Consider the following 72,089-nt stretch of genomic DNA (forward strand, 5'->3'; position numbering starts at 1 on the left):
GCTCACAGAAGAACCTGAACCACGACAAAAACGAAACCACTTTTATGTTTATGCCCACACAACAGAATACACACACACACAAAAAGAAGAATGTGCAAACGAGCTGTCAGGCATTATAAAAAGGAAATCTGGTCTATTTATTGTTATCCAGTAGGGAAGAAAAGTGCAAAAGTCGGGACATTTGGCAGTCCCGACTGGATCAAGTCGGGACACGGGACATTTACTCAAAAGTCGGGACTGTCCCGCTAAATTCGGTGCGTTTGGAGACCCTAAGAAGAAGCAAAGAAGCTAGGTCCACATGCTACACTTGGCCCCTGATCCACAGTACGCGATAGCATTATCAGCATCGGCCCACCCAAGTCTTTGATTGTACTGCAGTTATAGGATCGGTTTGCGTTAAAAAACAACATTAGAGCCCTTTCGCGAAAGCATGTCGTGCCGAATAACCGGTTTTATTACCCAGTACCCAGAATCCGCCCAGTTTTGACTACAGACAACAGGGTGAACCCTGTTGCAGGCAAGGAAAGCTTTGCGTTTCAGAGTTCCTACGCTGTTCGTGAGAGCAGACGCTGGCCATTCGCGACGTTGGAGATAATATTAACGAAGATGGCCGGCCATCGGAAAACAGAATTTGCGAAAGAAAAGCTTCGTGAATTCGGCCCCAGTCTCATCAAGTTATTTTGCCTCTGTTTGCAAAAGGCTGAGCACGAAGCACTGTAAAGTGCTTCGAACTGATTTTTTTCTTAAACACTATCAAGGAAAGTTCTACTATCCCCGCACAGCCTTCAATTCTTGGGGGTGCAAACCACTTACTGCACGCTAACTACAACGCATTCGGGAAAGCATATAATAAAGAAAAAAAATAAAGGCGTTAGGCTTCTTTGGTTGCTTCGCAAATAACACGAAGTGATTAGACAGAAGTGCTACACGGCTCCTGTTGTTGCGAAAAAGCTCACGTTCTCAAAACTTAGTCTTCGTTTCAAAGTAAAAATACATTCGGGCCTCCTCCGATTGATTTGAAATGCGCATGCTGTCTTTGAATGTGTGCTAACTGGAGGGTGCCTGGCAATGCGGCAAATACACAAGAAAAGGTACGTCTGGTTGAAAGTTCACTTCAATCCAAACATGATCTTCTCGCCAACTCGCTTCATTTGTCCATTCATTGTTGCCTTTCTCGATTCTTCTGTGCCGGATCCCCGCTCACGCACGTCTTCCACGGGACCGCTGCGGTTGTGAACCTGAAGGGCATACACATCACGATGAATTTAGATTTGGAAAGCAATGAAGAAAGGCGCCCAAGTCGTTCGCCGTCGGATTGGCTTTTCCTCTGAGATGTTTGCTTGCTCGTTAGATGGCGAGCTTCCGAGACGGAACACGAAAGAGGTCAGGACAGGAGAAATCAAAACAGAGCAGCGCTTTTCCTGCACACCATGCGTTTTTTGTTCCTTTTTCCCTCCGACTCGTGGCGCGTTTACTTTTAGAACGTTGACGTAGCGTGCCCGGACGGCCTTTGCGCCGGGAGGGGAACACCCTACCCCGACCGAGAGGGCAGCCTGTGCGCCCTGCGTTTCCAATGCCACAGAGAAAGGCCACTGCATGCGCGAGATTTCGTCAACTGGTGCTCAGCCCCGAGGCTGGCGTGGCGCCGCTACCGCCGGTGGGCGCTCGCTGCCAGCTAGGAGTGCGCGGCTCCCCGAATCACCGTCAGCGGAGACTCGAGGGCACGCAGCGCGCCGCGGACTGGTGTGACTGTCCGCGAGACTGAAGGAGTCGGGACGCCATGTCACGGCCTGCGAACAACGAGTAAGAAGGCACTTCAGTGACCGACCTCACCTCGGAATTCCCTTGCAGTCTCCACGCTTGCTCTTGCGGGAAACAGCGGTAACGGTAGAATGACGACCTTCGAGCGCGGATGATAGGGGGTATCGCGGCGCCTGTTAGGGAAAATCGCTGGTTGTGCACTGTCCCACCCGTAACGCCTTTGCCAGTTGCGCTGTACGTAAATGCACGACCTGTGGACGCTGCATGTTTGCATGAACGTGAAATGTAAAAGCGTAGGGTACCAGGTTCTCCGAGGTGCAACGCGCTTGAGGCTCAGCACATTGCACTTCCAGAGGACTGAAATTTCCAGCCAACGACTCGAGATGTCGCCAAAGTATTTCCTAAGAAATGTCTAAGCTGCATGTGCGAATGCGCAGAGAAGCATTTTTCTTTCTTTCTTTCTTTCTTTGGCGAAGCGGGGTCATTCCGGGAAGTTGCATGTTTATCTCCTAGACTGATCACAGAAGAGTCGCGTGAGTAACCTCTCACCATAGTCCTTCCATGCTCTCACTAAATGTTTCAAAACGTGTCTGGGTGAGTGTGCGTCAGAGAAATAGAAATAGAGAGATAGAGAGAGAGAGAGAGAGAGAGAGAGAGAGAGAGCGAGACAGAGAGAGAGAAAGCATCGAGAAGAAAAGAAAGGTACGGAGGTAAACATTACGAGCGTTCGGTTTGCTACCCTACACAGAGGGTAAGAAAAAGGGGGGAAGAGAAAGAGGAAAAGCGGCGCAGTATGAACACTGTGTGCATGACGGAAGATGAACGGGAGGTATATATAGATGGTCACTCAGGCCATTGGACTTCGAAACTGCAATAGTGCACGAACAGCTTTCTGTGCCAACGACTATACGCAAATTTATTCTTACTAAGCCAAGTTCATAGCTTTCACCGTGTTTCTGTGGTAAGTACAGTCGATGCGCTCTATCAGAGAAATATGCTATCCTGTAGGCTGCATGTTGAAACGTAACAGCGTGAGCAGGCCTACAGTTTTCTGACTCTTCATTTTCGCGTTCTCGTCGGCCCACAAAGCTATGAAGGCACTTGAGCGCGACTCTCTTGAGTCGTCCTCTTCGTCTCTCTTGAGGGCGACTGGCCTATTTGAACGCCTTTGACTCGATCAGGCCCTCCGCGCTCGTGCGCGAGCTCACCCCTCTTTCAATTCCCTCTCCCTCTTGTGCAGCGCGGTTGAGGTGTCCTCATCTGAGAGACAGTTACTGCGCTGCGCTTTACCCCAATTTTTCCTTCCACAAACAAGAATCTCTATCTCGCCGCGGCTTTTCTCCTCATCCCCTCCCTCTCTCTATCTTGTCTTTCTATTTCCTCGTTCCCGTCTCCCAGAGTAGGGTAGCCAACCAGATGCATTTCTGGTTAACATCCCTGCCTACTCTCTTTATTTCCTCCTCCTCCATTTTCGCGTTCTGTTGCGGAGCAGGTGCGTTGTTACGGGGAAAAAATCGCGCCTACGTTTTTCTCGAAGTACATTACTTTGTTCCGGCATTTGCCAAGCGGTTGTATCTTATGCGTGCAAGCCGCGTAACTTATTCGTGACTGTTACCGCTGTGATTTGCGGCTCTGAAGCATGTCCCATGTGGTTTGAACTTTTTTTGAGTGACCAACACCTTAACGAAGGTCGCTTTCGGTGCAAGTTTTTTTGTGTGTATTATGCCGTCCATGCGTCTGCGTTTGTATTTTTGCAGCTTTCACAATTTTTTTGTGAAATGAAATAACATTCCAAGAATATACAGCGTCGTCAATTGACCCCTCGAACTCTCATTAGACGTCATCTCGCGGCACTTGCATCACCCCCCCCCCCCCCCGCACCGCCCCCTGCAATCTTATAGTGTCTGCTACATCTAAAGAACGTTTCAGTAGTAACATATATATGTACTTGGCGGCCGGAAAGTCAGTGCACATTTACAGAATTACATCTTAATTTTAATTCTTGTTATTTTGAACAACAGAGGCTAGGAAGCTTTATGGTGTACTAAAATAATACATAGCACTAAGCATTGCCCGAATGTTTGCGCAAACGTTTAGGTATAGCATTTAGCATTTGCGGATTTTCCCAGAGAATTCAGTGCAAAGTCAGTGAATATATCTCGGATTTGTGCTTGCAGTATGTCTACGATCTGTTCGCTCGATTAGCTTGTCCGTCGTTCACACAGCCCCACACAAGGAGCAGTGGTGTCAAATCAGGGGCGAGAGACAGCACCTGTAGGCCACCTAAACGTCATTACAAGCCGTCGTTAGACATACTGGTCATTTCGGAGTCATTAGTAGTCATTAGTAGTCATTACAAGTCATTAGTAGTCATTATTAGTGGTTATTAGTCATTATTTACCTCTACTAATCTCTATTACAATGTTATCATTCACTAACTGTCACTATCAATTATTTTTCATTCTTTAATCTGTCTTTAATCTGTCTTCATATGGTGTGATCACGCTTCGGCGGTCACTCCGGCGGTCAGGTCTGCTGACACAAACTTCACCATGAGCCTAGAAAGTGGAGCTGTCGAACCCTTCTTTGCTGGCCTATTGTAAGCTATGACGTCATCTGCTGCGTATCTGTAAAGTTTAGCGCAAACAGCTGGTGCTATATTGTGCGGTAATAATGCTTGCCTTGAACTTGCTTTGTAAGTGTACCGAAAACAGCCCGTACGCTGACACATGCACAATACGTTTGTTTTGGTTTGCAAAGGTTCAAGTACAAGGCCCCCGATCGACAAAATCCTTTGAGTCTGCAGTGCCCGGCATGCCTGGAGAAGCTTCAGGACCCAAGGATACTGCCTTGTTTGCACACTTTGTGCAGACGTTGCATAGAACGGCTTGGTAGATATCACAGGCGTTTTTTATCCTTGAGAGTAAGCACTCCGACAGATGTCCCGACCCGAGCTTCTTGTACCCGCGGCACACCTTCGAACGAACTCTCAGCTACCCCAAGCTGCAAGATGCATGACTCCGCATACCGCCAGCGCGACGGCTCTGTCGAAGAAAGGGCGGACGGTGTAATTGTTTGTCCTACATGCCAGAATGAATGCACCGTGACGGCGACAGGAAACGAGTTCCCTGCAAATTTTCTAGTCAGACGGTTCCTGCGCTCTGCTCCTGACCTACTTGGCAGCTGGCAGCCCGGCTCGCTAAAACAATCCGCGTCCCAAGCCAAGCGTTCCTCGCTGTGCGACCTGTGTGCCAAGAGCAGAGCTGCCGTGAACAGGTGCGTCGGGTGCTTGCTGTCGTGCTGCACTAGGCTGCGCCGGCATCATCCCAGCGAGAATCTACGCGCACGATCAGCCGCGCGCAAGACGCACGAGGCGGGCGAGCAGACCATGCAGTCAACGGCTTCACTGGGACCTCGAGCCTGTTCAAAACACCCAGCATACCAGGTAGACACTTTCTGTCTGTCATGCCGCAAGGCCATCTGCTCATCGTGCTTACTGAACGACCACCGTAATCACGTCAGCAGCGACTTAAGTGCTGCCAAAGAAAAGGAACTCATGAGGACAGGTCAGCTTCTTACCAGGCTGCACTCGAAGATGTCTACTCTTGAAGATTCGGCAAACGGAACCCTGAAGAAGAGCCAGGCTCTTTCTCGCAACGCTAGCGATGTGACACGCGAGGTGAACAGCTTCTACGACGGATATGTATGCGCTCTGGAAGCTCGTAGGCGCGAGCTGTTAGACGAAATTGCCCGCTTCCAGAAAGAAAATCAACAGACGCTGCTCGATCGTAGCAGCACCCTGGAGGCAGCGCTCGTGCGGGCTAAGAGCGTGCATGAGTTCGGTAAAACGCTGCTCCACTTCGGGTCTGAGATGCCAGAGGTCGTGCTGCCACTTGTAGAAGTGCTTGACAAAGCTGCTCGGCCCATCGTCGTGATGGACGACAAAGAAGACATTTCAACGTATCAGCCGCTCTCCCTCAGATTCAGAAAGGATAGAGAGGACCACATGGAAGGATACCTCGTGTACGGTGCGGTGTCCCGCCAAGCCGACCCGTCGATGGTTTCAGCGGTGCTGTCTTTTGAAGGCGAGTCATTTTTTCGATCATAGTCGCACAGCGACTACAGTGCCCGTGTCTTATAGCTTGGCCTGCGCGTCGTGCATCTTGATTTACGCTTAGTCCCTTGTGCACGTTATCCGACTTAGTTTTACGCACAATGTTCTTTTTTTATTTTGTCAGTAATTGCTATTAAACGTTCGAGGCTGCAGCGGATTGTCAATGTGCGCCATTACGTCATTACGCCAAGCCAGAAACTGCCTCTTATCTACAAATGCATGTAAATTAGGCATACGTATTTATCTTAAGTAAACGTGGTTTTAAGTTTATTGAGAAGCGAATAAGCAATGCGTTTAATCTTTCCGGCCAATGGATTAGTCAATCAATGCTAGTAATAGCAGAGTTTTTTAAAATGGTATTTGCAGATGCTCGCATGCTTACTGTCGAAGCAAAACGCGTAGCAAGGGCGCTTATCATTGCGCTAGAACTGCAGGAAGTTCGAACATAAGTCTCAATTGACTAATTTACTACATCTTGGTATAATGAAATTGTTTCCTTGACAGTCATGCTTTACGCTATCATTATTTTTAACACAGATCCTGCAGACAGTCAACAGCTTGGTTCTTTGAAAGCCGTGCGCTTGAAGTTCCAGGACCCCTCTGGACACCCGATTGACGTGGAACCAGAACAAGTTCGGGCAATGCTCATTTCATCCAAATCCGCAAGGTTTGTTGTTCTTACGTTCCTCTCGGCTCCGAGAGGCTAAACTGGAGAGTCCAAAGCTTCCCTTTTTATCTAGGAGAGTGCCGAAGGAAAGCCTGTCTGCTAGACAAAGCTATAGTAAGGCTCTTCTATGAGTCAATATAGGGATGCTTCTATGGCTAGCCTACATAGCCTGTGGTGTGTACGGAACGGGGCGAAGTTGTTCGCAAGTGCTGCGCATGTTTTATTTTTTGTTGTTCACCATTTCAATTTTTAAAGAAAAGGCTTTTCTTAGTGAGTTATTGACTCCCCCCCCCCCTTTTTTTTATGTACCGGGTATGTGTACTTCTAGCCTCTTTCGTGGGTCGATCCCGGAGATAGTGCAGTCTAAATATGTGGGCCGATCCCGAAGGTAGTGAAGTCTAAAGCCGTTCCCGTGGGTATGTGCTGTCTAAAAATGTGGCCTGATCCCGAAGATAGCGCAGTAAAAAAATTTTAGCAGTCCGAGGCTCCTCCTACTTTACTCACGCGAGGGGTGACGCGATAGAGTGCCGCTCGCACTGACTCCGCACCCTTCTCACCCCCACTCACTCAGGAGGATATTGTCTTTGATCGACTTAAGTAGAGATTGAATCGCCATCCAACTTATCTGAACAACGAGGCCACAAGAAATTTGAATCTTCTCGCAGTCTAAGCCCCCAAAAATAAAAAAAATAAAAATAAAAAAAAGTTCGAAGGACTGATTGGCCTGGCAGATACTGACAGGGCTGCGCAGTGATGGTAGCCTTCTGTGCACTCCCTTACTTTGCGTGCTGCATCGATCCAGAGATTTCTTACGTTCGTTCCTGTGTTCTCCAAGTTTTTACGGACTGATGGACACAGAGTGCAGACGGATTAACTTTGTGTCTTATGTTTTTCTTTAATTTACAGGAAAAGTGCAGCAGTAGTCACTCGTGCCGAAGACGATCCTTTACAACTGAGGCTGAAGTTCGAGGCGAGGAACGCCGGCACACACGCACTCGCAGTCACGCTAGACGACCAGCCCCTCCTGGTATATACGTTGCCCTATGCTCTCTCTTCGCATACTTTTCTAGCTTCGTATGGGGTGAAATGGCCGAACTTTTTTACAGCATTCCCGCGGCCGACAGCAAGCTCATTTATTTGTGTTTCACTTCAGTGAGCTTTGACGAACGGGATCAATTTCTTGAGGTTTCTTAAAGTTCGTTTACTCCCCTAGCTGCGCGAATCGGCGTCGAAAATTCGGCAAGAAGACTTGTGTTCGACGAAGACAAGCTCACACGTCGGGATGTTGACGCCAGGCTCAAACTCGTTCTCACCTGTTCTATAGTTTTCCGAAGTCTCCATATTCCAAATACTTTAGATCTATGTTGAGCACGATAATCTCGAAACATGTTGAGTGGTTGGGGTGGTACTAATCCAGGTCGTTATTTCCGTACAATGTACAGAATCTAGCAAACTTCTCACCCGCCGTTGTTGCTCAGTGGCTATGGTGTTAGGCTGCTGAGCACGAGGTCGCGGGATCGAATCCCGGCCACGGCGGCCGCATTTCGATGGGGGAGAAATGCGAAAACACCCGTGTACTTAAATTTAGGTGCACGTTAAAGAACCCCAGGTGGTCGAAATTTCCGGAGTCCTCCACTTCGGCATGCCTCATAATCAGAAAGTGGTTTTGGCACGGAAAACCCCGTAATTTTTTTTTTAGCACACTTCTCTAGAGCACGGCACTTGTGCGCTCAGAAATACGTTTGTGCCGTCTACTGTAGGTCACTAATTCGAACCAGTGGGAGCATGGGTCGCTACATGGGTTGGCCAGCGCTGCTCGGGTTTCTCGCTCTGCCATTTGCTTTTATGACCCCATTTTGACTACTGCTTCTCACTTCTGCGAGCTTCAGCAGTCATGCTCTATCGGCCGTCTTCATTGCGCAGAGGACAGCGTCACTATACGTGGTATTATAGTGCGCTGCCAGTCAGGCCTCGTTAACTCAAAATCAAGTTGTCTCGACATGTCGACCCCCGGTAGGTGGGGGCGAACGCTCTACCGAAGTGTAATGAAGCGGTACACTGGTGCACAAATAATCCCCCCCCCCTCCCGCCGTCAAAAGAAAAAAAAAGACACCTCGTGATTATTTTGGTGGAATTATTAATTCGACGAAGAAAGAGGCTTTGTGACTTGCAAACATGCCATAAGGCTGTATTGAAATACTTGAAGCATACGACTATAAAGAGTACTGAAGAATATTAGAACTGCCATGTGATGACGGTAAAAGCGAGCTTATCGTTTCCGCTTCATATATATACTCCTGCAACAAAACAGACCATGGCTCGATGATAGCAGCAGCATAGATGTCGAACACTGCCTCCTTCTGCTATTGACGCAATTGTTAGTTTTGCAATAGACGCCGTGTAACTATAGAGCAAAGGAGGAAGGATTTTCGAGGCGTACAAAATTCACAGTGCCAACATGTGGGCTGCAAAGGTATACTCTCTCAGAGGGACGCAGAAGCAGCTGCGGGGTACAGTCGCAGTGACTGGCGCTATGGTGAGCGCTATTAAGTCTTTATAATGGCCGACTCTGGCTGCTATTGATACAAGTGTGATCACACCTCCAGTGAGAGTGTTTTGTTAGCACGACCCATGTCCGTGATGGGAAAGTTGAATGTACTTCATCTCTTCATAAGAAGCCATGGTGAGTTAGACAAGTACTTGAAATAAGATAACCCCGCTTTTTTTTCTTGTGAGCTCAGCGCTGATCAATATTTCGTAGGTGTGAAAAAGTCCGAAATGCTCATTACAATGGGAATTCAGTCCTGCATTTCATTAGGCAAGCGAATTTTCGGAGGTCTTTCAAAGTATACAGTTAAATTTCTCACTAGCATGCCATCAACTTTCAGTAATGTTTCAATATTCTACTGGGCTGTGATGTTCATTATTCGTCTCCATAGACGCTTAGCTGGAGAAAGAGAGAGAGAGAAAAATGAAAGGCAGGCAGGTTAACTAGGTGCGAGTTTCTGGTTGGCTACCCTGCAGTGGGGTGGATGAAATAAGAATTGTGAAGAAAGAAAGAGCGAGAAAGAACAAGAAGATAAAAAAAATTAACAGGAAGAACATTCCACTTAGACGCGTTCGAACAGGCCAGTTAATCTCATGAAGTACAGTAGCGCTTGTACGGCCTTCTGATGCGATGTTGAGTCCCTTCGACGTTGTGACATTCTTTCATCCGAAAGCGATTGTCTCGGCACATCATACTGTCGGCACTGGCGCAGGACATGACGGATTGTTTCCTCTTCGCCCCAATGGCCACAGGCTGCGGTGTCAGTCATCTCTATGCGGAGCACGTTGGCATTGGTACATGCGACGCCCAACCATAGCCTAGGTAAAAGAGTCGCGTCTCTTCGGGGAAGTCTTGGTGGAAGTCGGATGCTTAAGGTTGGATCAAGGGTGTATAATCTGACATGAACGAAATGTGGTTCATTCCACTCTAATGTGGTGTATTGGCGTGCAAGTATGCGGAACATTCTTGCAGCATCTGTTCTAGATAGCGGAATTGATAGACGGCGGTCATCTAGGGCTAAACGAGCAGCTTGATCGGCACGTTTATTGCCGATAATACTACAGTGGCACGGTAGCCACTGAAATATGACTTCGTGTCCTTTTTCAGTCAGGTTGTGTATGCCCTCTGTAATTTCGAATAGCTGCTGCTCATGCGGACCGCGCCATAAGGCTGACAGTGAACACGGCAGGGCCGTCTTCGAGTAGCAGAAAGTGGACCATTTGTGTTTTGGTTCGTCATCAATAAAGCGTAGTGCGACTCGAAGCGCTGCGAGTTCTACTGCCATCGACGTTGTCAAGTGAGATGTTTTCAAGTAGATAGTGGTGGCTTTTGCTTGAATGACGACAGCTGCGGTAGAGCTCTTCGGCAGGACGGAGCCGTCGCGGTGCATGTGTGTGTGTAATTCCGATACTTCTCATATAATAGGAGACAGGTAAGCTGTTTAAGGGCTGACGATAGCATATCTGCTTTTTTCCGGACTCCAAGTATTGCGAGGTTGATGTTTGGCTGAATGAGAAGCCAAGGAGCTCGGAGTCGACGGTTTCGCGGCAAGTATGAAGCAAGATCGCATAGCCTCACGATGTGTGCGGATACTGTTCGGGAGAACGAGGCACGTGGTCTCTCCGCAGGTAGAGAGGCTAGATGGTGGCAAGGAGTGCGGGCAAGGTGCCTTACGTGCACTCTTAGTGCTTCAGCTGTGATGTGGGTCTTCAAGAGGTGCTCTCTGACAATTGCAATAGTTGCCGCCGTTGAGGCACTTCGAGAAAGATCTAGACGAATCCTGAGTGCCTCAGACTGAGCGCTTTGAATAGTACGTAGGCTTGTTTTACTTGCGTTAGTCAATGCTGGCAAGCTGTAGCGCAAAAAGCGGTGCAGCTTTTATATATATATATATATATATATATATACATACATAAGAGAAGAAAGGGGGTTAACCAAGGGGCCGGATTTTTATTATTCATATCATAAGAAGCCAACAAACACTGACACCAAGGACAACATAGGGGAAATTACTTGTGCTTAATAAATGAAATAAAGAAATGATAAATAATGGAAATGAAAGTGGATGAAAAAACAACTTGCCGCAGGTGGGGAACGATCCCATAACCTTCGCGTTTCGCGTGCGATGTTCTACTAAGTGAGCCCTTCATTGAGAATTGAGAAAAAAATCTATAAGAGTTGGCATTACCGGGCTTTCGGTAACATGTGCTCATTGATTAGTACAGTGTTGTGTGTTAAGGGCTTACGCGTAAACGCTACAAGTGCCCATTTCCCAGATGAAATTTTCAGGCCTTGAATGCGGAGGTAAAGTGTAGTCTGAGTGGCGGCTTTTTGGAGCCTCGCGCGCACGCGTAGGCGTGTTACTCTAGACGCGCAAACGCATATGCCATCCACGTACATTGATAATTTAACTGCATAGAGGGTGATCAAGCAGACCAATCAGCGTGAGCTTAAGCAACGTAGGGCTTTACACCGCTCTGGGGGGCGCCACGGTAGTCGTAAATAAGTGTGGCCGTTCTCAGTGTTCACAAAGAAAGATCGCATAGAGAGATACCTGCTTATCCATCGAATCTTCCGACCACCGAGGACGACCTCTTCGAGAGTGGCGAGAACAGCTTCATGTGTAATGTCGTACGCCCCTTTGATGTCGGGGAAAAAAGACGAACGTAGGTGACCAGGTCGACCACATTATCAGTCGATGAGCGGCCACGTCGGAAGCCTGCCATGTCATCTCGGTAGACGTTTTGGTATTCCAGGTGCCACTTCAGGTTTCCGAGGATCATTCTCTCCTACACTTTTCGCACAAAGCTCGCCAATGCGATCGGCGACTTGCCGGGCTTCAGTAGCGGAACCAGACGACCAATCTTCCAGCCTGCGGGAGGAGTACCAACTCGCCAGAATTCATTATACATATCAAGCAGGACCCTATTCGCCCGCTCATCCAGATGCCACAGCTCTGTAATAAATTACTTCAGGTCCTGGTTGACGTAATCCGGCACAAAGCTAGCGTCGCCTTGAGTTCATGGATGAAAAATACTAGATCTATGCGAGAGTCATGTGGTGGCGGGGAGCTGATGGAAGGTGGCAAGTAGTTGGGAGTTGTGAGTAGCCCGGATGATCTGGTGCAGAAATCTGCTGCGACATCAATATCTGGTTGCTGTTGGAAGAGGGCCAGGGCCTTGAATGGGGACCGCTGTACGGAGGATGTCCTAAGCCTCGTACTGTCCTCCACAAGTGCGATAAGGGCTTACGAAGGTCCAATGATTCACAGAAAGCAGTGCAGAGTTGTGAGTCCAGCTTGTCTAACCGGCACCGGATCTTGTTTTGTATGTGTCTAGCAGCCCGTAGATCGTCGATTAACTTCATACATCGGTATCTACGTTCGGCACGTCAATTGACTGCTCAAAGCCACTCTAGTTCTATATCGAATTCCTTGAAGCATAACTGCGAGTCGGCCTAGTTGGAACAGATTGATTTAAAAAAAAACTTTTTGTGCGAAAACAAGCAGGGATGAAGAAAAGGAGCAACACAAGGACGAACGCTTTCTAACAACTGTTGTTAGAAAGCGCTCGTCCTTGTGTTGCTCCTTTTCTTCGTCCCTGTTTGTTTGCGCACTGTTGTCAGAAAGCGCTCGTCCTTGTGTTGCTCCTCTTCTTTGTCCCTGTTTGTTTGCGCACAAAAAGTTATTTTCTTAAATTAATTACTTGATTGTCGAAGAGCACATAAGAGTACGTGCAGTGCCGTACACTGTACTCTTGACGGTATCTTCCAACTTGCACGATAATCTACCTTGACATAAGTCTTCCATGACAGACTGGAATTTGGGCCAGTCCACTTTTTGGATTGTATCTCATGGACTAGGAAGAGAGCAGTCCGCTGATATTGACATGTGCGGGAATACGGTCACTCCCGTGTGTTTCAATGTCTGTAAACCATCCAATACGCCTGACGAGATTATACGGGAGACAAAAGCCAAGTCAAGACAGCTGTTGCATGTGGAACCACGTAAATACGCAGGACTGCCTTCATTTAAAACCCAGAGTTTGTTGTCGGAGGTGAAGGATATCGAGCCTCAGCGTTTTGCGTTATCTTCGTACTTCCCCAGAGTGCACAATGAGCGTTGAAGCCTCCGATATTAATCCACAATTCAGGAGATGATGACAGGATGTTTCGTATTTTTTTTTTTAATAAAATTGACTTGATGGATATAGGTAGGCCCCCATAACAGTGACGGTAAGTCTCTTATTCTTTACTGTTAAGCGTATGTATTGCTTATCTGTGCAGCGTCAATATACATAAATGTCGACTTGGCACCTCCCTAGCTATAAGCCGTAATGTAATAACAGTTGACAACTTTCGGGCTGTCTTTATCTTATTCGAGCTTTTAGGGACGTATCAAGTCAACAGGTCGCCGTTAGCAACACTTTTCAGAAAAAAATATATTTCGAAAAGTTACTTCTTCGAATCACTGCGGCTCACTTTCCTTTCATGCTGTTCTTGGATGCTTGCAGGGTAGCCCATTTCTGTTCAGGGTGAGGTCGCGGAAGCCGCGGTGTGAGGGGAGACGGTGTCCTGCTGCTCCTTCACTGGATAGAACTTGTGCTTGCCGCGCAAGCGCAAGCTTTCAGTCTCAGAGCCTGTGTAAACGTCAACGCATTCCAGGTAAGGTAGTTCAGGAAAAAAAGGAAAAAGAAAAGCAATCATTCAGATGAAGGGGGCAAAAAAATTGCTGAATTTCTCCAACGAAATGCGTAGCCCGTCTCTTTGCCGCTGCGGGGTCTTACCGAAAGATGCATATCTGCTCAACGTAACCTAGATAAGAGAAAGCCTGCTCGCTTGAGCAGTAACGTCACGCATGAATTCAATCAAGCAAATAGAAGTGCCCAGTAAGCATATCGCGTCCAGTGGTAGTTTTTAAGCAGCATACACGTACACTGCAAATATAAGCAGCAGTGGCTAAACCAATTGATAGCAAGATGATAAAATGTTGGCTAGGATCTGGAGGGCGCCATTAAATCTTAATTAGTGCCATATTATTTTTATTTACTCATGTTTATTTTATGGCGTTTCAGTTTTATATAGAAGAATGCTGGTCGCAGAGCCGGTTGCGATAACAAGCGAATGAAAATTTGTCCAAAATTTCTCCCGCAGGAGGATTCGAACCGCTGACTGGTATAGTCGTGCGCAAGCCGCACGCACTAACGTACCCAATAAGCTATTGGCATCCTGCCTTCCAGATGCCATGTGACGCTCTTCCAAAGGACATAGAGGAACAGCTGGAGGGCAACCTTTCTACGAAAAGGTTGGCCCAGCACGTGTTAAAACGGGCGCTTTCCAGGCACGGCGCGAACACGTCGCCAGTCATTCACGTGCGCGCGGACCCTTCGTAAAGATTTTTTGGCACCATGCGACGGGGGAAACTCCACGTCAATCGCCTGGAACGCCGCGTCACTAAGTATAGCACAGGGGACTTGCGAAAGCAAGGGCTGGTATTGCTCTGTTCAGAAATAAATCGAGGCCAAGCAACCTTGAGTGGAGGCGAGAAAGAACATGTGCTGCCAACATCGAGGAACAGGACTGTGCTTTAATGCGCGATTACTATACGGCACGGCGTGCCGAATCTGCCCACTTGTTCCGAGCAGCAACAAATAAAGCAGGCAGGCTGGCGATGCTCGTCGGCGGCCTCGCGCTGCTTCCTATCGCTGCAGGAGTGAGTGCCAGACACTAAAACTGTATGGCAGCTGGACTATCTCCAACTGCAGTACTTGTCGTTTTTAGACGATTACTTGTGAAAATGCAGGACAAAGAAAAGCAGTGGCAAAACAACAAGAGGGAGAGCATAGAAAAACGAAACAAATGTACGGTAGCATATTCGCACGACAAGTGGCTAAAATCGATCATCGCCGCGTCATTGTCGGCTTTGTAGTTGAACGAGAGACGAGTTTGTTGTGCGGCAACCAACGTCGTGAGCGTTAGCCACAATACCTCGCTTTTCGTTTGCACCGTTTATTCACAAACACGATATATAATAAGCAACTCTAGCGATCCTATAATCCGCCCTCAACGAGCCTTTGACTGACTATAAAATGGAAGTTGTAAGGAATACATTTTGCTACATTTCATGAGTTATTCCAAAAGACCAACCTCATGGAACTGTTATGAAGCTTACTTTTCGCGGAGTATGTGGCGTAATTTGCATCTACATAATGTGTCTAGCTAGCCAAATAGTTTCCATTATCTTTGCATGTCGCCTTTCCTAACAAAGATGAATTATTAAGAAACATAAGCACACCGTAATGAATATATAGCTGGCCCACAGGTATGCACGCTTCCCGTGAGAATGAGTGGCAGATCGGAACAATGGCTGCAGTTCCTACGTTTGAACGAGTATATGACCGGCGATCGCAGCACCATGATACTACATTCGCGAAGAACTTACTGCAGTTTACTGCGAACATCAGTGAAGTGCTAGTAGATGGGTTGAAAGTGTCGGCCCGTTCATTCGCTTAATCGCTCGATCGTTCATTCGTTTATTGATGCCTCCGTCTGTTCTCAAAGATCCTCACCTACGCCGCCGCGCCAGTTCTCTTGGTCCTCGGATGCAGCGATGACATAAAGCGAAACAAAGTTGGAGGGCAAAATTTAATTTTACTGCGAGCAGCACTTAATAGTTTGGAATAATGGTTCAGCCTGTGCACCCAGATGACTGTATATCTCAAAGATTGGAGGAGTTGTTGCAGTTTGGGCAGTTGAGGAGTTTTCAGGAACGGGAACGTGACTATGCTAATATATTCTGCAAACTTATTGCAAGTTTCAAACTGCGTTTCACAGTAACATGATTTTGACTAACCAAAAAAGAAAGTGTCATTAGAGTATGTTCTATTTGCTTTCTCTAGAACACGATGCTTATGAAAATCTTTTGTTAAGAAAAACTGAATGCGTTTCTTAGGTTATAAAAGGTGGCGATTAAAGGAAACAGAATAAATGGAAGTGTCATAATCATTTATTATCTTTCCCTAGTAGGGAATTACAATTACTTTGCTCTCTTCGCACTGAGGTTTTCAGTATGAACTGCCAAAACAGCTTGACCGCATTTGATACCCGTTGAAGGTGCGTCTATTGACGCAGTTACGGTGCTTTGGTCTGGTGAGGAAAAAGGTTGGTGGTGGGACTTCGGTTATGTCACAACAATGTTTTAAACTTTCTTTATTCGAGTCACAAAAAAAAGGACAGAAGGTTGAAAAAGTAAGATAATGATGCACGTAGAGAGGAAGCGCACTTCAAGAAACGTGATTTAAAACCGGCTCCTCAGGCCATGTAATCTGTCATAACTTGAAATAGAGTTGCCGGGTCACGCATCGGTCATCGTGACCACACAGCCTTCCAATCCATCTCGTAGCTCCCGATTTCTTCATGATGTAAGCATTTTCAGGGTACTGAATCATGCACACACACACACACACACAAAAGAAAAAAAAAGCACTTTCGGGAGAACTGAACGCGACAATCTTAAGAAGTTCGTCTAAAATATGACCTAGGCGGCAGAAAATTACGTTTTGTTTTTGGACGATGTATTTTTCTCAGCCGGCTGATTTTTTTCCCCAATCGATTTGTCGATGTGGTTTAGGAAAGGCTCATTCCAGTTTTGGCGCTTTGAGGGATAATAGAATTCGATTTCTTCGATTTCCTCAAAGAGTAAGAGTGCGCTGTCAGTGTTGCATGGGAGTATTGTTAGAGCTCTGTATCGTGCTTCTACTTAGCGATAAATTGCAGGCGAGTAGGGTCCCTATTTTTAAAAAGACGTCGCCATCGGATTCCGAGAGCGAAAGTGCGCATTGCCCGTTTCTTTACCTCATTGACAAAAATGATCACACCTCAGCTCGGAGAGCCATTGGCTGTATTACACCGTGCCGCATTAGCTTTATCGGTGGTCAGCCGCCGCGCGGGAGCAACTGATTCAGCAGGTAGGATGGCGAGGTGGCGATATTGGTGTAGCAGGAATTCTTTTCAGAGGAGGAGGGGGGGGGGGCAAGCGGGTGTTATGCCAGGTTTCTTGGTACGCAGAAATTTCGGGGGTGGGGGTGCACGTGCCCAAAGTGACCCTCCCCCTCTGGCTACCTCCGTGGGTGGAGATCATGGCGGGACTGGCTGTATTTGTGGATAACCACTTTAGCATAACGTGTTGCTTGACAAACATGACTCTGGTACGTAGGCTTTTGAAAGTTGAGCATCAGTAATTCTTGGTGATAAGCGCAACAAAGGATTTTTTTTGCAGCACCTGCACAACACAAGTTAAAGAAAAAAAGAAAAGGAAAGAGATATCATCTGCAGCTGCTTAGTTTCTCTGGAGTGCACAGTGGTTATAGCGCTGCCTGTACGAGTGATATTCCCGATTCTTTCTTGTCGAAGTGCGCTGTTACCACGATGTATACGTAGGTATTCTCTGAGTGGTAGAATAGAGATGAGGAATACTAGCAGAATTTCGCCACGCTGCCGGGGCTCAATAGATATCTTTAGCAGAGCGTTTACGGTCCGGTCCGCTCAGGTCAGTGCATTGCACACAGCCGCACAGAGGGAACTCTAAAGCGCCTGCGCACAATAATACAGTTGTTCTCATACCGGCATTGATCTATACGGCATTCGTTTCGGAGGGTCGTGAATGAGAAGGTGGTATTAGGCCGCGCGTACAATTCATGGCTTCGGTCGCAAAGTTATGATACTGAAATGAACGTGATGCGCACCGGGGCGCAAAAAGATCGCGGGTCAGTCCGAAATGCTGCCTGCCGGAATCCACTGCTGCGCCTTCGAGCGGCGCGCTTCTGGCGTCGAGGCTCACGTTGGCGCACGCGGGTCCATTCGTGACAGCAGCCGTGCATGCTTTCTCGCTTCCGTCGAAAGACGTTGGCAATATCATTGGCTATAGCTGCCGCAATTGCTTGTCTAGCCACACAGTTTCATAATTATAATACTATAGAGGGAAAGCTGGCGCTAGTGTCTGCGCGCACCGCCAGTACAGGACTTCTTACAGGGTGGAAATGATAGAGCAGTGCACAGATTTGTCCAAACTTCACGCTTTTGGTTTCTTATTTTAGCCTAATCGCACATATTTTTTGCATGGCAACGATGAGCTACATATCAAGCCTAATTTCTACCGCCATACATCTTTCAGAGCATTCGTAATAAAATGAACTGCCTAAGCTTTCAAACTATTTACCAATAGTTAGTGTTGCTGCTCAAATGTTACCTAGACCTAGCGACTCGCGTACCTATTGATAGAATCGCACCGCTGGCACGAGTTGATGGGGTCTCGGTGCTGACGCCCGTTATTGCCAATGGGTCGCAAGCCCCAAGGGTAGCGTTGGCCTGGCGGCCTGGGGCACTGGAAGCATCCGAAGGTCCCGGCAAAGCAAGAGAAGACTGGTAACAGAACAACTTGTTTATTCTAACATAGCAAAAGAGCGGCCGGTCAGGTCGACCGAAGTGGAGAGACGGGAGAGCACGTAACTCAACAGTACAAATCGGAGCCTCTCTCCTGGCGTCCGGGGGCAGCTGCTCTTATACTCTCGGCGTCGCAGTCCAAAAGGGAAGGTCACGGGATGAAGGTCACGGGATGAAGGTCACGGGACGGCGGAGCACGAGCCCACGACGGCGCGCACGGTCGAGCCGAGAGACATGGCGAACCGAGTGCAGTGACGCATCGCCAACCCGCCCACACGACGGCGCGAACGGTTGAGCCGAGAGACCTCCAGGCTCCTCATTCGGGGAACTCCGCTCCCCGGCTGCCGCGCTTTGACAAGCGAGGGCACACACACACACACGCACACACGAAGACACGTGGCACTGAAACACGCCTGGACACGCTTGGCGGGGAAGCGTTGCGGCGGCGTCGCACGGGCCAAAATGTCCGCCGCTTTGAACGAAGCCCCTGCGTCCGTTGCATCCGCGCCGGCATTACCGCGCGTTGTAGGCGAAACGTAACAGACCGCCCCGCCGGGGGAAGGAGATCCCGATGGTCAGGGGACTGCATCCGCTGTCCGGAGGGATGTCGCTCGATGATGCTCATAACCGAAGTTGGGCGTCCTTGGGCGTTTCTTGAGCGCAGCGCACAGAGAAGGCCTCGTTCTCACGTTCAGGTGCACACAGGACACTGTAAGGTGACTTCGGGAGAGTTGACATTTTTGTTCTCGTTTCCGGCAAGCGTTAGAACCACGCCAAAAGTCAACCGCTCAGTCAGCAAGCACGGCACAACCCTCACTAAGCCCTGCCAGGCTCTTTCCCCTTTTATACTGCTGCCTAGTTCCTTACAGTAGTTTAGCAGCACTCAGAACGCGTCCACAAATCGGAAAAATTGCACTAAAAGCACATCATCACTTTGAAACACTACACAAAAGCAATAGGTTAAAAATCCTGCCTCAGGAAGAAAAACATCAGTAACAAGCAATTTTGAGGCTGATTCCCACGTTAGGGGCTTCGACTTAAGCCATCGGCGTTACCGTTGAGACTCCCCTTTTTGTAACGCACCTCAAAGGAATATTGTTGCAAAGCGAGGCTCCAGCGCAGGAGGCGGCCATTTTTGGGAGAGATGGTCTGCAGCCATTGGAGAGGGCAGTGATCCGTTTCAATGATAAACCTCGAGCCAGCTAGGTAACATGACAATTTCTGAACGGCCCACACGATACACGCACACTCTTTCTCGGTGGCGCTATACGCCTGCTCACGACTCGTCAGCTTACGACTAGCATACAGGACGGGGTGTTCTACTTCTCCATTTTCCCGTTGGCACAGTACAACGCCCATGCCTCGCTCACTAGCATCACACTGAACAACGAACCCTTTTGTGTAGTCGGGCGATCGTAGCACAGGCTGGCTTGTTAGGGCGCTCTTTAGGGCGCTAAAAGCTCTTTCCTTCGTCTCATCCCAGACGACTGTTTGCGGCTCTGTCTTTCTTAGAGCATCCGTCAAGGGAGCCGCGATATCAGAGTACCTGGGGATGTACCTCTGATAGTAGCCGGCGACACCTAAGAACGACCGAATATCGGTCTTCGTGCGCGGTTGCGGGAAGTCTCGCACAGCGGCCACCTTTATTTCAGAGGGGCGGCGACGACCCCGACCAATCACGTGTCCGAGGTAGACAACCTCGGCTTGTGCTAACTGGCACTTGGGAGCCTTGACTGTCAAGCCCGCATCGCGCAGGCGGGTTAGCACTGCCCGCAAGTGCGCCATATGCTCAGGCCACGACGCGGAGAATATCGCTACGTCGTCTAGATACGGTAAAGCGAATTCTTGCTGTCCCCGCAACACTTTATCCATGAGGCTTGAAAAACAGTATGGCGCGTTCTTCAAACCAAAACTCAAAACTTTAGGACGGAATGTCCCCATTGGTGAAATGAACGCCGCATACCTACTAGCCTCTTCTGTAAGTGGAACCTGCCAATAACCCCTGACAAGATCTAGGGTGGAAATAAACTGAGCGCTACTCACTCTCTCAAGGCGCTCCTCGATGTTAGGGATCGGATAAATTTGATCCTTAGTGATGGAATTAAGCCTGCGGTAGTCGACGCAAGGACGAGGTTCCTTGCCCGGTACCTCAACTAAAATCAAAGGGGAGGTATAATCACTCTCACCCGCTTCAATAACACCGAGCTGTAGCATTTTCTTTACCTCAGCCTCCATAATATCGCTCTGGCGGGGTGACACCCGGTACGCCTTGGATCGTACTGGCTCTGGGGAGGTAAGTTCTATGTCATGAGTAAGGACAGAAGTCCTACCAGGCCTCTCAGAGAACAGACCTTGAAACTCTTGTAAGAGCTGGTGTAGTTCTGTTTTCTGCTCAGGCGACAGCGATGCTTTACTTATTAAGTCACTAATGACTTGATCGGTGTCTTTCCTGTTTGTCACTGAGCCTAGTCCCGGAAGCTCGACCGGAAGCTCTTCGGGCACGTTTACCATCATGCACACCACTGCTTCCCGTTGCTTATAGGGTTTGAGCAGATTACAGTGGTAAACTTGCTGTGCTTTCCGCTTTCCTGGCAGACTCACCACGTAGTTAACGTCCGACAGTTTTTGAACAATCCGTGCTGGGCCCTCCCACTGCACGTCGAGTTTGTTCTTTAGCGATGTGCGCAATATCATGACCTCATCGCCCACCTCAAAACGACGGGCCCTGGCTGTCCGATCATAATAAACCTTGGCCCTCTGCTGGGCCTCTGCCATTGCTTCACCTGACAACTCCTGTGCCCTTCTTAAGCGTTCGAGGAGCTTAAGCACGTACTCTACCACGACTGGGTCGTCGCCCCTGCCTTCCCATGATTCTCGAAGCATGCGAAGCGGAGATCGCAGCGAGCGACCGTACACCAGCTCAGCTGGCGAGAACCCCGTAGCCGCATGCGGCGCGGTTCTTAAAGCAAACATCACTCCAGGCAGACACAGCTCCCAGTCAGTTTGATGTTCAAAACACAATGCTCTCAACACGCGCTTCATGACGGAGTGGAGCTTCTCAACGGAATTCGACTGGGGGTGGTGCACTGAGCTGTGTAACAGCCTTACCCCGCACCTTTCGAGAAAGGCTGTCGTCAAAGCGCTAGTAAACACTGTACCCTGATCTGACTGGATTTCTGCAGGAAAACCAACTCGCGCAAATATGGACAGTAGTGCATTGACTATCTCAACTGAGCTGAGTTCTTTAAGCGGCACTGCTTCAGGGAACTTTGTCGCTGGGCAGATCACAGTCAAAATGTGTCGGTACCCCGTGGCTGTTACCGGCAGAGGTCCCACTGTATCAATAACGAGCCGTCTAAAAGGCTCCGTAATGATAGGTACCAACTTCAACGGCGCCCTCGATTTGTCCCCTGGCTTGCCCACCCGCTGACAGGTGTCGCATGTCTTCACAAAGTGGTCTGCGTCCCGAAAACACCCTGGCCAATAGTACTCCTGCAAGAGACGGTCCTTAGTTTTCTTAACTCCTAGGTGTCCGGACCACGAACCCCCATGCGACAAGCGCAACAGATCCTGACGATAGCATTGAGGCACGATCAGCTGATCGAACTCCACTCCCCTGCGGTCTAGATACTTCCGGTACAGGACCCCACCTCTTTCCACAAAGCGAGCATTTTTCTTGGCGATACCTTCCTTGATAATGCAGCGTATGTTTTCTAGGCTGCCATCCTTCTTTTGCTCGGCTATGAAAGCCGACCGGCTGACTTTTAGCAACCTGTTAAGTCCGTCTGACGTAGGCGCGATGAGCAAATCTGGAGACAGCTCTTCTAACTTTCCCGTGTCGGGAATTTCCTCTCCAGTATCTGGTGCCTTTAACGCTACAGGCTCAATTTTATCCCGTTCGGGCGTGCTCTGAATACCAGCTTGCTGCGCCTCTGACCCTTTCTCATCATTCAACAACGTCGGCCCCGCAACTACCGCCTTTGCAGCGAGCTCCCGAACCTTCGATCTGGTTGAGGCCTGAACGCTAGCCTCACCAAACAAAAGCCCCTTCTCGCGCAGGAGGTGATCGGACCTGTTCGAAAATAGGTACGGGTACTGGGGGGGCAGCATAGATGACACTGCGGCCTCCGTCTCAAGTACTCCGAAAGGCCCTTCAATAAGCACTTTTGCTACCGGCAGACACACGCTATGAGCTTCCACTGCTTGCTTGATCCATGCGCACTCGCCCGTGAACATATCGGGTTCTACGTAAGAGGGGTGAACTACATCCATCGTAGCTGCGGTATCGCGAAGCACTCGGCACTCTTTCCCGTTCACGAGGAGGTCTCGCATGTAAGGCTCGAGAAGCTTGATGTTCTCGTCAGTGCTGCCTAATGAAAAAAACACGACTTTTGGTTTTGTTTCTGGGCACTGCGCCGAAAAGTGACCCGGCTTCTGGCACGTATAACACAGGCGCGCTTGCCTCGCCTCGAACCGCTTTCTGCGTTCGGCTTCGGCTGCCGCCGTCTCCTTACGTTCGGTCGGACACTGCGCCGAAAAGTGACCCGGCTTCTGGCACGCATAACAAACGCGCGCTTGCCTCGTCTCGAACCGCTTTCTGCGTTCGGCTTCGGTTGCCGCCGTCTCCTTACGTTCGGTCGGACTGCTTTCACTCGCATCCGAACTACGTGTGTCCCCCTTTGCTCTCATGGGCGTGAACTTTGGCCTCTCAAACTTGGAGCCAAATTCACCCTTTTGACCGTCCTTAGCTCCACGAGCCCGACGCGTCACAAACTCCTCGGCTAACTCAGCGGCTCTAGCCACCGTACTAACGTCTGGCCTATCCAAGACCCAGTACCGCACGTTCTCAGGTAACCGACTATAAAACTGTTCTAGCCCGAAACACTGCAGAACTTTCTCGTGGTCACCAAACGCTTTCTCTTCTTTGAGCCACTCCTGCATGTTTGACATAAGCCTGTAGGCAAACTCTGTATATGACTCACTTTTGCCTTTCTCATTTTCCCGAAACTTCCGACGGAACGCCTCTGCTGACAGCCGGTACTTTTTTAGCAGACTCGATTTCACTTTGTCGAAATCCTCTGCCTCCTCTCTCTCCAAGCGAGCGACTACGTCGGCCGCCTCGCCGGGTAGCAAAGTGAGCAAGCGCTGTGGCCACGTTTCCCGAGAGAACCCCTGCTTCTCGCATGTTCGCTCAAAGTTAACCAGGAACAAACCAATGTCCTCTCCAAGCTTAAACGGCCGCATCAGGTCAGTCATTTTGAACAATACTCGTTCTCCTGCACCGTGTGCCTGACTTCCATTACGAGCGCGTTCCATCTCTAACTCGAGACGCTTCATTTCCAAAGCGTGTTCACGCTCTTCTTTTTCTTTCTGTTCTATTCGTTCACGCTCATCTTTCTCTTTCTGTTCTTTTCGTTCACGCTCATCTTTCTCTTTCTGTTCTTTAAGTTCACGCTCATCTTTCTCTTTCTGTTCTTTAAGTTCACGCTCCTGTCTTTTTGCCGTCTCCCTCTCCTCAATGGTCTCAAGGCATTCCGACAGCTCGTCATCCTCAGCTTCTAACTCAAGAATAGCCCTTAGCAGTTCTGGTTTTCTGAGTTTGTCTGAGACATCCAGACCCAACTCTCTCGCAAGCTCCAGCAATTTCGGTTTGCGCAACGACTTCAAATCCATGGCTGCTCCGAATGCTGCTTTCTCTACTGCCTACTATTGTCTTGCCGCAAACTAACCCGGTAGCAACGACAACCACAATTACCAGCTCTGTTTCTAACACTAACAAAAGCCTGGCAAAACTCAGAAGAAGAAAGTCCCGCACTCACCAAACCTTGCAGCCAAGACTTCAGCGCAGTCGTTCCGCTGCAGGCAACCAGTCATCACACAGGGCTCGTTGCGCTGCTCCCGGATGGTCGTTGTGCTGCTCAGCATACAGTCAACCGCATCTCTTCGCTGCTGGCCTCCGTTGTCGCGATCTCACCGCTGGCAATCAGATGATAGAATCGCACCGCTGGCACGAGTTGATGGGGTCTCGGTGCTGACGCCCGTTATTGCCAATGGGTCGCAAGCCCCAAGGGTAGCGTTGGCCTGGCGGCCTGGGGCACTGGAAGCATCCGAAGGTCCCGGCAAAGCAAGAGAAGACTGGTAACAGAACAACTTGTTTATTCTAACATAGCAAAAGAGCGGCCGGTCAGGTCGACCGAAGTGGAGAGACGGGAGAGCACGTAACTCAACAGTACAAATCGGAGCCTCTCTCCTGGCGTCCGGGGGCAGCTGCTCTTATACTCTCGGCGTCGCAGTCCAAAAGGGAAGGTCACGGGATGAAGGTCACGGGATGAAGGTCACGGGACGGCGGAGCACGAGCCCACGACGGCGCGCACGGTCGAGCCGAGAGACATGGCGAACCGAGTGCAGTGACGCATCGCCAACCCGCCCACACGACGGCGCGAACGGTTGAGCCGAGAGACCTCCAGGCTCCTCATTCGGGGAACTCCGCTCCCCGGCTGCCGCGCTTTGACAAGCGAGGGCACACACACACACACGCACACACGAAGACACGTGGCACTGAAACACGCCTGGACACGCTTGGCGGGGAAGCGTTGCGGCGGCGTCGCACGGGCCAAAATGTCCGCCGCTTTGAACGAAGCCCCTGCGTCCGTTGCATCCGCGCCGGCATTACCGCGCGTTGTAGGCGAAACGTAACACTATAAAGAAAGGGGTCAGGCAAGGAGACACAATCTCTCCAATGCTATTCACTGCGTGCTTGGAAGAAGTATTCAAGCTATTAAACTGGGAAGGCTTAGGAGTGAGGATCGACGGCGAATATCTCAGCAACCTGCGGTTTGCAGATGACATTGTCCTGTTCAGCAACACTGGGGACGAATTACAACAAATGATTGAGGACCTTAACAGAGAAAGTGTAAGAATGGGGTTGAAGATTAACAGGCAGAAGACAAAGATAATGATCAATAGCCTGGCAAGGGAACAAGAGTTCAGGATCGCCAGTCAGCCTATAGAGTCTGTGATGGAGTGCGCTTTTCTAGGTCAATTACTCGCACTCGACCCTGATCACGAGAAGGAAATTTGCAGAAGAAAATGTGTTGGAGTGCATACGGCAAGAACTGCCAGATCCTGACTGGGAGCTTATCACTATCATTGAAAAGCAAGGTGTATAATGACTGCATTTTACCGTGCTAACATATGGGACATATACTTGGACGTTAACAAAGAAGGTCGAGAAGAAGCGAAGGACCCCGCAAAGAGCGATGGAATGAAAAATGTTAGGCGTAAGGTTAAGAGACAGGAAGAGAGCGGTGTGGATCAGAGAGCAAACGTGGATAGCCGATATTCTAATTGACATTAAGAGAAAAAAATGTAGGTGGGCAGGTGATGTAATGCGTAGGATGGATAACCGGTGGACCATTAGAGTCACAGAATGGGTGCCAAGAGAAGGGAAGCGCAGACGAGGACGGCAGAAAACTAGGTGGATGATGAAATTAGGAAATCGGCAGGCGCAAGGTGGAATCAATTGGCGCAGGATAGGGGTAACTGGAGATCGCAGGGAGAGGCCTTCGTCCTGTAGTGGGCATAAAAATTGGCTGCTGCTGCTGATGATGATGATGTATTAAGAAGTGACGAGACTTATGCACTGTAAATTACGTAACAGAATGAAGTCATGAACGTAAAACACATGACTGCTCTAAAGAAACACTGTGTGGCTGCTACAGAACAGAGCTGAACCTTTTAGAAACGATGGAACCCAGCCTTTGAGACGCAAGCACCAGGAGAGAAGTAGGCACACGCTGGGTCTACTTCTCTCCTGGTGTTTGCGTCTCAAAGGCTGGGTTCCATCGTTTCTAAATGTATGTACCAACAGGCCCAGCAACAGACTCTTCTAAAAGCTGAACCACATGGAAGAAATAAAAGAAGTCGCAGGATTCTCTCTACAAGAAGTCATGTCAAGCCGTGGGAAAATCCACGAACTATACCCATTATTCCCGCATGGGTCGAACGACCTGCAGCACCTCATTTCGCTCTGCAGTAATTTGAGTATGAAACTATACGCGTTTAGAGTATATATAAATGTTCCCTAGCACTATAGGCTCGTCACCCTTTCTTCGACGTCAAAAAGCACGCGCGTCCTGACGTCTCGAAAAGTAAAATCTCGCGTGCAGCCGGAGCAATCACCGGCGTTTTCGTCAGAAGCGAAGAAACGAGCGTGGCTGCAATCACGAATGGGTGCACATGTGCAAGCGGAGATCTCGACACCAGAAGAGCGCCGCTATAGAAGGTGTAGCATTTTTTCGGGCACTCGAGTTCCCCGCTATAGTATATCTCGTGGCCGGACGTAAACCTGTCACAGAAATTGGGAACAGGGCGTGACCTGAGAGGTCACCACTGTTTCTCCCATACATTTTTCTACGTTTTCGGTTCATTTACGTCAAGACTAAGATAGTAATACAACATCAGACTTGCTAGTCGTAAAGCCGCTGTTGACTACCTTAACTATTTAGCTGATTGAATGTACAATGGCTTTGATGTCATACTGCAGACAAAAAAAATACAGTGAATGGAAGCGAGCCGTGACCACTCCAATGCATTTGCAATTTTACGAATATGTGGCGACGTCCTGAAATAGTCGCCTTATCAGCTTGTTCATTGGCTGAAGAAATATGATGTAAGCAACATTCCAGGAAAGGCCGTTTTCTAAATGTCAATTCGATGCTGCAGGACGCTGCGCTGCGAAAGAGAGAAACAATCCCCAGGAATTAGGGACATTCCGTTCAGTGTCCTTTTTTCGCCACTACGTGGCGTGTCGACTTTAAAGAATTCGAGAGAGAGATAAACGGGATGGGAAAGGCAGGGAGGTTAACCGGATAAGTTTTTGGTTTGCTATCGTGCACTGGGGGAAGGGTAATTGGAAATGAAAGACGGAAAGAATTCCCGAAATTTCCGTTATGACCTATGCCATGACGCACAACTAAAGAAAAAAAAACAATAAAAAATGGACTCGCCATCCCGGCCCTGCGAAAGTGGATGTTCAGCGAAGCTGTTGAAAACCACCACTACAACTGCTGATGGAATGCTTTATTGCTTTAGAGTAAGGTAGCAGTGGAAGTAATGGTAATTTTGGCAGCATGCTGCCGCCCAGAGCGGTGCTGCAACAATATTAAAATCAGTTGCTGGGCTGGTTCTTTCATATACGAAATGCTAAGGACGTCACGTCCCACGTCACAAGCTGTCGTCGCCGCGGCAGCCTGCGCAACAGTAATCTTTACCGAGAAAGGTATGCGGGGAGAGCTCCGCGTTTCGCATTGTTATCAGGAGCGCCTTATCAATTATGTTGTTCGAATGCTTGTTTTGTGCTCGTTCTTTACTGAAACGTATGCTGTTCTGTATGTTGTATGCGTGATTCCAAAGAATGTATGCGCGGTTCACTTCACTTTCCTGAGTGCTTGAAGCCTCTGCCTTACGGGCGTATGACCCACTGCTCTTGGTCCTGCATTGCCGCCGGGATCGGCCCACGTTTCTGCTAACGGACGCGGACACGAAAAATGTCGACCAACTAGAGGCTAACAGCTTGGCTGTAAAATGTAGCTAGAAGCAAGTAAACGAGTGAAGTGAATGTGCAGCATGAGCAAACAGAACATGAAGCACAGCACGAGACATCGCAAATATATTTAGGATGAAGATGTTTTTATGACAGCCTTGAAACTTTTTATTTCTTTTTATTGCGATAGCAATTATATGGACACTCCAAGCGCATTTTTGCCGTTGTTTTCGCCTTTGCCGTCACCGTCGCCGTCGCCGTGATGTTCCGTATAAAGTCCAAGGGCGATAACACCGTCGCCGCGCGTCGCATGCTGTACGTGCGAGTGAAAGCACGCGAGGGAAGCCGACAATCGCGGCTCAATCTGGCGCGCGCGAACGATGAAAGCGGAGAGCAAACGCGCCGGTTTCCGTCGCGCGAAAGGCCGTGGGGGGATGGGAGGTAGGGGGGGGGGCGGCTTTGTGCTCCGGCAGCAGCTGCGAATTTCGCGACCGGGCCCTAGGGGAACTGGTGATCGCGGCTCAATCTCGCGCGCCATATATGGAGGCAAGCGGGGAGGCAGCGCCGAGTGTGTACTTTGTACGGCCGCGCGCGCTCCGGCGCGCCGTATCTTGAAAATGGTCTGTAGACGGCTCGAACCTTTGTGCACGCTGTGTGCTCGCCACTCTTGCGTTGAAGCGGTAGACCGCACGAAGGTCACTTCGCTCGTTGCTGCTGCCGCGTTGCTCACACTAGCGTTTCGACAGCGCGTGTCCGCGCTCATCGAGTCTGATTTGTTCATGTATCCTCGTGCGCGCTGACACCATATGCTTGTTAATTCAGTTTGTGAGTGAATGTTTCTGAGTTTATATGGCCGATAAGACTACTATCCTTACTTCGTATAGCTGTGCACTAATTGGCTATGGCAATCGATGCTTCGCCTTGCGGGAGAAACTGTGACTTTTTTTTTTCCTTCTTTTTTTCCAGGTGACAGCGAGGTAAATGTTCCGCCAGAGCAGACACCGTGGGGCAGCTCACCCAAGCCGTTCCTACAATCTAACCTGAACGGAAGTGACATCATGACTGATGCTTCGTCGAGATCATCGCGTTTGTATCAGTTCACCACGTGACTTCGGTATCTGAAATTGTTATGAGCTCTGTGGCTGGAAGAGCAAACATAAGTGACGCCTCATCATTTTAGTTGCAGAGCTACAATCTGCTTTAACATGCCAGTTCTAACAATGACTGCCATTAAAGACATTGCACAAGCATACTATGGATGAAGCAAACTACTGAGTTTCTGATAATCTGTTCACTAAACTTTCGCTTTTATGCACAGTAGAATAGGAAACGGCAAGGCGGGATTCTTCCAGATGCGCACTGACTCATTACTGTCTGCCCAATGGCTCGTCATGTACGAGCCACTGGGCAGACACGTAGCACTGTCAGGCAGACTATAGCATCGTCAGCTAACGAGTTTGATGTTTAGCGCGAGGCCATAAGTCATGCTGCTAGTATAGCCGCGCTCGTATTGACTGGGAGCGAAATGCGAAAAATGCTCGTGGAAACTAACAATTCGGTGTAGCTCCAGTTACAATATAAAAACAGCAATTTGTTCAGAATTAACCTGGAGATTAACACTACGACGTCAGTTTACCGTTTTTAAGCTATTGTTATGTCGGCGCCTCTTAGAGGCGCCCGCTATCTCTCTTTTTAACTTGATAATTGTGTACAAAAATGTTAAAAATGCACCTCCCTGTCCGCATAATACCCACAAGAAAGAAAGAAAGAAAAGGAAGGAAGGAAGGAAGGAAGGAAGGAAGGAAGGAAATGAAATGAAATACCGCCGGAATAGGCTGCAACGTTTGCGAAAAGCTAATGTTCTTGAAAAACTCTTAAAATAAGTTTGTTATGAATGTCGCACCAGAAATAACACTCGCGAGCGATGAAACGTGATCCCACATGTATGTCACATCGCGAATACATCACTCACCCGTCTTGGTAGCTCATCGCATCACGTTGCATCATTCAGCGGCATCGCCGCAAAGTCCGCGGCTGGCGCTTGTGTGAATATACGTTCAGACAAGATTGTCTGATTATATATCACGCAGGTTCGATCCTACCCAGCACCGGATAAATTTCAAATGATTTTTTTTGCCACAGCAGAGCGGCAGATACCAGGTGACACAGTTACCCAAGTTGGCGTCAAAGAGGTTCGATTGAAGAGCGGTACATAACCAGCGGCGCATAGCCAGTGGCCCAAGTTGGCATCAAAAAAAAGGCGGGTGATGAGCGGCACATGCCTGCAGCGTCACGCACCCGGTGACCCAACTTTGTCCGGCTGTTGGTTTCGAACCCGGTCCTTCAACACAGCAGCCCTATTCTGTACCCATTAGCGCATCTACTACCCAGTGACCCAAGATGGCGGGAAAACGGTTAGGGAGACATAGATGGTTCATATTTGACAAGCAGCAGCGCTAAAAAGACGAGGACGCTGCTGCTTGTCAAATATAACCTTTCCCCAATTCGACCCCGTTTACCTACTATTGCATACATACATACATACATACATACATACATACATACATACATACATACATACATACATACATACATACATACATACATACATACACACACATACTATATTCTATAGCACTACGGACAGACAGACAGACAGACAGACAGACAGACAGACAGACAGACAGACAGAAAGACAGACAGACATGACAGACAGACAGACAGACAGACAGACAGACAGACAGACAGACAGACAGACAGACAGACAGACAGACAGACAGACAGACAGATAGATAGATAGATAGATAGATAGATAGATAGATAGATAGATAGATAGATAGATAGATAGATAGATAGATAGATAGATAGATAGATAGCCCCCGCGAACTGCTGGAGGCACCCTAAGAATGCTAGTCGCATTAAATGTGGTCGCATTTCGCCTCCATCGAATTGCGGCCGCCGTGGCCGGGACTTAAGCCGCGATCTCGTGCTTAGCAGCCCAACACCACAGCCAATAAGCAACCATGGTGGGTATGAAAAGAAAGCAAGAAAGCGGAAAACACTAAGGATGTTACCTCGTCCGGAGGTGCACATTGAAACTACAGTCACTCGTCCAGTCGCGCTTATGCACTCTACCATGGATTCTAACCAACTAACCCGCCAACGTGTTTTAACCACTCACTGAGGTCTGTCGATATCGCGAACTGCAGTAATACTTGTAGCTGTAATTGCAATATGTTGTTTATTGAAATAAATAAATAAATAAATAAATAAATAAATAAATAAATAAATAAATAAATAAAAACGAAGGGAAGGAAATTACTACGGACGGCGCTGTAACTGCCTGGCGCAGTCTGTTGACACCTGAACGGCGGTTAGCCGCGGTATGGAGTAAAAGCACAAGGAGAGAGGATAACAGGAAGGGTAGAGTAACACACGTATCGCTTCCTGGACTTGCGAGGCATGTGGTCACGGTCCAAGTATTTTTGTCGCCGAGAATAAGCTTGAATCCAGCAACGTCTCGCTTTAACCGATAGAAACATTCCCTTGCGTAGTGAATCAGCCACAGTTTCTTTTGTATCACTTCGCTATAATACTTCGGGGCGTTTTTCTTTTCAGTCATTTTAAAGTCCTCCACTCCCACAAGAAAAAAAAAAGGGCAGAGAACGAGAGAGAGAGAGAGAGAGAGAGAGAGAAAGGGTCATAAAGGAACGGCAAGGAGGTTGACCAGGATGAGCTTGGTAGGCTACCCTGGACTGGGGAAGTGGGAAGGGGGATTGAAAGAGGAGAAGGAAAAAAGAAGTTCACAGTTTGCACTGTTACACACACAAGCGTTCATCACTGAGTCAGTCAAAGGCGGTCATACAGGCTGGTGCATTTCAAGAAACGCACCAGCGCCTTTGTGACAAAGAAACAACCTATTTATTCATGCTATTTTTTTTCTACGCATTCAAAATTACCGCCCATTTTGTATATAGATGAGACACCCTCCGTATGCGGGCCCTGAATAAAAACAGTTAGTAACCTCTGCGTCTGTATATTGTCTTTTACGCATTTATTGTATCTAAAGAATAATAAGCTGAAACTGAAACTGAAACCTGCGGCAGAGCATGGACGCCCACGTCAGTGACCATTTAGTCTCAGGTGATTCGGATTGAAGAATTGTGCGGGCTCCTCACTGACGATCGTACGAGTTTTCAGTCTGATATATCTGCAACTGAAGGGTCGCTTGCCATAAAATACATGTGGTGAGCTTTATAGAAATATGTTTAAACATTATTTACTGAATCAGTGTTTGTGAGTTTCCCTTGAAAAAATGTGCACGATAATGTTATTTGCGCACCTTGCTTGCGACGAGGTGCTCTTCAGTACAAACACTACCCGCCGTGCTTTCCTAGTGGCTAAGGGGTTGGGCTGTTAAGCACGAGGTCGTGGGATCGAATCCCGGCCACTGCGGCTGCATTTTGTTGGGGTCGAAATGCAATAATACCCGTGTACTTAGATTTCGGTGCACGTTGAAGACCCCCATGTGGTACATATCTCCGGAGTCCCTCACTACGGCGTGCCTCATAATCATATCGTGATTTTAGTGCGTAAAAACCCATAATTAAATTTTTTTAGAAATAACACGAGCTGGACATGGTTGTCACTGTCCTATGGCCAGAGTAAAAAATATTTTCATCAGTGAGGCCACCAAGTAATTATTACCCAGCACACTCACTGTCATCACGTTTGCTAACACCATTGGTATAAGCGTCTGGTCTTCCGACCAGTTATTACTCCAGAACAGCTGTGTGAATCCCGGCCTTGAAGTTTAACAACGTCGTTCGGACGCCAGAACTGGAGATAGGTAGTAAAATATTGCTGGCGTATCCCGTCGGCCATGGTGGCGTATCCCGTCGATCGAAACCCGAACGGTGCATTGCCCCGATGGCCGAATCACAACATTAGTTGTACCATGAAGAAGAGCTCCGTTGTAAAGTGTAGTAACTTTGCGTAGACGAGAGCACAAATCAGCGTGAATAATAGAAATAGCTGCTCCCGTATCAATCAATGCTAGAACTTGTACACCTTCTACACACACGAGTAAAGTATTGTCCGGGCACGCTGGAGGAATTGTAGTCTGTGCGAGCCATGCAGCTTTCCCTCCAAAAACTGCACAATCTAGTTTTCCGATCGGTAGTCAGGAGTGTGGGTGGCCAGTTGCAGGAGTGATGTCGAGCGTCGGAGATGGGAGAGCGAGTGATGGCTCCCTGGACGGTAGTTGCGAGGCACTTCGGTAGGTGGAGAAAGCGAACGTGGGGAAAGCCGGCGCTGGTAGGGACTCGGAGGAAGCAACGGGTCTCTGTCATAAACATCGTAGCTACGGCAAAAACGCGATCTGTGCCCGCGAATACCGCAATAATAACAAATGGGGCGGGGCGTAGGCCGAGTAGTGTAAAATGATATAGCAGGCGGACGGGGTGCGAGAGTCGCCAAATGGTTGGGAGCAGTAGCAGGAGCAGGAGGAGCAGTCTGAACGAACGCTGGTTGCATAGCCGCAACCTGAGCATACGAGGTCGACGGCGAAGGAGGGGCACAGCTCGCAGCGCAGGTCATGGAGGACAGCTCCTCTTTGATGATGTCGCGCAGGCCAGGAACTGAAGGTTGAGGCTGGAGAAAGGGCGTACTGAGCAGGCCACACGCTTGGAGCTCTTCGCGTATGAAAGTCCGAATCAGCATACGCAGGTCCGCATCCGAGGAAGAAGGCGTGTCACAGGCGACAGGTTGTAAACGGATGGCCTGTGACACGCCTGCAGTGCGTCCAGGTGTTGGCAAGCGATCACATCGTTAACGGTATTCGGATTCTTGATCGTCGGTGCGTTGAACGCGACGTGGGCAATGCCCTTTAGGATATGGCGAACACGATCAGATTCCGTGATGGTGGCGCCAACACGGCGGCAAAGGCGAGGACGTCCTCGATATAAGAGGTGTATGTTTCCCCAGGAAGTTGCATGCGTCCGTCAAGCTTTTTCTTGGCGACCTCAGAGCGGACGTTGGGGGCGCCGAAAATCTGCCGAAGCTGGTGTTTAAATGCGGCCCAGTCAGGGAAGGTGCTCTCATGGTTAAGAAACCAAGTCCTGGCAACGTCAGTGAGGTAGAATGCGACGTTGCGAAGCTTGTGCATATCATCCCTTCGGTTAGACTCACTCACGCGGTCATAATTGTCCAGCCAGTCGTCAACGTCGTCACTGCGAAGGCTAGCGAACATGGTGGGATCGCGCTGCCGCGTGCTGACGGTCCATGAAGGAACGGCCGGTGGGGCAGAGACGGTGACGCCGGAGGCTCCTGGTGGCTCTTCTTGGGGCATGGTGGCCGACCGGCAGAGCAAGCGGCGACCTGAACGAAGCTCCAGGGAAAAACGATGACTCCGGCCATGATGATGAATATATGCAGGTGAAGAAGATGAAGGGGTAATATAATGCTCACAATATATATATATATATATATATATATATATATATATATATATATATATATATATATATATATATATATATATATATATATATATATATATATAGTGAATGGCATGATTGTGAGCGAGTGAGTGAATAAACTTTATTGCAGGTCCGGCGAGGACGCGAAGTCGTCGCGCACCCGGCTAGACCCACGTCGGGACCGGCAGGTCTAGCCCACCGGCCCGGTCGCGGGCACGCCGGACGGCCGGGATTTGCTTTTCTAGAGCGGGGCTACGCAGAAGCGAGTCCCACTCCTCCTTGATGAACTTGGGGTGTGTCGACCCGCACTCCCAGAGCATGTGAGGTAGAGTGGAGGTCTGGCCGCAGGACGGGCAGGCGTCGTCGCGATACACGTCGGGGTAAGCCTCGTGGAGAGCGGACAGACACGGATATGTGCTGGTCTGTAGAAGCCTAAGCGAAACGGCTTGCGCCCTATTAAACTTGGGGTGAGGGTGAGTACCCTCAACCGATCCTACGTGAGCGGGAAAACAGTGAATTAAATGGTTTGTGAGAGCATGTGTACTCGAGCCGCTAAGAAGACGAACAGCTTCCTTGGCGATGCAACCCTTCTGAAAAGCCCTAACTGCCGTTTTGGAATCACTATAGATTTCGATCCACGACCGTCTATAGCAGGGCGAGGGCGATGGTGACTTGCTCGGCGACTCCGGGGTCTGAAATGCGAATCGAGGCGCTATTAGAAATCTTTCCGCTCGAGTCGACCACAACGACGGCAAAGGTCTTCCCGTTACTGTACTCCGCGGCGTCGACGAAGCTTGCTCTGATGTCGTGTTGCTTGATCTGTTTGAGGATGGCTGCTGCTCTGGCCTTTCGTCTGCCCTCGTTGTGGACGGGATGTACGTTTCGGGGCACAGGGGCCACTACGAACTTGTCTCGAATGCACCTAGGGATCGGGGTACTGACCATCGGGAATTCCGCAGGGTGGTAACCCAGCTCTTCGAGGATGCGTTTACCTGCCGCTGTGGTGGTCAGGCGACTGAGTTGCGCGCGTTCTTGGGGGCTTCAGCAATCTCCTCGGCGGTGTTATTAACCCCCAGCTTCAAGAGATCCTCGGTACGGGTCCTGATGGGTAGCCCAAGAGCCCTCTTGACTACTTTGCGGATGAGAACGTTGAGCTTGTCTCGCTACGCTCTGAGCCAGTTGTGCATAGAAATCGTGTACGTGAGGTGGCAGAGTACGAAGGCATTGATCAGCCTGAGAAGATTGTTTTCCTTCATGCCTCGATGCCGGTTTGCGATTCTGCGAACGAGGCGGAAAGCGTTGTCCGTCTTTGCGATGATCTTGCGGAGAGCAGTTCCGTTCCCGCCGTTGAATTCGACAAACATGCCCAGGACCCGAATAACGTCGACCCTGGGTCCCCCCCTGGGTCCCCCCCTGGGTCCCCCCCCCGTCACAAGTGCGAAGTCTGATGCTGCTTTCGGAGACTGGCTTCCAATCTTTGGGTCTGCCTCCCTTCTCTTTTCTGTAAAGTAGGAGCTCCGACTTGGCGGGGGAGCATCGAAGTCCGGTGGGGCGGAGATACTCCTCGATCACGTCGATCGCCTCCTGCATGGCTTCTTCGACTCTGCCCTCGTAGCCGCCGGAGCACCATAAGGTGATATCATCGGCGTAGATAGTGTGCTTGACGTCCTCGACGCGCGCCAACCTCTCGGAAAGAACTATCATACAGATGTTAAACAGTGTTGGGGAGATGACGGCGCCCTGAGGAGTGCCCCGCCCTCCGAGAGGCACATCTTCGGAGTGGAAGTCTCCAATGCGAAGCTTGGCCTTCCTGTCAGTTAGAAAAGAGCTGACGTAGCTGTGGAATCTGGAACCGAGACCCAGGTCTGAAATGGTATTCACGATGAAGGTGTGGAGCACGTTGTCGAAAGCCTTCTCAATGTCCAGACAGAGCAGAGCCTTGACGTCTCTGGAACGGCCATCCACAATCTGATGCTTGATTAGTTTCATGGCATCCTGCGTTGAGAGTCCGGCGCGGAAGCCGATCATGTTGCACGTGTAAACCTCGTTGTCTTCGAGGTACCCATTAAGCCTGTTGAGGACGACGCGCTCCATGACCTTGCCGACGCAGGAGGTCAGAGAAATCGGCCTCAAGTTTTCAATTTTCGGGGCCTTGCCGGGCTTGGGAATGAGCACCGTGCGTCTTCCATTCTGCAGGTACAATGCCGCTCTTCCAGGACTCGTTTATCTTGTCGGTCAGAAAGACAATCGAAGTGTCGTCAAGGTTTCTCAACATTCTGTTGGTGACTCCTTCGGGACCCGGCGCAGACTTGCGGTTGAGCGCGAAGATGGCTTGTCTGACCTCGGCAATGGAGAAGTCTTCGTCCAGCTCGGGCGTGGAGGGCCTCGGTAGTCCGGGAGTTGGGTCGACGGATCCCCGTCGCGATGGACAGGCAGGTACTTCTCTATGAGTTTTGCGAAGAGTTCATCGACCGTGCGAGACCTGGTGGCTTCGTGAAGGGCCCGGGCCAACGTATGCCTTTGATTTGACTTCGAGCCGCTTTCGTCGAGAAGGTGCTTCAGCATACCCCAGGATTTGCCGTTGCGCATCTGTCCGTCGATGGATTTTGTTATTTTTTGTTATTTGTTATTCTAAGGCCCGTATTCGCATTCACAAAGTAAGTTGTACGTAGGGAAAGGCACGAGCCAATCGTAATACCCTAGGAAGTAACACAAGCGACTGAGGAGGTTGGTAAGTAAGACATAGTGCGAACAAAAAGCTGCGTGAACCCGCTTTGAAATTTTTTACATATCATTTTCTTATACTTCAGTGTCTGTCAGTGTTCCGTTCTTTTGTGGGTATTTTTTGACGCTGCTGTTATGCCTGCATTATTTTCGCAAGATACATTTGTTTGGTGGGAGCGAAGCACTTTGCAGGTCCAAAGCCGTTAGACCTGGAAAGTAAGATTCACTCCATCAGCTTCCGGTCTATTTCCTATTTCACTCATGAACACACGCCCACGATGTTGCGGTAAGGGATAGGAGAGAAGCGCAAATGCGTCGAGTGCGGCGAAGAAATGCCGTTCTGAGGGGCAAAAAAAAAAGGAACTCGAGAAGCCGCAGCGACAGCGATCTTGGGCGCGGTTCGTCTCGCCTCCCGACGGGCATCAGGCGCGATGGCCCGAGCCAGCGCGCCGATTCCCGAACCCCAAGGAAAACAGCCCCCGCGGCGCCCAGGCTCTTCTCGCTAAGCCTCCGGCGGACACAAAAAGCAGCTGCCGCCGAAAGTCCCGCGTCGCGATTTCGCCGGATCAGCGGCGCCTGCCGCCAAGGTGTCCATTCCCCTAATGAAGAGAGCGCCGCTGCCGCTCATCGCGCGCAACCTAATTTGCCGGAGTCGCCAGCGCGTTGCCTTCGAAATCGCGTTAACGAGATGCCAGAGGCGCGCGCGCCTCTTCGCATTCTTCATGCGCGCCAAGCCGTTAGCGTGTAGCGACTCTCTGCTCGAGCAGGAAGGAAACGCTGGGACCGCATTCGGTGCGTCAGTCCGCCGCTATACACGCCGTCTGCCTAATGCAAGTCACTCGCGGCAGCGGGAGGGGAGGCTTCGCCAGGCACCGGAAAGGCAAGTGCGCCGAAGTGTTCGCACGTCCCCACTATTGTCGTCAAGATGTTGAACGGGAAACGCGAGGCAAGAACAAAAATGAACGAACGCCGAGAAATTCCTTCGGAGCCGCGCCGAAGACCGCTGAGCAGCTGCGGTTTGTTAGCTTCGCCTTTCAGCGACTTGGGATTGTGGAAACTTTTTTTGCCAAGTGGATTGAACGTCTTCTGGCCTCTTCCGCGTGTCTTGGCGGGGCCCTTGAGCGTATTACGCTCCAAGCCCCGATACGTTGTGCACAACCTTCTCTCCTAGAGGCAGCGGTCGGGAAGTGGAAGAGGATGTTTCAGCGCCACTGCGGAGGTGTCTGGTCGTAGTGAGCAAGGAGTGCCAGCAATGCGCTCGCGTAGTCTGCAGCCATTCGCAGCTTACTCCGCGCGTGCTGATCGACAAGTGCCTATAGAATACGGTGCCGTGTGGGTTCTTCTTTAGTACATTCTATAGATAAAATTAGCAAGCGTCTTTTTGCCTTGATCATTTTGTGCTATCTTTTCGGGCAATCCAGCTTGGCTTCATGTTTTATCCGTTCGAAATAAAGAGCTGTGGGCTTTACAATCAGAGCAAGCGTTACCTTCGAGACAAACAAGAACGCTATTATCGTGTGATCTTCAGCTATTCACGGACTTTGGAGAAACGCTAGTTTGGTTAAAGGGAACACCCAGTTAACAATGCGCCATCTGTTACAACTGAAACGGGGCACCTTATTTCTTTACGCACAGATGTCCACGTGACGCATGATGCAAATGATTTTTTTTATCTTGCAATGTCCCATTCCTGTTTTATTAGCTTGATTGACAATTGAGTGTTCCCTCTAATAGTGGACCATACTGCATATTTGAATTCAGTCTGTGACAGACAGTGTGGCTATCCTCAAGAAAGCGCTATATGGGCGCAAAATCACAACGGGGCTACAGGTTTAAGGTTGACGCTAAGCAGGACGCTTCGGCGTATAGCGACGGGGCATCCGTTGACCTCATGACGTTTCTGTAGTCGATTGCGTCGTAGCACTCGACAAACTGGGCTGTAAAGCTAACGCTGCACCGAAATGCGGGCGGTCTTAAATTTTCTCTACAGCTACCCTCCTTTCGTCGTGCTCGGGCATCATCACCATCCTCAGCATCATCGTTGTCATCATCGTTATATTCTTCTTCTTCTTCTTCTTATTATTATTATTATTTGTTTTTAAAGTATATATGTACATTTGACAGGAAAGGGAAAGCGAGGAGCAGGCTGGCCACTGCCACCGGAAGGGGCGCAAGCCTGCCTACTCTTCAGAAGGGAGGTGACAGCAACACAGAAATGGAAGACAGGAAGAAGTGGAGGAAAGAGAAGGAAAGAGCAAGATGGCAAATTAAGTATAGTCTATTTGACGCACACCGGTGCATAAAAAAGTAAAGGGGGGAGGGGGTTGAGCCCTCTAGTGTACTGAATGAGCTTGCCTGTGCGTACATCACTGTGGCGATACCTGCATGCCTCCTGCTCTCTCTCTCTCTCTCTCTCTCTCTCTCTCTCTATATATATATATATATATATATATATATATATATATATATATATATATATATATATGTGTGTGTTCAGAACACACGCACTGTAGGAATCGAGAATTTTGCAGGCAGCTGGCTATTCTGCGTCGTTTGAGGTTCCACAAAGTGTTACCAAGGCGGATTTCTGGTGTAGCGCAATTAGTACAAGAACGCACCGGGAGAATAAGACACCCACCCACACACAGCGCTGTGTGTGTGTGTGCGTGCGTGCGTGCGTGCGTGTGTGTGCGTGCGTGCGCGTGTGTGTCTTGTTTTTCATATGCGTCCGTGTACTATTCATGATTTACCGGAAAGCGTTCATGATGACGTACCAACAAGCCCAAATCTGAACACTGATTGGTTACTATACAAGTGAACCAACGTGTTTGTATGAGGCGAACAGCTACGTGTGTGATGCGAGGGTGAGTGTGACGACAGCAGCAAGACGACGAGGACCATGGCGGCGATCATGTGACGGTGACAACATCACTTCTGCTCTGGCCGTTCGACGCGAGTTAATGATAAGCCTATTGTTGAGTTCTTTAAAGGAGGTTCTTAAAGGAGGGTTGTGAAAGTGGGGTTCTACATAGGTACTGGAGGCGCGCAAGCGAGAGAAAACACGGATTGTGACGTCATCTGCGACTACGTTTTACACAACGATGGCATTTATACTCCGGCGAGGAAATGTTAAAACGTGTTCGACCTGGCCGGTCATGAAGGCGGTATAATGTCACAAGCTTCTACGTAGCGTTAAGTGCCAGGAGGAGAAGACAGGATAGTGTTGGCCGAGGCAGTGCAGCCCAACACACGGTTTCAAAGCGCTACAACTGTCACGTGGGAAGAATGCGAGAAGCTGGCTCGGGACGTACGCGCCACACGTCTCAATTAGCTATGCTTTTCTTTGGCACGAGGGAATTATGCGTGTACTCACAGCGTAATGGTTAGAGCGTCGGACTGCTTTGTTGGATGTTAGAGATTCGTTCGCACCGTCGGCCAAGTATTTCTTTTTATTGCAGAGTTCCAAAACGAGGCGCGACAGGAGCCTACCTACCACAAAGCGCCTAGAAAGGCACAGAATGTGTCGCAACTTTACATCAGGGCTAAGATCACGATGAAAGTATACGCAGAACAGGTATCTCACTGCTGTAGGCAAGCACAAAACATTATACATAAAGGCGCGGCGCTTCAAAATCACCCACCGTGGAGATCCAGTGGCTTGTGGCGTTCTGCTGCCGAGCACGAGATGGCGGGTTCGATCCGCGGCGGCTGCATCCTGATGAAGCCGGAAAGCAAAGGCGCTCGTGCACTTTGAGTTAGGTGCACCTTAAAGAATTACCCCAGGTGGTCGAAATTACTTTGCAGCACCACACTATATACCACATCCCCTTACCCCACTGTGCTGTTTAGAGCAGGACGTTCAGCCCGACAAGTTAGTTCTCTAGCATTTCACAATCGGGGGAAAAGCTATAGCTGATATACATCGGGTAGTACGATACTTCTTTAGTACCGAATAGCCAGGTAATCATCCGGCGGAATGTAAGTACCGCATGCTACACTCTTTAGTAAAATACAGCTGACGAGGCAGTACCAAGACAGGGTGTCCCAGCTAACTTTATCCAATTTGTAATTAGTTTACAAAATATACCGGTGCGCCGAAGGAGGACGCAAATAAAATGTGTTGTTCACCATTCAATGGAGCAACTCACGCTATCATTGATATTGTCTAATTGCACTGTTAGTCAAAAAGTAACTAATCAACTTCGTGATAAATTTAGGGAAAAACGTCCCGGTAAGAAGGTTCTAAAGCGTCCAAGGAAACACTTGATTGAGCGCTTTTTTAACTTCTGCGTGTTCCACAATAGTATTTCCGGCATCGAAAAGAAAGCCAGAAAAAAAAAAATGCCCGGCCGATTACGCGATTGCGGGCCGCGATCGCAGTGTTCTCAAACATGCGGATTACGAACGAATGTCTAGCTAGCTGTCGCTGAGGAAATGACATGTGCGGCGACGATTTTGTGCTATACAGTCTGCTTATCGCTGTCATTAACCCCTGCGCCTGTTGCTTTCGACCGCGTAGGCCTAATCAATCGCTGGCGTAAATTTCGCAGCCAACAAACTACATAACTGCATTGCTGAATGCTGCATTATCGCTCTCACAGCCGCAACGCACGGCGTGCGACGGTGGCGCGAAGGCGGTGTTCAGATAATTTTATTTTGCATATTTCGCGGGATTTCTTTATCATGCGAACAAAACGATAAAGTATGTAGAGCCTGCACGCTTGAGAATCAACGTTATGCGAATTATTGCGCACATAACTGGCTATCGCGATCGTTTAGTATTCCGAAAAGTGTTACTGAACATGTCACAGTAACTATAGTGTGGAGCGAGTGATTGTGTGTGACACGAGCGTATGTTTGTGTGTGTGTGCATGACGACAACGGCAAAGCGATGGCACGACGACGACCAGCTTGACGACGACGTCAACTACGATGGCACGACAACTAATTTGCTCCGGGGAAAAAAAAAATGTGTAATGAAGCAGACGCACCCCTGCGTATGTGCCTTCTGAAGAGGAAGACGAAGGGCCGTGCCGTGATCGCGAGCGAGCCCCCGTGCTACGGACAGCCCTTGCAGTGCTTTGATTGGTCTAGCGTTCCACACCGTTGTCAACGACAATAAACCTCATCGCAAATGTTACAACCTGTTCTGTTACGACCTGGATCCGGAAGGTAATGCATAGGTAAACTGAGCCAATCCCGAAGGTGGTGCAATATCACATAGCGTCTCAAAGCGCTAGCTGCCACGATGTAACGTTAAGTGAAACAGCCACGTGCTCGTACGGGTGAAGTAAATTGTTCTTTTGGTGATGTGGCGCACGCGCCAACCATCTCAACTTTCGCATGGGAAGGCGTGTGGTATACGGGTTGGCATTATCGTACCATGTGTGAGGGCCTAATGGGTAGATCATTAAACGGCGTCGGGGAAGCCTAGGTCAAATACCAGCGCCGGACATGAAACCATTTTTTTTTTCCTGAAGAGGCCCCAAACGAGGCTCTCCCGCCGCCACTGAGGAGGTAGCAAAAGAATGCTTCGCATTGAAAATAAACCTGGCTTAATAAGCGACAAGTTATGAAGTGCTGAATCATACATTTAGTCGGACGCTTTAAAAGTTTTGATTAGAAGCTTCTCTCTGAATTTATGGCTTTTAAAGTTCATTTGTTATTCTTGACTAATCATGGAATTAAACAAATCACAAGAAATAGTAGGACTTGCGCCATAGAAGGGCCAACAACCAGCTTTTTGTCGCGCCCACCTATAGCGCACCAGCGTATCTTTAAAACCATGGTCCAAGTTAGCCGGAAAACCCGTATGCTATCTGGCAATGGGGCCAGCATGTGTCGTTGACTGACTATACGTCAGAAAGTCCCTGTGCCGTCATTGGACCTTTTCCGTAATGCGAACATTGTCGTTACATTGCAGTGTTTGTTGCGGAATTTCTGACTGCACCTTTGTTATCTTGAATTGTTTGATGATGTTACCAGTCTTAGGCTCATTACAGCTATTCTGTGGTGTACTGAGGACAATAAAAATAAAAAGTGAAGTTGATGAGTAAATTGACATGTTTTTTTACTTCCTTGACCGCTGAAAGTGACGACTGCTTCTTTATTTTACCGCATCCATCCAGATGTCAGCGTCACCTGCGCAGTTTATTGTCATACAGGGGCAATAATGGTCGCGTAAGGCCGTGTCGGTACACTTGATGCAAATAAACCTGTTGACATCGTTGGATTTAAGTCCCGCCTTAGAAAAAAAAAAAAGAAATCGCGATTCTCTATTAGTTTTCTTATAACTGCTTGTCGACCATCTCCACTGTAAGTGGCCCTCTGAGAGACCAGTGATTACTGTACCTATCCGATCAAGGTTGTAATGTTGCATACAATGCTTTTTTTGTATGTCACAACAGCAAAAGCACATCACACGGACACGCAGGAGGAGCAGGACACACACACACGTGTATGTGTGAGTGCGTGCGCGTGCGCTGGTTGTTCTATAGACTTTGCATGCCTTCGGCCACGCACCTATTCAATAGCATTCGAAAATAATGCGCATAATTGCACCGTACAGCGGCCAGTCCAGAAAATTTTGCAGACGAAGGCAAGTTACATACAGCCGAAGGCACGCTCTTTGTTTAATGTATCGTTCAAGCGGCGAGCAAGCGACATTTGAGGTGTGATTTATATGCCGTGGAAAGTGCGTGACGCGGTACGACGTCGCCAAAAACAGGGGAAAGAAAAATACAGCGACTGCACCGAAAGGAGTTTTCTGTTTCCCCCGGAGGGACAATCCCTGCAGACGAATACCAACTCAGAGTAGCGACTTAGTGATCGTTATCATCAACGCAATCCGCAAGCTTCTCGCGCAAAATGGGGCAACTGAGTGCCCCTGTTTTTCTATGCGCCCGCCCTCTCTTCCCTCCAACAGCTCCATGGGAATAGAGCATGTAAAAATTAGTACCTGGCGCAGCAGAGCTTTCTTGTATGTATATACATGTATATGGACACATTTACTTTCAGATGAAGGTTTACTTTTTATTTTCAGTTTGCCCGCTCGAGCGGTTGCGATTTGAAAAATGACATTCTTGGTGCCCAGTTGTGTCTCCTGTAGCCGCGAATTATGCGACGCGCGAGATAAAAAGGACCAAGAGACGAACGGAAAATCACCGAGAGTCGGTAGAAAGAAAGAGAGAGAAATAACAAAAAACAATGCTACACCTCGTAATTATTTCTGAGACGACAAAATTGCGCAATTACTTTTAGAAATTTCCAGCGATAATTTTATGTTTTGATGCGAAAAAAATAAATAAATAATAATAAATAAACCGGTAAAGTAACCAGTGGAGGACACGGCGGAAGTAATGGTCTCCCAGTATTAGGGGCTCCGGAGCGGACGGCCATATATCTTCTCTTCGAAACGATTTTGTCGCTTCGTGGCTCCTGCGGTGATTAATGTTTGACCTAATAAAGAATGAATCTCTTTTCCCCACAGAGCCAGCTCGAAATGAACTAAAACACGTGACGTATCCACGAATATTTGCTATGTAACGACCGGCCATTACAGATCTCAAGTTGCCCGGACTTTATGCAATCTTAAGTTGATCAATGAGGCTTTCGAAGGCACTGCACAGTATACGCCCTTAAGTGCGTTCCCTGCTCGTTTTCCCGGAGGAACGCCTTCGCGAAATTGACCACCGTCTCACTGAAATCGTATTTTGTGGGCCATTTACTGCGGCCTGGCGCGTATTGAGTGTGTGTTGCTGGTTAATTCACTGGCATCATGTTCTAACGCGGAGTTGCTTTGTACACAGCACTTTCTTTAAAGCGTCGCGCTAGTATCACTACTCTGAACGGGATTTGGGAAGTGTGCAGTGTCTAAAGACGTTGCGTACCTCTATCATGTGGTCTGTTAACGTGCTGTATTACTGCATGAAATGCAGTTAAACGGGTTAATTGGTCCTTGATTCATGTTACAAGCGCGATATAAACGGGACACGAAGAGACGCTGCAGATGTCTGAGCCTGTTTTGCTGAACTGATTCTGAACTGACACACATACACCAGGCTGTGTTCAAGGTTCTTCGCTAGCACTTGTCCCACGTACACGTTGTCGTGCGTAAAAGACGGGCCAGCAATTCACTGATTCCAGGAGCGCACATAGTAAGACTGATTGTTTGGGGGGTTGTCGATGGCGCATTGCACAAGCATGGGAAGCGCGAGTAAGTCAGTGCTGTACAAATGCCACGAAAGAAACCAGCACCCATTGGTGCTTAGGTTACCCTGCACGCACCTTATATCGGCTGCAAGGTCGCTCGACTACGTGCAAATACATTGCACTCGCCAAATTCGCAGCAACAGAAGACTGAAGCTCCTAAAAAAGCTTTTAGAAGTCCTTTAGAAGGCTTTTAGAAAGCTTTCAGAAAGACTGAAGCTTTGCTTGTCAAACCAAGGTAGAAAGACCTGTAGTTTGGCTAGCGGCCTATGTTTCTTTGTTTGGAATAGACACTTCAAGACAAATTAGCTCCCTTGCACTTTCTTAAGACTTCGAGAAAAGGCAAATGGCCGTATTCCTCTTCGTCAGTAATCAAACTGATGGCTTCCTTCGTGGAATTTAGATGCGACGAAAACGATGTCAGGGCGCCCTTTCGGATTACGCAAAAGCAGTCATTGATATACCGAGGAAAATCTTTCAGCCTTGGAGAGAACTTAGCAAGTGCACGCCGCTCCATGTGCCCTATGGTAATGTCAATCGAAGTACAGGACACCAAGAGAGAAAATTGCGGTTCGCTGGAGTTGCGCCGTGAAAAACGAAGTAGGTGTTCTCGAGTAAGAACTATAAACGGAAGGACTGGGGTGAGAACTTGCGAAAGTCTTCTGCTTTAATGGGAGTTCTCTGCGGCAGTAAATCGTCACGTCCAATAAAAACATCCGAACACATTTGCACACCCAAGTAATTGCGGACACTGGTGAAAAGTGATTTCACATCAGATGACATGACGATGACGTCGTCATCAAGTGAAATGTGGCACATTTTTTCTATAAAATCGCACGAGTTGCTGACATGCGACGACGAGCGTCTTAATAAAGAGGCCATCGTATAGTGAATGGGCTTAGCTGGAGAGCTTGAGCAGATGATGACGCGTATCATTCTATATTCATTTCATTTTTTGTCGCCAAAGGCCCCAGAGATGGGGTATTACATTAGGAATCGAGGGAGTTTAGTGAAACAGTGACTCGGGAACAATCTCTAAATGATGTAGGCCGGGGTGATGCATGGCGGTCGCTAGCAGACCGTTCGAGTCCCTTGCTGCTGTCACAAAAAATGAGCGTAGATAGGCGGTATATGTCTGCGCAGGGGAGAATATACGGCTTTACTATGGTTTATGGGACTGGACTGGGCGGTGAGCTGGTGATCTGGCATGATCAATTGGTAGGTGAATTGGCACGGGCAAAAAATTTGTGAAGAAGGCACAGTCTAGAGATATGACGACGTGATTCCAGATTAGGAAGTCTTGCACGGGTTTTAAGTTTGGAAACGCTGGCATGATAATAATATACAAAATCAATAAACCAGGCTGCACATTTCTGAACTGATTCAAGTGCATTAGGTTATGCTGGTGAGGATCCCACAAAGAGCAGACATGTTTGAACTTACGGTGGACACATGTAAGCTATATAAGGCAATAACTTCACTAATGGCGGGGCGTGTGTTAAGTTCCCGCAGAAACCGTAACTATGTCCCTATCATCAGCAATAGGAGCCCATATAGGGATCTCCCTCACGTATCTTCGGCAGTCCATAATGTGCCGGGGCATATCCACGAAGACATAAAAGTTAAATTAAATTATGGGGCTTTAAGTGACAAAACCACGATCTAATTATGAGGCACGCCGTATAGTGCGGGACTCCAGATTAATTTTGACCACCTGGGGTTCTTTAACGTGCGCCTAGACCTAAGTACACGGGTGTTTTTGAATTTCATCCCATCGAAATGCGGCCGCCGTGGCCGAGATTTGATCCCCCGACCTCGTGCTTAGCAGCGCAACACCACAGCCGCTAAGCAACCACGGCGGGTAAGACATAAGAATGAGAACTGAAGGGACTTGTGCTCAAGAGGGACGTACCAGAAAAGTTCAAGTATTTTCTGTAAATCCCTCTGTGCCTTAGGCGTCGAATTCTAGTAGATAGGGTTATAAGTGTTGGTGCCGTTAAGCAAGGACTGCATTTGGTTCATGTATTCATTACGGCCAAGCAGCCTTTGTCAGCCGGAGAGATAATTAACTGATTAATCTGGAATGATTGCATATTCAAACAATTGCAGAGACTCCGAATGGCAACGACAGTGCCCTACCGACTGTTTAGGCGCGCTGTCTGTACTTTTCAAATAATTTTTTCACCGTAAACTTGTGCTGTTGTGAACAAGGCTCTCCTGCCGAAGCTGAAATAACTTTTGTTGTTTTACACGTCTAGCGGGTTGTTTTTTTCATCGGGTCGGTGCCTGTGTTCTTGCATAACTGTGCCATGATAATTCCCGACCAGACAAGACAATGATTAGCCAAATTTTTATTTTCTGGAAGTGGCCAAGTCGTCGCGCACGCCCCAAGTCGTTGTTACTCGTTGTTTTTTAGAACTGCATCACACTATTTAGACAACTAATAATCGGAATCAATAATCAAAGGAATACGTTGACTAATTGTAAAGTCAACGATGAATTACATGCGGCTCTGTTTAAGTGATATCGCCACCCGTAACCAGAATCTCTTCCTGTATATGTAGTCTCGTTAAGAAACCCAGGCTAAATGCTGGTTGTGGACGACATGGCATATAAGATATCATCAAGGAGGCTCGCGTGGAAAGGCCCTCTTACACCAACTTTTATCGTACGTCATGTATTCTGCAGCACCTAAGGAACGTACCTCGCATGAATTAGATGTCGCACATTCGCATACATTTATGCGCAGTATAAGACGTGTAAACACGAATATCATCTTTCTTTGCCCCCTTGAAATCCGAGCTCATTAGCACAGCATGAAAGGAGTGCGACGCCATTCGCATCCTCCTTCACACGCTACCGCTGTCTCAGCCACAAAAGAGGGAAGAAGATTAATAGCTTCAACGTAGCGGCGCATCCCGCTTCGAAACGAGGTGGGGGAAGCAGTTAAGCCAAAGCAAGTTGTCTCCTGCATGCACTCTGGAACCTCTTTCTAAGTGCCCTTTCCCATATTTCTCTTGGCACCACGGGCACTTATACTCTCAATGTTTCCGGAAGCGTACGCTTGCGACTCCTAAGAGGTGGCCGGGCTCTGGGCTTAATCTGCTTGCATAATGAAATCAACTGCGGCAGCTGAAACAATCGACTGTGAAGACAAATGTGAGATGTGCCGGAAGTACTCCCTCCCTACATAGTGGCTGCATCATTCCGGAAAGAACCATGGGAGCGGCTACCCCTATTTATCTTAAATGTTCAAAATTAACAGGTGCTTCACACTCGGACGCTCAATGAGGGATCGCATGATAAGTACAAAATTTCGCAAGTGGAATGACCATATAAAGCACTCATACGTGTTTAGAGAATACTTTGCTGTTTGCCCATTCACCATTTCATCGGAAATTGTAACAAAGATGAACAATAGAGTTTAGGTGGTTCAAGGTAGGGTGAAGCAGTCTTCATGGGAGTGATGAGATCAGTATACAGACATCAGGGAGCTCCTGTGGAACGCAAAGCAGTGGCAAGATCAAATCAATATATCTGTGATTTTCCGTACATTGCATGTAGGACACACTGGTGACCCTGAACAACTAAATTTGTTGGTAACAATCAGACGAATACCCTGTAGGCATATGTGATCGCGCTTGGAAAGAACACACAGTATGCAGAGCTCACACGCTGGGTCGGAAGTACTGACAGGTCTGTACTGTTGGTATGAGTTGGTTCAGAGAACGCGTTCTGAGTCCCACATGTCATAATTGATCCGTCACTGCATTCGTCACTCCTAAAGAAAAGTATCGATCATTGCACTGAAGAGTTCCTGCGTGTTGTGCCAGCGCTGTTAAGAGCATGACAGTGTGCCGCATTGAGAGGGTAGCCTCTGTAGCACAACACCATGCAGCGTCCCACTGGACTCGGTTCTGAGCCCCACATGTGATAATTGATCCGTCACTGCATTCGTAACTCCTAGAGAAAAGTATTGATAATTGAATTGAAGAGATCCTGCGTGTTGTGCCAGCGCTGTTAAGAGCATGACAGTGTGCCGCATTGAGAGGGTAGCCTCTGTAGTACAACAGCGTGCAGCGTCCCGCTGGACTCGGTTCTGAGTCCCACATGTCATAATTGATCCGTCACTGCATTCGTACCTAGAGAAAAGTATCGATAATTGCATTGAAGAGTTCCTGAGTGTTGTGCCAGCGCTGTTAAGAGCATGACAGTGTGCCGCATTGAGAGGGTAGCCTCTGTAGCACAACACCATGCAGCGTCCCACTGGACTCGGTTCTGAGCCCCACATGTGATAATTGATCCGTCACTGCATTCGTAACTCCTAGAGAAAAGTATTGATAATTGAATTGAAGAGATCCTGCGTGTTGTGCCAGCGCTGTTAAGAGCATGACAGTGTGCCGCATTGAGAGGGTAGCCTCTGTAGTACAACAGCGTGCAGCGTCCCGCTGGACTCGGTTCTGAGTCCCACATGTCATAATTGATCCGTCACTGCATTCGTACCTAGAGAAAAGTATCGATAATTGCATTGAAGAGTTCCTGAGTGTTGTGCCAGCGCTGTTAAGAGCATGACAGTGTGCCGAATTGAGAGGGTAGCCTCTGTAGTACAACACCGTGCAGCGTCCCGCTGGACTCGGTTCTGAGCCCCACATGTCATAATTGATCCGTCACTGCATTCGTATCACCTAGAGAAAAGTATCGATAATTGCATTGAAGGGTTCCTGCGTGTTGTGCCAGCACGGTTACGAGCAAGACAGTGTGTCGCATTGAGAGGGTAGCCTCTGTAGTACAACACCGTGCAGCGTCCCGCTGGACTCGGTTCTGAGTCCCACATGTCATAATTGATCCGTCACTGCATTCGTACCTAGAGAAAAGTATCGATAATTGCATTGAAGGGTTCCTGCGTGTTGTGCCAGCACGGTTACGAGCAAGACAGTGTGTCGCATTGAGAGGGTAGCCTCTGTAGTACAACAGCGTGCAGCGTCCCGCTGGACTCGGTTCTGAGCCCCACATGTCATAATTGATCCGTCACTGCATTCGTATCACCTAGAGAAAAGTATCGATAATTGCATTGAAGGGTTCCTGCGTGTTGTGCCAGCACGGTTACGAGCAAGACAGTGTGTCGCATTGAGAGGGTAGCCTCTGTAGTACAACAGCGTGCAGCGTCCCGCTGGACTCGGTTCTGAGTCCCACATGTCATAATTGATCCGTCACTGCATTCGTATCACCTAGAGAAAAGTATCGATAATTGCATTGAAGGGTTCCTGCGTGTTGTGCCAGCACGGTTACGAGCAAGACAGTGTGTCGCATTGAGAGGGTAGCCTCTGTAGTACAACACCGTGCAGCGTCCCGCTGGACTCGGTTCTGAGTCCCACATGTCATAATTGATCCGTCACTGCATTCGTACCTAGAGAAAAGTATCGATAATTGCATTGAAGGGTTCCTGCGTGTTGTGCCAGCACGGTTACGAGCAAGACAGTGTGTCGCATTGAGAGGGTAGCCTCTGTAGTACAACACCGTGCAGCGTCCCGCTGGACTCGGTTCTGAGCCCCACATGTCATAATTGATCCGTCACTGCATTCGTATCACCTAGAGAAAAGTATCGATAATTGCATTGAAGGGTTCCTGCGTGTTGTGCCAGCACGGTTACGAGCAAGACAGTGTGTCGCATTGAGAGGGTAGCCTCTGTAGTACAACAGCGTGCAGCGTCCCGCTGGACTCGGTTCTGAGTCCCACATGTCATAATTGATCCGTCACTGCATTCGTACCTAGAGAAAAGTATCGATAATTGCATTGAAGAGTTCCTGAGTGTTGTGCCAGCGCTGTTAAGAGCATGACAGTGTGCCGCATTGAGAGGGTAGCCTCTGTAGTACAACACCGTGCAGCGTCCCGCTGGACTCGGTTCTGAGCCCCACATGTCATAATTGATCCGTCACTGCATTCGTATCACCTAGAGAAAAGTATCGATAATTGCATTGAAGGGTTCCTGCGTGTTGTGCCAGCACGGTTACGAGCAAGACAGTGTGTCGCATTGAGAGGGTAGCCTCTGTAGTACAACACCGTGCAGCGTCCCGCTCGCTTCGGTATTGAAACCATTGATGTCGTCTACCGGCTGGTGATTAGCACGTGGGGCCTTCAGGGACAGCAGGGCTAATCCACAAAGACAACCGCAAAGACAACCCAGGAGCTCGCTGGCTGATTTTAAATGAAAGTAAAAGCTGGAATAGAATTGAAAACTGAGCTAGATGGCACGTATTCATCTTGTGGTTCGTGCAGCGCATGTCTTGTGCATTTCTTCTGTTTGTCCTGGTCTTTTGTGAGCGCTGCACGAACCATGATATAAAAGCTAGACGCCGTACTGTCAGCAATGTGGCAGTGGTAGAGGTGCTGTGGCTCAGCTTCGCCGAAATACGAGTAGTATAGCTGCCGTTGATGGAGCCTACAGTTGAATCCTGTGTTGCAGAACAGTCGGTGTATGGATGTAGCGGCCTTGCTTGTAGGAGAGCGATATATTTTGAAGAGTGAAATACTTTTCTCTGCTGGCCCTGAGGTTCTTTATTTGCACCTTGTTCCTGGAACAAGGTGCAAAGATGCAGAACTTTCATCATGCAATTCAAGGCACATGAGAGCTTTGGTAGTGAGGCCAGAGCAGGTCGCGCATTTCAGAAGTATACCGGGTGTCCAAGTTAACTTGGACCAACATTAAAAAAACAACAGCCCATGAGCTCTATAGAAATCGTACCGACTGCGTAGTAGCCGTAGTCATGTGTACTTAGAGCCAGCATATTTTTTCATCACGAAGTATTAATTATTTGATTTTAATTAGTGAACTTTTTAATTATTGCTTGAATGGCAAACACGTCAATTACAAAGTTGTAGGGCACCTCAAATAACCTCCGAATCAAGCATTTTTTTCGTGCTCCGCTTTGCCTCATTGGTTTTTCCGAGAAAACAAAAAACAAAAGCGCGCGAAATATCCAAAATACGAAATAGACACGCGCTCGCGTGCCGCTACTTGCGCGCACCCAAGCGAATAGCCACGGCTACACGGCTTTACTAGCGGCGGCAGCTCGATATAGGGCTTCACGCTATGGATGGTCGCGGCATCATGAGAACACGCCGCTGACCCATTGATAAGCGTAGCGGAGCCGTAAGGGGGAGAGGGGGAGGGGGATTTCAAAGCCGGGAAACCGTGACGGCGCACTTGGGACTGTAATTTTACGCACTCATCTTGTTCTGTAGATAGCACGCCCGGAACGTATGCTCCTTTTGTTACCTTTAGCAAGAGACCTGCTCACATCGACATTGAAATCTTTCAGGATGATGATGGATGTATTGTCGGCGGGCTTAATGTTCCCAAAGACATGCACCAAAAACGTTTCGATCGCGACACGTGCCATGCACAGTCTTGCTCCAAGTCCCCAGAGGTGATGCACGGCCGCAACGCACCCGCTGCCACTTCGCGCTGTTGCGTATCACGCACGCCGCCGATTGTGGCCAAGTCTCCGGCGAACCAAAGACGTTCACACACGATTGGTAGATAGAAACAATGACGTTTTATTATAGCGCGGCTGCACCAATCACGGTGCGCGCTCTAGACCGCCGCACAGGTGGCCGCCGAAGAGCGCGCGCCGCGGTATATTGCGCAATGTCGGGAGGGAGACGGTGCTCGTGGCGAGGAGAATACAGAACTTGGGAAAGAGGAATTGGCGGTGGAGAGGAGACTAGATCCGCCAGAACCTAGCCATAAACTGCTTCGTTGTAAAAACTTGCAATACCGATATTTCGAAAACAGGCTTCGCCAATTGGGTTTTCACGAAATGTGAAGAAGAACCGGACTGTCATTCGCCTGCTTTGGACGGATGAGGCTAATTTCTCCAGAAACGCCCAAGTTAATCTTAGTGATAGGAATCCCCACTGGCTGGCACAAACACACCAATACCAGTGGCCTTTTAATGTGTGGTGTGGTATTTTTGATGGCAGCATCAGTGGACCCATCATTTTGGACAACACACTAACGACGAAACGCTACGCCAACGACATCATCGAGGGCTCCGTGAACGACGTCTGTTGCAACGTTCCACTTGCGCACTTTCGGAACAACTGGTTTCAACATGATGGTACTCCTGTGCATAGTAGTAGTCAGTCTCGAGTGTGGCTCGGCAACCTTTTTTCTGGACAGCGGATTGGCCGGCACGGACCTGTACCTTGGCCTGCAGGGTCGCCGGACATGACACCACTGGACTTCTTGTGGGGCTAAGTGAAAGATCGCGTGTATATCAACGAAACTACCACAACAGACGCCCTAGGTAAAAATAAGCAGAGCCTGCCGTGAGATTCCAATTGCGTTGGTCAAACCTGCAACAGCAGAAGTGTTGCAAAGAAGCAAGTACTGTATTGCTTAAGACTGATTTGTTTGAGCACGTGCTATAAGTGGCAGTGGAAAATAACCGCTTAAAACTGGTGTAAAACGTGACTGTTTAACCCACATTCATGATGTCATCATCATCATCATCATAATCTACTTCTTCTTCTTCTTCTTCTATGTCCACTGCAGGACGAAGGCCTCTCCCTGCGATCTCCAATTACCCCTGTCCTGCGCCAACCGATTCCAACTAGAGCCCGCGAATTCCTAATTTCATCGCTCCACCTAGTCCTCTGTTGTCCTCGATTGCGTTTCGCTTCTCTTGGTACCCATTCTGTAACCCTAATGGTCCAATGGTTATCTAACCTGCGCATTACATGACCTGCCCAGCGACATTTTTTTTCTCTTAATGTCGATTAGAATATCGGCTATAACCGTTTGCTCTCGGATCCAAACCGCTCTCTTTCTGTCTTTTAACGTTATGCCTAGCAATTTCCGTTCCATCGCTCGTTGCGCGTTCCTTAACTTGTTCTCAAGCTTCTTTGTCACTCTCCAAGTCTCTGCCCCATATGTCAGCACCGGTAAAATGCACTGATTGTACACCTTCCTTTTCAATGACAATCGTAAGCTTCCAGTCAGGAGCTAACAATGTCTGCCATATGCGATCCAACCCATTTTTATTCTTCTATGAATTTCCTTCTCATGATCAGGGTTCCCTGTGAATAATTGACCTAGGTAAACGTACTCCTTCACAGACGCTAGAAGCTGACTGACGATCCTGAACTCTTGTTCCCTTGCCCGGTTATTCATCATTATTTTTGTCTTCTGCATATTCATATTCAACCCCCCTCTTACACTCTCTCTGTTAAGGTGCTCAATCATTTGTTGTAACTCGTCCCCAGTGTTGCTGAATAGAACAATGTCATCTGCAATCCGAAGGTTGCTGAGATATTCGCCGTCGATCCTCACTCTTAAGCCTTCCTAGTTTAACAGCTTGAATACTTCTTCCAAGCACGCAGTGAATATAATTGGAGAGACTGTCTCCTCGTCTGACATCTGTCTTTATAGGCATCTTCCTGCATCTCTTGTGTAGAATTAAGGTAGCTGTGGAACCTCTGTAGATATTTTCCAAGGTATTTACGTTAGCGGTCTGTACTCCTTGATGATGTAATGCCTCTATGACTGCTGGTATCTCTACTGAATCAAAATCATTTTCGTAATCTATGAAAGCCATATAGAGAGGCTTATTATACTCTGCGGATTTCTCGATTACCTGATTCGTGCCATGGATGGGATCCATTGTAGAGTATCCCTTCCCGAAGCTAGCCTGTTCCCTTCGTTGATTAAAGTCCAGTGTTGCCCGTATTCTATTGGAGATCACTTTGGTAAATATCGTATATATATACTGGGAGAAAGCTAATGGGCCTATAATTTTTCAATTCTTTAACGTCTCCCTTTTTGTAGATTAGTATAATGTTTGCATTCTTCCAGTTTTATGGGACCCCTGCAGTTGATAGACACTTCGTATGAAGAGCCGCCAGTTTTCCAAGCATCATGTCTCCTCCAACTTTGATTAAATCGACTGTTATTCCATCTTCTCCTACCGCTCTTCCTCGTTTTATGTCTTGCAGGACCCTTCTGACCTCATCGCTAGTTATAGGAGGAGTTTCTGTATCCTGTTCATTACTGTTTCTAATTGAGGTATCCTGACTCCTCTGGGTACAGGTCAGTATAGAATTCTTCCGCTGCTTTTACTATATCTTCGATATTGCTCATGATATTACCCTGCTTATCTTTTAGTGCATACATCTTGGTTTGTCCTATGCCAAGTTTCCTTCTCACTGATTTCTGGCTGCGTCCATTTTCTACGGCTTCTTCCGTCTTTCTCACGTTGTACTTTCGAATATCACTTATTTCCGCCTTGATCTGTTTTGACAGTTCCGCGAATTCTATCTTATCTCTTGAGTTGGACACTTTCATTTTTTGTCGTTTCTTTATTAGTTCCTTTGTTACTTGGGAGAGCATGCCTGCTGGTTACGTAAAAAAAAACTTGCGACAAAGATAGGAATAGGAAAAAAGTGCTTTATTTTGCCTCCTTTACAGCGTTCAAGAGACAGAAAAGGTAAATGACTAAACCAGTTGCACCTATGGATGTTTCTTTGTGGGCGGCTGAGACGCCTTACGTGTTTTTCGTTTATATTTTATTGAAATTAACCCCTGAGTAGCTCTTTTCTGTTCTTCCGAGAGCTACCTCTTTTTCTGTTTTCGTGCTCTTTTCCGCAGTTTTTTTAAAACATTGGGTGCATTTTTTTAGTAGCATTGTTTCATGATGCGCGAAGGGTAAAGCTATCCCGAGTGCCACGATCGAGCATAACATTCTTGCGTCCGCAGATGCTTACGCTTATCGCACCACACTAGTTAGGTCGCGAAACCTGCCGAGCCATCCATAATTACTTTGTTTAGCGCAAAACAAGGAACACAAGAAAGACGACGGGACAAGGCGCCTTGCCCTGTCGTCTTTCTTGTGTCCGTTGTTTTCCGCTAAACAAAGTAATTATGGATTCGCACCAACTAGCCCTCCAACGCATTGTGCTGAACTATCTCCCGAGCCATCCTACATGACGAAGCCTTATAGGATGCGGCGATAAGCGAATACAGCCGTATATCTTTCAAAGGTTGCTTGGAGGCGCTTGAGTAGCGGTGCGCGAGCACGCATCTATTTCATATTGCGCGTATTTCGCGGGCTTTTGTTTTTTTTCTTAAAAAAAACAAAACAACCAGGCACACTTCAGCACGAAATAAATGCTTGATTCTGAGGTTATTTAAGATGCCCTACGACTTTGCAGGTGACATGTTTGCGATTCGAGCAATAATTAAAGAGTTCACTAATGAAAACTAATTAATTAATTAATACTTCGTGATGAAAAAAATATTGAATGTAAGTACACACGGCTATCGCTACGATGCAGTCGGTATGATTTCTCTAGAGCCCTGGTTTTTTTGTTTAAATTTTGGTGCACGTTAACTGGCACATCCGGTATATGTGGCAGCAACAGGATTTTCAGGGGCTCTGACAACGTAGCCTTCTTCCTTTATTGGCAGTAAGTGGTTCCTGTTTTGTAGTGATAGTTGAAGTGTGCTCTAGTGAGAAAAAGGCGTGCCCTAAATGATTCCGCTTACAATCTTTCCAAGGTCTTCCAGTTTATTCGGGAGAGACCATGCAGGGAAGGAAGGCTGTATCGAAGAAGACCTTTGCAATGCGCTGCATTTATTTATTTATTTATTTATTTATTTATTTATTTATTTATTTATTTATTTATTTAACCCTTAGGGTTTGCACATTACAGAGGGGAGGCGCATATTACAGACCAAAATTGAAAAGAAAAACAGTTGATAGAATAGGAATAAGCAGCAGGAACAATCGACAAATTAATACAAAAAATGTACAGTTGCAAGTAAGAAAAAGCAGAGTAATTTCAAGATCTAAAAAAAAAAAAGAGACAGGCTAAACAGAAGAACAAATTGAGTACAAAAAATTAGGCAATGTTAAGCATGTTACTAAAAAAGACTCTTAAAGCGCGATGTACCCGTAATAACAGTAGCTGCTTCTGGCAGCTGATTCCATTCGGAGGTGGTTCGAGGTAAAAATGCATTTGAATAGGTCACAGTTCTGCAACGAGGAACATCAACTTTTTGGAGGTGGTCAGTTCTAGCTGATATGAAAGGAGGGGTTTTAATGAACTGTACACGAAGATGATCGTTGTGTTAGCAAACTTTATGAAAAAGAGTGAGCCGGGCTATTTTACGCCGAATGGTAAGTTTCCGAAGGTGTAGCAGCGACTTCATCGGGGTAACACTGGCTGTGCGGTCATAATTGGACAAGATGAAGCGAATGGAACGATTCTGCAAGTGACGGACGGATGTAAGTGGTGTAGAGAAGCTTTTTAAGTCATGGGGGTGCCTTATAGGAATTTCTTCGAAAGTACCCGAGTGAACGGTTAGCTGTGGCGATGATGTACCTTACATGATGCTTCCATGATAGGTTACTACAGTTATGAACACCGATATATTTGTAAGATGGAACAGACTCAAGAGATGTATTAGCAAGATGATATTGTAAACATGATAATCAGGTGCGAGATACGCACATTGATGTGCATTTTGAAATGTTTAATTCCATGTTCCACGTTTGACACCAGGCAAGTATGTCATTTAAATCGGTTTGGAGTAAGGCAGCGTCTTCTTGGTTATCTATTTTCTGCTATATTACACAGTCATCCGCGAATAGGCAAACATTTGATGAAATGTTACTGGGTAGGTCATTCATGAAAATTAAGAAAAGTAAGGGTCCCAATACAGACCTCTTGGGAACATCCTTTAGTACTGGTTGGACTGGGGAATCAACAGTATTACAAGAAACAAACTGAGTACGGTTAGTAAGGAAACTCGAATCCAGCTAAGCACATTAGGATCTAGATTTAATTGGCCAAGCTTAAAAAGTAGTAACTGATGACTAACTTTGTCAAATGCTTTAGAGTAACCTAAAAAAATACAATCTATTGAAAATTCAGAATCGAGCAAATGATGCAGGTCATTAGTAAATACCAGAAGCTGTGTTTCGCAAGAAAGCTTTTTGCGGAAGCCATGTTGTGAGGGTGTAAAAAACTGGTTCAACTCAAGAAAATTAACAAGGTGAGTGAATATAATGTGTTCAAAAACTTTACACGGAATAGATGTGAATGAAATTGGACGAAAATTTGATGAATTGTGTGTTACTCCAGACTTGTGAACTGGAACAATCTTCCCTACCAGCCAGTCTTCCGGAAGGTTAGAATGCTGGGCACTGTGAAAAAATGCATGCCAGAATGACAGAACGGTATTCAACAGTGTTTTTCAAGAATTTCGTACTGATGATATCAACGCCACATGGTGATGAATTTTCAAGTTTCTTAATGACGGCGCCAATACCCTCAGAAGTAATAAAAATGACGTCCATGGGCAAATAATGAAATAATGTCAAGGTATGTAGTTTATTGGTACCTACTGGGCGAAAAAAAGCTTATATAAATTTGTCATTTAGGACAGACGCGCATTCTAGGTCAGGTACGGGATGTCCTTCAGTCGTTTGCAAAGTTATTGCGCTGCGTTCCACGGGGCGCTCGTATTCGCAAAAAACTTTCTTGATAGAAATGTATTTAAAGGTTAGTTCTGAAATTTTCGCTTTGAATAAGTCCCAGTTATTTTGCACAGATAGTTCAAGGTAATCGAACAAGAACACATCTAAAAAGGACCACAATTCATTGTTAATCGCGTCGAAATGAGCTCTCTTATAATCGCGTATTGTTTTAAGATGTTTACGCGCGCGCGAGAATGGCAGTGAAATCTTTGCTTGAATAATTTCATGATGACTGATACCGGGCGTATTAGACACACAAGATACAATTTCCGGCGATGATGTCAAAACAAGGTCAATAATTGAATGTGTATTATTTGTGGCGCGTGTAGGAAACTGAACCAGCTGTGTCAAACCAAAATCAGAACAGATGTGAAGGAAATGGTCCGCTTCAGCCGACTTAGGCGACGAATATGAGTACGAATTTGACCATACAATGTCAGGAAAGTTGAAATCACCTAACAGAATGACCGGCGCTCCGGAAAACACGATGTTCACGTGATTAAGGCAATCATGAAGGTCGTCAAAAAATTGGAACACCCAGAAGGCGGGCGATAGCATGCCCCATGCAGTGACAATTAAAAAAGAATCCAAGCTGAGGTAACACCATGTTGCCTCCAAACTAGACTTTAGAACAACAGTGTAGCTTTCAATTTCCATGTTTATAGAAAAATACAAGCACGAGGCTTACAGACAACTAAACAACCCAGAACATTACCGCAAACTAGATAACGATCCGACATTGTCCTACACAGTGACAATTACCAACAGGCTGAAATCACTTTTGGCTGATGAATTGATAACACCATCAGAATACAAATTTCTTAAACCAAGCAACAAAACTGCCGGACGTTTTTACCTCCTTCCGAAAATTCATAAAATTCCATCTGCTGAACTATACACTGCTATTATCCCAGGCCGTCCGATAGTATCAAACAACAACACCCCGACAGAGAGCATCTCCACATTCCTTAACCACTACCTTGGTGACTTGCCAAAAGCACTTCCGTCATTTGTACAAGATACGCCCCACCTGCTGAGAATTATAGAAGACATTAATACTAAAGGCACACTACCCCACAACACAATTCTCGCAACACTAGACGTCACGGCGCTGTACACCAACATTCCAATCCCTGATGGTTTATCTTCGATAAAACAAACGCTGTCTAAACACAGTGCACAACACTCTACTGAAGTCTACCTGTCTCTCCTTGAATTAGTTCTCACACATAACTACTTTGAATTTGAAGAGAGTTACTACCTACAGATACATGGTACAAGCATGGGTACGCCTTTTGCACCAACCTACGCGAACATATTTATGGGGATTCTAGAAACAGATTTCCTATCGCGCTGCACTACCAAGCCCCACACATACCTACGATACATAGACGACATACTCATAATCTGGGGACATGGTCAAGACAGTCTAGATAAATATGTAGCCTTTCTAAATTCTGTTCACCCAACAATAAAATTCACATCAGAATCCTCAACTGAGCGCATAAACTTTCTGGACACAACAATATACATTGACAATGGGGAACTAAAGACAACGCTGTATAGGAAACCTTTCGACAAACAACAGTACCTAGAATATACCAGCCACCATCCCAGACATTGCAAACAAGGCATCATTAAAGGCCAAGCCACACGACTACGTCGCATTTGCGTTGAAAACCAAGACTACATAGATAGACTCGATCACCTTAAAGAAACGCTATCAAACAGGAACCACCCAAACAGTGACCTTCAAACAGCTTACATCGCTGCAACCAAACTTGATCGAGCCGAGGTCCTCAAGCCCCGCCCGAGGATCACAAGAACAACAACGCCTCTTCTTACTACTAAATTCTCAAACGCACTCCCAAACGTGAATAACATCCTAAGTAAATACTACCCGATTCTCACCAGCAACCAGAAACTTAAGAAGATTTTTCCCGACCCTCCCAGAGTGGCCTACAGACGCAACACTAATTTTAAAGATGTTCTTGTGCGCGCCAAACTACAGAAAAAGAAGAAGTTGGGAACCAATCCCTGTGGCCGCCCCAGGTGCTCTACATGCAAACACATTCAATCTACTACTACAGTAAAAAGTACAGCGTCGAATTACACAAACAAGGTAACTTCGGCTTTCACCTGCACATCAAGCAACGTAGTCTACTGTCTAGAATGCGCCGCTTGTAGCAAACAATACATAGGTGAGACTGGACAACAAATTAATACAAGACTCAACGGTCACCGCGCGGACACAAAACACAATTTACCCAAAGCAGTAGCCAGCCACTTTAATGAACATGGACATATGTTTGACAAAGCAAGGCTCTATATACTACAAACAAATTTCCGTTCCCCTCGCGAAAGGAAGTATACGGAATCATACCTCATACACAAGTTTAATTGCCTACACCCGACAGGAATTAATTTGGCACGCGGCAACTTAGAATCTTTAAAAGCTGTAACTTAAATCTGAAACTCTCATATCATCAACCAATACACAAAACACATTAGGCCACCAGCCAACTTTAATTCTTAACCTCACCTACTTTTCCATTTCGAAAAAAATTTTTCCTGCCTACTATTCAATTTAATGTACTCTTTCAGGTTTTTACGTCTATACCAACTGTACGATCCCCTTCTTCCATGTACACTTGCCCCCTTCTGCGCGCGTCACCCTCCTGTTTGTTATACCGGTTTCGGCCCCCCTCCCCCTCTCCCTTCCCCCCCCCTTTTTTTAATCCTTTTTTTTTCTTGAAATCCCCTCGACAACACATTCCGAAGTCAATATGCCTTTTTCGGCGCCTCAACCCAGAGTATCGACACCTCTGGATGCCGCCGTAACGACACCTACGTTAAGCGCGTGGGGCAGTGCCCCTTGAAAGACCATGCCGCTGCCTTTAAGTCACCCCGGTATACATTGCACCGCAGACTCCTCGTCGCCACCTTAACTATTTCAAAATTACTCGACGTATTACTACTATGCTACTCAAGTCACTTTCAACTCATGTTTTTTTTTTTTGTGTGTGTCTGGGTTTTCTCCTTTCTCTTTTTTTTTTTGTGTGTTACTCGCGCGCTGACCGCTTGACCGGCCGTTTTAATGCCTCAAAAACATGCTGCCAACGACTCCCCCTGAATACCTCCTAACCTTTCGCATCCCCAACACGCTCCCAAGCCCCCGTATTTCTTAGATTTCACTTTTCTCCTTCTTTTTCTTTCACTCCCCCCCTTTTTTGTCTGTCTTGGTGCCGCCCTGGCTTTCCCCACCCCCCTTTTTTTTCTTTCTTTTTCCTTTTTTTCTGCTTCTATTCCTTTTCTTTTCGCCCCGCGTGCCCACTCTCACGCTCTTGTCCCCTCGTCTTGAGAATGAAGCTCACAGACGTCGGACGACAGCGCTTGTTTCCTCTTGTAATCTCTCTCTTTAAAACCAGCCGCCAGCGACAACACCCGCACGTGACGTCACTGCACTAACCCTTTAAAACTAACACGCCGAGGATGACGAGGCCGCCTTTGACGAAGATAGGTCCTCCTATCGAAACGTTGGCCAGCCTGTCTGAGGCACTTCAGCCCTGTTTACAAACTTTATACCACATGTTTATAGCAGGAAGAACACCACCACCACATCGATTAGGCCTATCACAGCGAAATATTTTTGTTTTGTTTTTCACTGCAAAACAGCTCTTCGTTTAGTATCTTATCAGAAAGCCAAGTTTCGGTTAACGCGACGATATCAGCTTAGAATGATTAATCATTGCACGCACTTCATGTTTCTTAGACAAAAGGGTGCGAACGTTAGTAGAGAGCACGATCAGGTTACTATTGTTAGCGGAGACGCTGACAATAAACTTCAACTTCAACTTCAACTTCAACTTCAACCCCTGGCTTTCTCCTAGCTTCCCGAGGAAGCATATGCGCGACCAGAACGAAGGTGCCACGGAGAAGAGTTAGCGGTGTTAATTGCGCGTGTGGATGGTCCTATTTCATATACTACGTCAGCACTGCAGTCATAGCCGTAGCATTTTTCATTAGCGTATAATTTGTAATACCGCAGTTTGAAAGGGCAGTTAAGTGCTTTGGCGGAATTGGTTGGTTTGTCTCTAACAAGACGAGTGTTCCCTGAAAAATGCTCCCGCATGACCACCCTGCTTCCTTTGAGCATGTGACGCTTCGAAAAAAAACGTTTCTTTTGTTTTGGTCTAACTTGTTACCGGAAAATTACCCAATTCTATGCGCTCGCGCAATGTTATCGCCAGATAAGGTTAGTTCGAGAGACTGGGGGATTAAACTTAAAACATTTTCTTCTGTCTGCTCTGCCGTTTTAGAAGCGTTATCAACGATTCCAAAAAATACTAGATTGTCCCTCCGAGAGCGATCTTCTGCTTCATCAAGACGCGCGCATGGCCTGAGCGCCTCGCTTTGCACTTGCTCAGTTAGTTGACGCGTTGTTGTTAGTTCACACTGTACATTATTCACATTAGATGTCCGCTTTTCGACAATTTCTAGGCGCGTAACTATGGTAGAGATATCTTTAGTGAGCGATTGTTGCTGACTCTTAAGCTCTAGGATATTACTTGACATCGTCATCTGTGCGGCTTCAATGCGAATCGAGCGTTCATGCATGCCTTTCATCAATTAGGGCATCTCAGTAAGCTGATCATACTTGGGACCCGGATTCCGCTCAATCTCACCGCATATTTAACAGCTGCAATTTACACAAAGGCACTAATAAGGCTTCTGGAGATGGAAGAACCACGATACCATGGTTGTCAGACCGAAATGTTACATAAGGCAGTTTGTTAAAATAACTAACCTGCAAAACGTAGGCGAGCATGAATGAGTACATGTTTCCACCGATGCTTCCATGCCCACTGCCTGCGGCATGCGCGCAACATGGTTTTGACGGGCCCGTTGGTGTCGCTGTCGTCATAGTCGATGCTGATTTGACTGCGGCGCTTTCAAATCCGTTTCTTTCGATAAGCCAGTAGTAACGAAGTAAACCACAGGGCATCGGTGGCTGGGTTGTGTCGATGTAGGTGCGGTTCCCAGTCTCAGGCACGGCGTCGCAAGAATCCACGCTAAGCTGCAGCAAGGTATTGGCCCTGGCTGTAATCAAGAACTCGATGAGGAACGGCAAAACCTAGGGGAGCATGAATGAGTACATGCTTCGGCCGATCCTTCCATGCCCACTTGTTCCATGCCCACTATGCTCGAAGTGACTGTACACAGCTCCGCCAGTATTTCTGGAAGACATGCATAAGACATGCATATTGCATATGACATGCATGCATAAGACATAAGACATGCATAAGACATGCATAAGACAGACATGCATATTGCTGCCTCTATTGCTACCTTTGCTGCTTTGAATGCTATCATGACAACCGATACTTTTCTTTCGTGTTGTGAAGAACTTTCAAATGATGAGGAATCTATGAAATGTGTTAAGTGTTGTCAATCCTACCACCTAGGAAAATGTTCTGGCATAAGTGAACGCGCGTTCAAGACGAAAAATGAGGAAGCAAAGAACACATTGAAGTGTCCAACATGTCGCATGTCCGCTTCGCGCAAAGTGCAACGTAGCAATGACTTACCTGCAACTATCCTTAAACAACTTGCTGCGATTAATGGCAGTCTGGTAAATCTAACTGCCAAAGTTGAAGACTTGTCAAACCTAAAGGAAACTGTTCGTAACATTGAAAAGTTTGTTCAACATGTGTCAGACAAGTATGATGCTCTCCTACAAATTTCTGACAGACATGAGGGGCAGATCGAGAGCCTTAACAAGAGAGTAGAAGTGTTAGAGGCACACCAAGACAAAAATGAAGTTGCAAGGCTAACTAAGGAACTAAACGAATTGCAGCAATACAGTAGGTGTCAAAACATGGAAATTCACGGTATACCTTTCACCGAAAAAGAAAACCTTCTCGCAAAACTGAATAACCTTGCTCAGAAACTCGAGCTTCCCCTGCTGAATGAGCATGATGTGGACGGTTTGCATCGCCTGCCAGCACCTGTGAACAAAGTGCCGATCATTCTGATAAGGTTTTCCCACCAATCTGTGAAAGTAAATTGTCTTGCAAAGCGTGAAGTTGTGAAGAAGTGTGATAAAGACATTTCCTTTTTCGATAATCTGACGGCACTGAACAGAAAGCTTTTATGGCTTGCCAAATCAAGAGCACGCGAACAAGGCTGCCAATTTTCGTGGTGTTCCGATGGAAAGGTCTTCGTAAGGAAAGAACCTGGCGCAAGGGCAATAAGGATTGCCTCCGAACAAGACCTTGAGCTAATTGCTTAAGTTGGTTTCTTTTTTATTGCTGCTGTTATTGTTAACCTTCACGATGTATTATACTTACGACTCCCTTAACACGTTCATAAATGGAAATAGTTATTGCAAATATTTCTCCTTGTATCATTTAAATGCACAAAGCCTCAGAAATAAGATTGATGAAATTGAGGCTGATCTCGAGCTCATAAAATGTCACTTTGACATAATTGGATTTACAGAAACATGGTATACATCAAATAGCGATGTTACACAGTTAACAGGTTATGACAACGTCTCTGTATTTAGGAAAGAAAGACGTGGTGGCGGCGTATCTTTGTATATAAAACAAGGACTTGATTATGGGGTTCTTCCGGAATTCACCGTAGTGTGTGATGATTTTGAGACAGTTGGTGTGACCACTCATAATACGATTACACTTCTCACGTACCGACCCCCTAACGGATTAGTTAGCACCTTTCTTACTTACGTTGAGTCCTTCCTTGAATATGCTACCCTCACTAAACGCATGTTATTATATTTGGTGACATGAATATTGATTTATTAAGAAACAATGCTAGCCAGGTGCACCTCCTCGAGTTGATGTTATCATATGGTTGTGAAAATATTGTAGATAAGCCGACACGAATCGGTCAACACTCTGAAACGCTCATAGACTTGTGCTTTACTAATTTACCTTTAAATAAAATAACATCCGGGGTAATTTTGACGAGCTTAAGTGATCACCTTCCTTTTTTTGCCTTCTTTTCCTTGGTGAAAAAAATGGATAGAACTAAATTCCTTCGACGAATAATCAATGAAAATAACATTGTGCAGTTCCATTCACTGATGGCTGACGTAGTCTGGGATGATATATATAGTGAAAGCAACCCGTGTAAGGCATATAACATTTTTTTAGAGAAAGTGCTTCACCACTATAACAGTGCTTTCCCACTCGTGCCTATAAAAAAGCACAGGAGGTTAAGAAAAGAGTGGATTACTCCGGTATTATACAGACGTATAAACAGAAAAAACTGGCTGTTTGCTCGTTTCATAAAAACGAAAGATCCGGTTCATTTCACGGAGTTTAAAAAATTTCGTAACAACTTAACTTCAGATCTTAAGAAAGCAAAATCAGGTTACTACGACAACAAATTTTCCACAGTTATGAACAGTCCTAAATTATTGTGGCAAACAGCTAACAACATCATAAAAGGTGGTAAAGCACGCATTCCGCTGGATTTTTACATCGACGGTAAAACATTTTCAGGTGTACCACTTGCAAACAAGTTTAACGAACATTTTCTCAATGCAGGTTCGCCAAATTGCTTACGCATGAGCCAAGCGTTAACGCCTATCACTTCATATGTCCCTTCCACTAATAGCAATTCACTGTTTCTGATACCTACATCGGAGGAAGAAGTTGTAAGTGTTGTAAAGGCAATGAAGGATGGATGCTCGCCAGGAAATGACGATATTAGTGCACGCCCCATCAAGGCCGTACTTCCATTACTTGTGGGTCCTCTAGTATATATTTGTAATCTCATATTAGAGACCGGTATATTCCCTGATAACATGAAAGTTGCACGCGTAACCTTAATATTCAAAGGAGGAGGAAAAAATGATCTGAATAATTATAGACCTATCTCTGTTTTGCCGCTCTTTTCTAAGATCCCCGAACGCATAATATACACGAGGTTAAACAAGTTTTTAAATGCTCATAATATAATATGTAAACAACAATATGGATTTCAGGCTGGAAAATCAACGGAGACAGCACTGCTATTCATAAAGGACCGTATTTTGGAAAACTTTGAACAGAAACTATATACACTGGGCATTTTTCTTGACTTCCGAAAAGCCTTTGATTCGATTAAACATGAAATTCTGATGGAAAAACTGGGAAAGTATGGTATCAGAGGAATAGCACATGAGCTGATAGACAGTTATCTGAAAGGAAGAAAACAATACACTAGTATGAATGAATTTCTGTCAGACATAGGAATAATTAAGTACGGTGTGCCGCAAGGATCTATTCTTGGGCCTTTGTTATTTATTTTATACATCAATGACCTCGTTAACATCCCCCTGACACCTGATATTATCCTTTACGCGGATGACACTAATGTCTTCTTTTCTGGTCCAAATCTAGCCTCACTTGAAGAACATGCAAATCAGTGGCTGAGTCAGCTACAGATCTGGTTAAATAAGAACGAACTTGACTTAAATATAAAGAAAACACAATATATTATTTTCCGCCCCAAAAACAAGCCATTGAATCATCACGTCCAACTACACATATATAATGCCAATCTATTGCCAACAAATTCTTGCCGCTTCCTGGGCGTCTGTTTCAAATATGACTTAACATGGACAGATCACGTGGATCAGGTTCGTTTGAAAGCCTCTAGGTCTATCGGTTTGTTGCAACGCGTAAAATCTTTTACCTCTGCGTTTGAGAAAGCAGATTTATTTTTCCATAGTTCACTCCTATTTTATGTACTGTCAGCTAGTTTGGGGTACATGTAACAAATCGGATTCAGACCGCCTTTTTTCGCTTCAGTTCAGGGCGTTGAAGGCGGTACTCCGTTCCGCACCTATTACCAAAGAATCCCTGTACGACGCAGTTAAGGTACTGCCATACTATCAACTTTACAGTTTCTCATTGGCTGTACTTATTTTTCATAACATTAAGCATGATTTTACATCCTTCTGCACTAAGTACTTAAACAGGAACCTTACCCATAACTTGCGCACTGTATCTATGGTTTGGTCGAAGTCACGCACAAATTATGGTACTCAGATCATAGACAATCAAATAGTTACACTCTGTAACACTTATCCTTTAATGATCAACTGTATAAATGATTGCAAAACCCTTTCTCAGTTTAAGAAAAAAATGAAAATGATGCTTTCTTCTCCTGCCTCCTTTGCTTAGAATTGTACCTTTCTTTTATCTTGAGCAAGTGCAATCTGAATGATTATCTACATCATTGTTTCCGTGAATTAGAATGATGTAATCAATGTATAATATCAAATAATAGAATAATTTGTCATATGGGACGCAGCATTGTATTTCTGAATTTCCACTTGTTTCATTGATCTCACAATGTAGTGCAGTATTTTGTCATGCCGACCTGCTGTCATAATGTGTGATCCCGAGGTGAAGGCCCTGTCAGGAGGCATTGTTGCCTCCTTTTGCCGCGCCTCGTGGACATCCTGTGCCACCTGTGTATGTCCAAATAAACTGAATTGAATTGAATTGAATTGAAATTGAAGATGTGGGAAGAAGAGTCAAGTCTTTTCTTGACGTACTTGATGGCTTTCTCAAGGTTTGCACTGACGTGCAATAATGACACAACAAAACAAAAGCGAAACTGGCATAGAAGATGTGAGGCCGCTCTTTATGTTTTAATACATGGCACTTCTTCAGAGTTGACTGGAAGAACGCTTGGCTTGAACGTTTCATTGATTCGGGCCTATCTAGGCAATCGTTGTTATCTCGCAGTGAACTGACAGTATAACGTAACGACACTTGTTTCCTCAGTTGCATAGTGGGCATTCTGACGGCCATACTAAGAAAATTTTCAAGAGAATACCGAGTTCACCATTCAACGCTCTAGGATGGGTAGTTCTCCGTGGCCAAGATATGGTGACTGGGATAGGGTAAACAGGAATGTCTACCCAAACTACCCTCCACAGACGACAGGGTTCAAGAAAGACCGCAGCAGCATTGATAATGTTATTTCTCTTGCTAATTATGTCTAGCGCAACAGATCTGTACGCCAAGTCACAATAGCTGTATTTCTGGACGTCAAAGGAACATTTGAATGTGTTGATCATGATCCAAATAAGACGGCAATGAAACACTTTGGCATTTGTGGGCACGTGTACATCTGAATTTGGGATTATTTAACCGACATATTCATTTACATGTCAACTAAAGATGGCGACACCACATTGTGCAAAATATCACGTGGAGTGCTACAAGGTGGAGTTCTATGCCCCGCACTATTAGATATTTATTTGTCTGGGCTAGAGAAATGTGTGCCGCGCTCTGTGTAGAGAGAGAGAGAGAGAGAGAGAGAGAGAAAACAAGGATATGAAAGGCAGGGAGGTCAATCAGAAGAACATCCGGTTTGCTACCCTACACTGGGGGTGGGGGAAAGGGCAATAGAAGAAGAAAAAAAGGGAGAAAGTAAGCACTGAGTGCGTGTAGAAGGGATACTATACACAGGGACACTATAAACGGTCTATTAAGCCGGTGCACTTCAAGTATTGCACTAGTGCACGAATCGCTTTTCGAGTCAGTGATGGGTGTGGCCACGGCCCGAGTATCTTTGGTTCGGTCAACGGTCTCGAGTCCAGTCGGTGTAAAGTTGCCCGCAGAAAGAAGCGTTGGATATCATAGCGAGGGCAGGTACACAATAGGTGCTCGATGGTTTCCTCGCACCCACAGGAGTCGCACATTGGGCTCTCTGCCATTCTTAAACGATAGGAGTACGCGTTCGTGAACGCCACTCCCAGCTAAAAGCGGCACAGCAAGGTTGTTTCGCCGCGGGAAAGGCTAGATGGCAGTTGTAGCGGTAGCGTGGGGTCCAGTTTATGTAATCGGCAATTGAAGGCACTTGAACTCTAGAGATCTTGTGGCTTCTTGCGTGCAAGTAGGCAAGGTCCCTGGCAGCATCCGACCTCGAGGGTGTTGGATGCGTCTGGGTATCTTCGTGGGCAGACCGGGCAGCCTTGTCAGCTATGTTGTTGCCGACGATGCCACAGTAAGCAGGAATCCATTGAAATATAATGTGGTGCCTTCTTTCCAGAGCATGGTGGTGCACTTCCCTGATGTCAGATATCATCTGCTCGTAGGTTCTGTGATGTAATTCAGACTTGATACTGTGAAGAGCTGCCTTAGAATCACAAAATACGACCCACTTCTCTGTTGGCTCTTCGGTGATGTACGTCATAGCGGCATGGAGAGCTGCAAGTTCTGCCGACGTAGATGTAGTCATGTGTGACAATTTGAATCTAACTGTAACCTGGTTAGCTGGAACGACGAATGCGGCAGTTGAGCTGGTAGGTGAGGTCGAACCATGGGTATATATATGAATGTGGTCATGATACGTCTGGTGCATTAATAGGAGCGTAAGTTGCTTCAGAGCCGGCGATGGATGATTGGACTTTTTTGTAATTCCAGGAATAGCAAAATTCACTTGAGGCTGTCGCAGGCACCACAGGGCAGATGAAGGCTGCGCCGCCGTTGTAAAAGATGTCGGTATGCACTCTTGATGAGCGCTAATGACTCGTGAAAAGGTCGCTTGAGGTCTCTCGGCTGGTGTGTAGATTTCACGTTATGCAAATGACGTCTCCGCATGGAGTTCGAACCACAATATGAATATTCTACGTACAAGGCTGCAGGAAGCCATCAGCGGCATAGAAAAGTTTCTGCGTAGCCGAGGGTTAAAAATGTCGTCAGAAAGGTGTGATGCGGTAGCATCTGCTGCGCTATGCCATGAAAGTATACAAAAGGCACCCAGTTACCGTATGTTACCAGTCACAGTCACACACTTTGCTTGGTCTCCTTCGATACGGCTACCTGTCCTATACATTGTCTCTCCCGAACAAACCTAAAGACCTTGGAAGCAATGCCAGCGAGAATGCTGATGATATGCCTTCGCCTCCTGTGAAGCGCTACCACAACTATGGACGTGCTAGCAGAGGTCAGGCGCCTCTGGCTACCGATTTTATGCTCATGCATGAGTCAATTCAGCCGGACTACAATATGTCGCCAGAGTCCCAGAAGATCCTCTTGCTGGCAGATCATTTTCGGAAGTTATTGTTTTTTAATTAAAAAAGAACATCCGAGAACACCTAAGCGCTTCTTATGAGTTGTGAATGCGAAATCATTAATGCCCTATTGAACGCCGCTGAGAAGGTTGACCAACGCCTCCTAGATAGCATAAGGCAGGTGTACTTCGATCCGCGGTGTCATGCTACCTCGTCCGACTGCCATAAAATCTATTGGGGACGCTCCCGAGTACGGCGTGGTGATTTCGACGTCGCCGCTTTCGTCACACCGGGCTTGGAAATGGAAATTTCGGTCCAAGCAGCATGATGTCATAAGGCACAGTGTACAAGCTTGCTCTGATGCGTTTTGTGAGGTGCATGATGCGCTCAACGCGATTGATAGGTCCTTCCTAGGCCTTGAATGCGAGATGTGTTGGCCAGCAGTGCTTGCACTAGCTTTGAATTTGAGGTATACACCTTGAGCTACAACATGTATTTGGACGAAGGATATGACTTACGAAGACGCTCCTTACTTTTCTGAGAGACACTGGTCTCAACTAGATATTAAAATATTGTATACTACGCTGTGTGTTTGTGTTATTTCTGTATTAACAGTCGCATGTTCTGTGCGCACATTTCGTTTATCACCGCATTCATTTGGAGTAGCAAGCTAGGCGTCCCGCAAACTTCTACCATTTTCATTAAAGAGCCCCTCTCTTTCTCTCCGTGGCAACGTTGGTGGCTTAAGCGCCTTCGTTCCCCCGTATTGCAGGCAATCGCTACGCGGCATATGACGGGGAAGTAGCCACTTAATTAAATATTGTAGAAAAGCAACATAAGTTTCCCACGAGCAGGTCTTCTGAGCGCTGAGTCCCACTGAAGTGGGCATGCAATAGAAATATCTTAGGCGTGGCAAATTGGACATGGTCAATAGTGTGACATGTGGACGCCACTGGAGAAAGTAAGTTTTAGTTTCCCTGGCTGGCATCTTCGATGATAGCCGGAAAAGCTAAGAACTCTCG

General features: G+C 47.2%; 1 protein-coding gene across 1 annotated transcript; it reads left to right on the forward strand.

Annotated features, from left to right (window-relative positions):
* The first annotated feature begins 4,682 nt into the window (after positions 1-4,682).
* On the forward strand, positions 4,683-29,324 carry LOC126544143 (E3 ubiquitin-protein ligase TRIM45-like). The gene is made up of 5 exons (XM_055077938.2): positions 4,683-5,846; positions 6,413-6,542; positions 7,449-7,569; positions 13,602-13,752; positions 29,039-29,324. Exons 1-5 carry the CDS (start codon positions 4,772-4,774, stop codon positions 29,179-29,181), a joined length of 1,620 nt encoding a protein of 539 aa, XP_054933913.2. The 5' UTR covers positions 4,683-4,771; the 3' UTR covers positions 29,182-29,324.
* The last annotated feature ends 42,765 nt before the right edge of the window (positions 29,325-72,089 follow it).

Source organism: Dermacentor andersoni, chromosome 1, assembly GCF_023375885.2.
Source record: "Dermacentor andersoni chromosome 1, qqDerAnde1_hic_scaffold, whole genome shotgun sequence".
In the NCBI taxonomy this organism is placed as follows: domain Eukaryota; kingdom Metazoa; phylum Arthropoda; class Arachnida; order Ixodida; family Ixodidae; genus Dermacentor; species Dermacentor andersoni.

Excerpts from the sequence above, each read along its gene's own strand:
- LOC126544143 (XM_055077938.2), top strand. The coding sequence starts at position 4,772 with ATGCATGACTCCGCATACCGCCAGCGCGACGGCTCTGTCGAAGAAAGG. Across the intron at positions 7,570-13,601 it reads TAGACGACCAGCCCCTCCTG|GGTAGCCCATTTCTGTTCAG; the intron begins GTATATACGTTG and ends GGATGCTTGCAG. Across the intron at positions 13,753-29,038 it reads TAAACGTCAACGCATTCCAG|GTGACAGCGAGGTAAATGTT; the intron begins GTAAGGTAGTTC and ends CTTTTTTTCCAG.